We start from the raw sequence: 72,089 nt of genomic DNA, 5'->3' as shown, positions 1-72,089 counted from the left end.
TAAGCCTGGCTTCTCTTACACAGCACACAGAGCAGGACAGAAAACGAGCCACACAAAAAGATAACGGAAGGGTGTAGGAAGTTAACGAACCAAATTGGAAGTCAGTCTGTGGGCGTGCAGTTGAGATAAAACCTCCATTTGGTCTGGGTCAGCTCTCAGCGCTTGCTGTTTCTGATGTTCAAGCACTGAGGGATCTCGGTTCTATTGGGCGATCAACCAGGCAGAGCCTCAGGTGGCAGTTGCCCTTTTTAAGTAGTCAGACAGAGGGGTCATGTCTGAAGAGTCTGACAGTTTGCTCCCCAGATCCTCCTCTTTTGATGTGATTGTTTTCGGGTCCCCACAGTCCTCCTCTGGTCCTGTCTGTTATCTGTTCTGAGGTGTCAGCTGCCATACCTTAACTGTTTGCGTCACCGCCTGCACCCACCCACCCTCGACTCACCCATGTCAAGCACCCACCCCTGCTTGACAGGAGACGCTGCATTTTGCTCTCTGCACATACAAGGTATTTATGAGACTTTAGACAAAGCCAACCATCATCCCAAGCTATTCTTTTTTTTTTTTTCCTTTTTCTGAGAAAATTTATGAGATAACATGAACTTATTTGACTGGCAAACCTAGGTAGACATTGTATGTCCTCATTATAGTTAATGGTGGTGACTCTGAAGACATGCCTATTTTAATTAAATCAAACTTAAGCTATCTTTTATTTGCCAAAGATTATCCCAGATTGTGTGAACATGAAAAATAGTTGAGTTAGTTTTTATCATTTTTGAAGTTTTTTTTGAGTACTTAATTTATATAAGTAAGGTTCTGATTTTTTTAAACTAACTAAATAGAGGGGCGCCTGGCTGGCTCAGTTGGCTGAGCCACGACTGTTCGTTTTAGTTCAGGTTATGATCTGTGGATTGAGAGATAGAGTCCCATGTCAGTCTCTCAGCCCCGAGTCTCCTGGAGAATCTCTCCCTCTGCCCGTCCCCCCTCACGCTCTTTCTCTAGCTCTCTCGAATAAATAAATAAATAAATCTTGAATCTCTATCTATAAATAGATAGATATCAATATCAATATTCAATATATGTATTGTATGTATAGTTTTATATATATGTATAATGAAATAGAATGCTTTTACAAATTAATTTTGACAATACCATTCAGAGGTAGAAAATACCACACACCTACAACACATGCACATATGATAGATAGAGGGATAGATAGATAATAGATATTTAGAGACATACACAGAGACCTTACAACTTCCATACACTTAAGATTTCCCATTAGCCTGAATTCCAAATGACGTCCCCACCAGCCAAGAATTAGTTCCCTGGAGTTTGTATTTTAACGTTTACATCTCAGAGACGTCAGGAAGAATGAAAGTTACCAGCCTTTTAAGATAAATAGGGGAAGATTTGCCCTTGGTAAAATAACAATAGATAAATTCTGAACTGCCTCTAGAGTTGCATTTCTGGTTTTGTAAATATTTGTAATATAAAGACTGTTCCTCTTAATTCCTCAAGGAATGGGGTTGCAACTTAAATGATCTCCTAAGTTGATCCACTCATAAATCTTTTAACAACGGCTTTAGAAAGTTTTTCTTTCCCTCTCAGTTTATAGTTTTATTTTACCTTGGGGAGAAGGCCTAAAAAAGAAATTTCCTATCAGGCTCTGTAATAGACCAATTTTCTGACCACAGAGTTACATTGTAGTTTTTAGCCAGAACAAATGAAAATCGTTTCTGACAGTATTGAACAACCCCTTGGACTGAAAAGGTGTTCTCAAAGAGGGTGAAAAAGATATTTTATTTTTCTCTTTCTACTGGGTACTATAGCAGAGATCCAGGAGAGCTGACTCTGGTAAGAATTCTCATCCTTAACCTGCTTCTGCCAATTTTGCTAGGATCCCATCTGTCCCAGTATTTACCAGAGTTTGGCAAGGTTTTTCATCACTTTTAATTTTAGTTTTCCCTTCTAAGAGAATAACACAGCAGTTTATCAGAAAATCCCTCTGAGTCAGGTCAGCTTTGGGAGGGACCCATATAAAGGGCCCAGCTTTAAGAATGTATCTGAAGTCATTTGAATTGATATTGAAAAATTTGCGTAAGCCTTTTGAGCACAATCTTTTTTCCAACTGATTACAACTGAGACATGGATTCCTGGGCCAACATTTAAGGATGGATCCCTAGGAGACTGGTATGTGGGGGTTGGAGAGGCAGGTGTTATTTTATTTTAGGTGTCTGGCCTTGAAGCTGTTGTAGCTGTAAAACTAATAGTTTGGCAGACTTTTGTTTATGATTTTGTGTCTTTAAATTTCCATTAGTCTTTTGCAATGAATTTCTTTTTTCTTTGCAAATGAATTTTTTAAATTAAGGTATTTTAGAATATTGAAGCCTTTGGAAGCATATATATACCAATTAAAACAGGAATCTCATTCTGTTTGTTTGATATGGGAGCTCTTACTTTTTAGTGTACTTCTTAAGTAAACAATCCTATCTAATAGGAATATTCCCCATAATGGCCATTCAATTTTAGATTGTCGTTAGTAAAATTTTGCCATTTTTGTGGCAAAACCGGAAGCCCTAAACCGGAAAATATTAATAGCTTCCAGGAACACAGTTCTTAGACCTAAACTAAGCAGGTATGCTAGAAGATGGTGGGCATAACTTGTTGAATTTTGTGAATACTATTATTGTTGTTGTTGTCATTTTAGCTAAGCCTTTGGGTCTCTCAAGCCAAACTAATACGTAAGAGGATGTGTCACCCAGTTGGGGTTATGTGGTGTTTCACAATGTACCTCATTTGACACAAATTATCTTCAGGTTGGTGGGTGGCCTAGTGTCAATCTAACCCATTCTGTGACCAACTAATCCCCACATGGGAGTCTTGGAGTTAGCTGAGAAGCACTCTAAGACTGCCTTTAAGTGTTCAGCTTTTGCCTGCTAATTTTTGTGGCTTTTTCCTTCCCAAGATTCCCATTAGCAACTAGCCTTTATCAACACAAAATAGGGCAAACAAACATGTAAATCCCAATTAGACAAGCAGTAACTGAGAGATGTTATCATTTCCTGTCCAAGAGAATAAATAGCCTATGTATACCAATAGCAAATTCCAGCATAGATTAAACTAGCAGACTTCAGTAAATGGAGATTATGGACCAGAACTGGAAAAAAGAGATTCCAAACAACTGGGGAATTTTCAATGGAACCAAGGGTTAGGGATGCAGATCCCAGATGGAATCATCTGACAGCTCAAACTGTCTCCTAAGCCCTAAACTGGAAAAACCAATGAGGTCAGGAGCTCAATGTATAAACAATGGAGCTCAGAACCAAGTGGGCTTGCCCATAGCCTTCAAGAATAGCAAGAAATACTGTGAACCCGAAAGGGTTCACAGAGTACCATGCTTGTTTTTCATTGTCCCTGAATGCCATCAGAAGTTCATTTTAGATCCAGCTGACATCAGCAAATCCATTCAACCAAGTTCAACCAAGTAAATCTGAAGATCTAACTGGCTTTATTCAATGATTCATGAATCATGCGTCATCACATCAAGCAAGCCAAAGGAACTCTGAGGAGCTGTACAAGATGGAAAGCTGTTATAGGCAGAGGGGGAAGGGATTAGGAAAGAGAAGTTTCATTTACCTTCTTTTGGGGAATGGAAAGGTTTTATGTGGCAGATTACCTCATCACTGCTGACCAGAAAATTCTGGACTGACTGGTTAACACTAAATTCCCAGGAGAAGGTTGAAAGTAAAATTAGGTTAGATATTAAGCATTGGTTTGGTGACATGGGCTTAGCATAAGTGACTCCATTTGGGGCCTATCATTTCTTCTTAACAACTTGATGCACAGATGAACCAAATTGGTGGCAGCACTGCTCAATGAATGTGTCCCTGGGTTAGAGGTCATTTGAGGTTAAGTAGAGATTCTGAAGCAATATTAGCCCAGGTGGCTTTGAGCTGTGTTGATGGAATAAAGAGACGACATTTAAAAGGTTCGAAAGTGTAAATAGGTATATAATAACGAAAGCTAAGTCTGATGAGCCCGGACTACAAAAAAAATTATATCTAGCTCACCAGCAGAATAAAGGGTTAAACAAGAGATTTATAGTATAGTTTGGGTTTGAGTATGGTTTGTGTTGAGCCATTCAACATGTTTCAGACACCACTCCCTTTTTTGGAAAATTTCTTTAAGCCTTTATTTCTAATTTTTGTTTTTAAAATTATACTGATATATAGTTAGATTTTGTATTTTTTTGGAACAATTTCAGAGTAGCTTTAAGAATAGTATGAAGATCTCCCATTGACTGTTTATCCAGCTCACGTAAAATTAACATCACCATAATGGCAAAATGCAAACTTGTGTGTCTTCTGATGTAATTCGCTGATAGAAACATAGCATTGCCTTTGTGATATCCTTGCAAAATAAATATATTACATGAACCAAATAATGAGAAAACATCAGAGAAACCCTAGTTAAGGGACAATCTTCAAAATAACTGCCCCCTTCTCTAAATAATTGATTAATGTGTACAGTTGATAATTTTGCTCACACATAAAATGTTCTCTTTATAGGAACTATGCATTGAAATATTTAAGAGTATAGAGGCATCATGTCTGCTGCTAACTTTCAAATGGGCTGTGATCATAAGACACATGCACAGACACAAATGTATATGTAGACACATGAGGTGAAACTGATAATATATAGTAAAATGTTAACCTTCTGAGACTCTTCTAACCTAAAGCCATGAGCTTGTTGTGGAAATTGCCTTGCCAGGAGTGGTATAATCTCTCACTCCTATCCCTTCCCTTATTTGCTATAAACACAGAATTGCCTAGGTTGGACGGTGCTTTTGGGGGCTTGGGCCCTAGTTATGCCCCCTCAGGTCCATAATCTACCGGGTGACCAAAGCTGAATGTCAGGACTAGTTTGAGACAGAGGAATAAGACCATATGGAAATGTAAGGAATGAAGAAATGTAAAGAATGAAGAAAAATGAAATTGATAGACAAAGTGAGGGATTTTAAGCAAGAAAATGATGAGATTAATAACACTTGTTCTCTGTTATGGACCAAGAACCTGGTCACTCACTTTGCAGCAGTTTGAGGCTTTCTTTGGCTTACCTTCAGCTCTCAGCAGAGCATGTCTTTCTGGGAGGTTTTGGGGGTGTTTGGCCTTAGCTATAAAAGAGTGTGGTACAGTAGGGGAGCTCTTTTAGGTTTGGAAGGGCAAGTGGCTGGGAGAGTCTAGGCTCACGGCTATATAACTGTTAATTTGAACACAATGGACTCAAGCAGTATAATCCAGAAAACAAATCTTACTTCTTCCATTGTTCCATTAAATCTGCCCAATGGGAGCAATCCTTCTGTTTGTGTGAATACTCAATTCTTCTGACTTTCCTGGTAACTGCTATAAAAGAAAGTCCTACGATTTTTTTTAATATTATTTATTTGTCAGAGAGAGAGAGAGAGCACAAGGGGAGCAGCAGGCAGAGGGAGAAGCAGGCTTCCCAATGAGCAAGGAGCCTGATGTGGAACTCCATCCCAGGACTCTGGGATCATGACCTGAGCCGAAGGCAGTCGCTTACCTGACTGAGCCACCCAGGTGTACCTGATCTTTTAATGTGGCAAACAGAAATAACAATGTCTCTTACATAAAAACCAAACCTCTAAATTTGATTTCAACATCAAATCTTCACACTTCCCTGAAGATGAAGACTTTGAGCTGATTACTGACAGTAGGAAGGGGGACATGGTATTCCTTTTCTCTTTTATTCTGCCCTACTATTTCTCCTCCTTTTCCAGCTTGCTATCACTCTAGTTTCTCTGGTCTTTCCTGTGTTGCTGGGAAAAAGCAGAGAGAAGAAGGAAGGCAGATTGAGGGTGGGGTGGGAATCACAATCCCCAACTTTCCATCCATCAACTTTCTCCATCAAAACCACTTCCTAAAATCCCCTGTCCATCTTTCTACTTTTTCATATTTCTGATGTGAGTAAGGAGAATTTAAGGTTTTTGTAAATGAATGTTGGCTGTTTCCTTTGAAATCCCGCCTTCAAGGGAGTCTAGCACTTTCTTGAATGCAGCGCCACCTATATTCTGCTGCTTCATCCAAAAATTCCAATTTAATATCCTGTTAGAAGTATGCCATGGAGTATTGGTATCTTAGTTTGGGCTGCTAGAATGAACTATTGTGGGCTTATTAAAAACAAAAAAATTATTTCTCACAGTTCGGAGGCTGGAAGTATAAGATCAGGGTGCCAACATGCTCTGGTTCCAATGAGACCTCCCTTCCTTTTTTTTTTTTTTTTTTTTAAGGTTTTTAAAGTTTATTTGACAGAGACAGAGATCACAAGTTGGCAGAGAGGCAGGTAGGGAAACAGGGGGAAGCAGGCTCCCTGCTGAATGGAGACCCTGAGATCATGACCTAAGCCAAAGGCAAAGGCTTAACCCACTGAGCCACCCAGGCGCCCCAAGAGCTCCCTTCCTATTTGCAGAATGCTCACTGCTTTTTTAAAATCTCAGGTGGCTAGAAAAGCAGAGGTGTACTCTCCGGTCTTTAATCCAAGCCCTCATGATTTAATCATCTCCCAAGGGCTCCACTTCCTAATTCCATCACATCAAGGATTAGGTTTCAACTATGAGTTTTGGGGGCACACAAACATTTAGTCTACAGCAACAGGTATACATGAATTCTGTCTCCAGGGAAAGAGGTAATCCTATAATCATGTCTAAAGGATTTGTTTCCCTGGAGACATTTTTCAAGGACCTGTTATATAGTCCATCTAGTTTTTCTAGTAGCAGTGGGCAGTGGGAGTGTCTATTTGTCTTAAGAGAGCTTTGAGGAGTCCCTGAAAAGACTGACATCAACTGGAATTTTTAAATGCAGTGTGGTTTGGAGGGCTTAAAAATAACAGCCATGAAAACGGGTGAGAGGATGATCTAACGCAATCATCAGGGGATTATTTTCAAGTGTCAAGAATAAGATAAAAACAGAGAGGGAGGCAAACCATAAGGGACTGTTTAGTTAAGGGAACAAACAGGGTTGCTGAAGGGGAGGTGGTGGGGGCATGGGCTAAATGGGTGATGGGTATTAAGAGTACACTTGTGATGAGCACTGTGTGTTATATGTAAGTGATGAATCACTAAATTTTACCCCTGAAACAAACAAACAAAAAAATATGTGAGTTCCGAAGGTGGTCTACGATAAAGTCTATGGTTCCAAATCTCAAGGGCACTCACATTCTGTATATTTTATTATATCTGATAACAGTATATTGAATGTAGAAATCACAAAATTTCCAGTTCAAGAGAAGGGAAACCAGCCCAACTTCTATTTCCCTGTTTCCACACTTTGCTCAAAATAGTTTCTGACAACATCTTCTTCATTTTCATCATCACTTCTTGGGGTGACTGATTTACAATTTTATGTTTTAAAGCCATATTTAAGAGTTTTCATTTATCTTAATACAATGGTGAAGTATTGAAAGATTTAAACCAGAAAAATTATATGATCATATCTGCCTGTCAGATATCTTATTCTGGCAAGAGTAGAGGATAGGTTATAGACAGGTGAGACTAACCAGTACATCAACAGTTAAGAGAGAATGGAGAAAAAGCCAAAAGTAAAACTAAGAAAACGAAAATAACACAGAAAGGGGAGAAATATAAGAATGATATCACAAATGCCACAAGTGGAGGGAGTGATAAACAGTGCTTCTAACCATTATATTGCAAATATTAGGAAATCTATATCCATTTAACAAGGGCATTGTACACTTCTAACTATGCATATGTATATTCATGTCTTTTTAAACAAAAAAATAAACAGATCAATCACTGTGTCAGGATATTCTATAAAAATTCTTGAATTCAAAATAAATAAAATAAATAAATAAATAAATAAATTTTAAAATAAAAATCAATGACTATATAAAATCACATTTCTAGAAAAGGTCTTAAGTTTCAATTATTGGTTTTTTTTTTCTTTTACCATTAAATCTTTTCTTCAAATGAAATCATACTTGAAACCCAAAACATGTAAGCAATCTGGAATGTTCACTTCTGATTCCCTAACTCTCACTTTGGTTCCTGATACACTCTGAAAGGTCTGTTGAGCTATGTTCTTGTGATCACTCATCACTTAAAACTGAAATTTTATATTGTGAGTTCCATGAGCTCTAGGCCCTTTCCTGTTTTATCACTTTATTCCCAATACTTAGTGCAGCACCTGCCACAAACATGGTGTCTGGTGGATATTTAGTGAATGAATGAGTAAATATTAGACAGAGAAAAATTAGGTGACTTGGATTAAGTCACACAGCAAATTGATGAGGGTCAGACTTAGTATATAATGAGTGGCTGGGTAGATATCGGTGGCATTACCAGAATAGGAGATAAAGGAGAAGAAATATAGGGAAAAGGATGCTGTGATCAATCTTGGATATTAGAGATTGAGGTACCTTTGGGGCATCTAAGTAGACATAATGACAACAAACTGCTCAGTCTGCTTGTTTATTTATTAGAGGAGGATGAGCAGAGGGAAAGGAGAGAGAATCCAAAGCAGGCTCCACACCCAGTGCAGAGCCCTACATGGACCTTGATCTCAGGATTCTGAGATCATGACCTGAGCTGAAATCAAGAATCAGATACTTAATGGACTGAGCCACTCAGGTGCCCCTGATCATTTTTTTAACTTAGACTCAATGGTCTAGCACTTCAATTCTTCTTGCAAAAGGCTTTCATTCATTTTACTTTTAAGTACTATGTTTGTCCAGGAAGGTTTCCCACACTTATGTAGCCACCAGAGCAGTTTCCTAAACTTTATTGCGCCTGCAAATCACAGGAGGAATCTTGTTAAAATGCAGATTCTAACTCAGAAGGCGGAGCCTGAGCGTTGGCCATCTTTAACAAATTTCCACAGGATGCCAAAGCTGCTTATTTACATTTTGAGAAGCAAGACACTGCAAATCAGTGAAAATGGCACTAAGAGCTGGTTATCAGTTTATTTTTTGTTTTTGTAAAATTTTACAATCTTCATTATAAGTGGAGACGGGTGAGCTTGCAAAATTTTGAGTCAAATGAATTTCTTCTCATAAACTTTGTTTTGTACTTCAAAGAATATGTTTAGGTATTTCACAAGTTCGCTTTGAAATATAATACAGCTTTTAATTCATAATTCAAACTTTCTTAATTTGAATAGTCCATAAACTACTTATTCTTTCTAGGACTTTTTTTTTTTTTTTTTTTTTAAGCTTTTAGCTTCAGGCTAAAGATTTCAGGCTGTTTAGCAGCTGTTGGCAGTAAGAGGGGCAGGCTCTGGAAGTAGATAAAATTCAAGGTATTTTGAAACATTCAAGAGCTTAAAAAAATATCAATCACAAAATAATAACATATCTGAATCTAAGCAGAGGTGTGGCTATTTTTTTTAATTTAATTTATTTATTTGACAGACAGAGATCACAAGTAGGCAGAGAGGCAGGCAGAGAGAGGGGGAAGCAGGTTCCCTGCTGAGCAGAGAGGTGGATGTGGGGCTTGATTGGCCCTTGATGCAGGGCTCGATGTGGAGCTCAATTCGGGGCTCCATCCCAGGACCCTGGGATCATGACCTGAGCTGAAGGCAGAGGCTTTAACCCACTGAGCCACCCAGGTGCCCTGGTACGGCTATTCTTATCCCAAAATATGGAGAGCAGCCCAACTGGAAAACAAAAAAGAGATTTTTATTCGTAACCACTAGCCTTTCTTAGATATCATTAGATTCATTTAAGTTGAATGAATAACTTAGGTAACTGTAAGCCATTTCTCTTTTTACTGTGATTGTTTCATAAAACTTCATTATTTGTTTTCTCTTTCATTCTTCCATCTAAAAAATCTTTTTAGGATTTGTTATGCTTCTGGACACTGACAGCTGTGAGTTAGATAAATACCTTGAGTTCATCAGACTTAGTTTTATAGGAAAACAGACAACGAAGAAATAAGTAAATGTGATAGTTTTTAATATGTACTATTAAAAAAAAAGAGCAACCAAGTAGAGTGATTGGTAATAGGTGGTATTTTTAGACTGGGTGGTCAGGAAAACCCTATCTATGGTGTAATATCTTAGTAGAGAAATGACGAAAATGAGGTAATAAACCATATTAATATGAAGAGAAATAATTAGAGCAGAGTGAAAATACCATATATAAAGTATCAGCTTGGTGTGTGGAAAGGAGATTAAGACTAGTGAGATGAGTGGCATAAGGGAGGGAAAAGCAGTAGGAGATGGAAATAGGAGAGAGAAGCAGCAGCCAGATCAAGCAGGGTAAGGAGTCTGGCTGGATTTTATTCTGAGTGACTGCAAATATTTAGTGATGTAAACAGAAAATTACATGTGATTTCTCTCTTTCATATTCCCATTTATACATTCCCTACTATAGTACATGTTTTTACTATAATACATTTCTGAATGAACAAATGGATATTTTAATTGCTCCCAAATTTATGCTTCTGAATGTAATCTTTCTACTGTATTCTAGTCTCATATTTTCAAATGCTTCCTGGCATTTTCAATTAACTGTCCAATTTTTCTTCAAACTCAACACCACAAATTCATCATCTCATTCCAACTTCTCTGTATTTATTGGTAATACCAACTTCTTTCTGGTTTTCTTGGTTAGAAATTTTAGAGTACTTTGGTTCTTCTGATGTTGGGGATTTCCTTTACTCTATTACATTGACTCTAACTCTCGTTCAGACTTTCTACACTTAATTCCTGGAAACATGCAATAGACTTTTACCTAGAGGGAAAGATATTCTGACTTAAATTTCTTTTTTCTTCGCATTCATACGGCATATCTTTGCAAGATCATTGTTGCTGAACTATCATTTTATTGATAAGGTCATTCATTTTTCTATTTATCAACCATTTCTCACACTAATTTGTGTATGTTAGGTGCCATTTTCTTCTATAAAACCTTAATTAGTGCTCGCATGAACTAAACAAGATAGTATTTTTTTTTTTTACATTCCTTTTTTTAAAATTTTAAATTATTTGACAGAGAGAGAGCAGAAGCAGGCAGAGCAGCAGGTAGAGAGAGAAACAGGCTCTCCCTTAAGCAGGGAACCCCATGTGGGGCACTGTCCCCAGACCCTGGGATCATAACCTGAGCTAAAGGCAGCCACTTAACCCACTGAGCCACCCAGGTGCCCACAACACAGTATTTTTATCTTCATTTTATAGATAAGGAAAATGAGCATTAGGTATGTTAGTTTACCTGCTCAAAGTTACAATTACACCAACTAGGAAATAGTAGGGCTGAAATTTGAACATAGGCCTGTTTAACTGGGAACACTGAGCTTTAGTTAATAACTGCATTAATGACTGGTATCTCGAGTTCAATTTCCTGTTTCTCTTTGGGGCTTACAAAGACACAGCCCACCAGTTTTACTTAACTTCTATGACGGCTGCACTTGCATCCCGTATTCTACATTTTAAATATCTAGTTATCTCCCCGGCTTTGGACCTTTTTACTTCAGAGAAGAAGCTCCTTAAAATAAAAGACTATGCCTTACTCTTAAGTCTCTATGAAAGTCTGCTACTGTGATGTGAACAGAATACATTCTCAGTGAATAACTGATAAAATCTTTAGTACTGTCCCTGGCACATATGCATGCTCAATAAATGTAACGAGAATTATTATTTATTACTGCTGGAGGGGCTGATGCATCGAACTGAAGATTTAAAAGGGAACGGTAAAATTCTGATCTCTGCCTCATTCCCAAGAAATTTTTGCTTACCAACCTTATGAACTAGAGTAATCGTTTTACTTCCATCCCACCACCCTTTCTATGAAGTGGCGTCAACTAGCATATAGACATTGCCATAATATCAACGAACGGCAGCATTACGTCCGCTCTTACTGCTCTTTTTGAGAACGCTTTGGAAAAACACAAGGAATAGTTGTAGTTTTTCTGAAATGAAAAGTTAATGTGCTTGCTATCTACCGATTTAACTTCATTTAACTTTAATGAAGTTTACTAGAAGTGTCTGTTGGAAGATTTCCTGGCTCAAATTTCTTACAAAGAGACTCTCCCCGGTCTACTAGCCCTCCTTCAAATCTCCGCTTCGAGTATAATTGGCCCATTATATACATTATACATGTATACATAGTATACATTCAGCAAGAGGAACGCCTAGCCACTTGACCCCACGACGCCTGCCGCAGCTCTAAGAGGTAATGAAATCGGCGGGTTTAGGACCGCGCGAGATCTTGTTTCCAAAAGTCCTGCCCCCCCACTCCCAGTGAGCGCAAGCGCGTTACGTCACGCAGTACGCTCCCCCGGAAGTGCCGCTGTGTCAGCGGCGGGGGCGTGTCTCCAGGCAGCTCAGCGTGCAGTTACCGGAGAAACGCGGGAAGTGGGGCTCAGGTGTGGTTACAACCCGCGTGTTTGTTCTATTCCCTAGCGAGCCCCGAGCCTGTCTGAGGGCCCTGACCGTGAGCCTGACTGGGTCTGTGGAGCGACGCCATGGAAGTAGTGGAGGCCGCCGCCGCTCAGCTGGAAACTCTTAAATTTAATGGCACCGGTTTGGGGGATGGCCAAGGTCAGGCGGTGCAGTCCCCGGGCTCTTTACCTGTTCCAGAGCCACGGCCGTCACTGCAGTCGGATGCGGCGTCCCCGGACACCGGACAGGCCGCGGAGGCTCAGCCCGCGGAGGAGCAGCCGCGTGAATCCGCGCCGCAGTCAAGGCCAGAACCTCCTCCCGGCGGGAACTGCGTCACCGCCCCGGGCGCAGCAGAGCAGGCGGGGACCCCAGACTCTATAGAGACTTCGGACTCGGATTCAGACTCGGACAGGTCGGGTGCCTGGGGTGTCCTGGAGCTATTGGGGGGGGGGGCCGGGATCGGGGACTGAGAGCGTGCCCGCGTGGGCCTGGGAGAGAGGAGAGGTAGCTGGAGCTCGCTGCGCACGTGCTGACTAGTAGCTTGGACCGCCCCTTCCTCGCCTTCACTCTGCAAATCGCGTTGCGAATCCGAGATAATCAGATTCCTCTTCTTTCCTCAGTTTGGTAGTCTGAAAAGTCTTACGTATAGATCGCAAAAACAAAAACAAACCCTGAGGATATTGGATTATTTCGATAACTACTCAATTTGACGTGTCTTGGTGTGGTTATAACTTTGAATTTTGTGTCAGATTTTTTTTTTTTTTTTTTTTTTTTTTAAAGGCAGGTTTAGAGTGTGGCCTTGTTTTTTAAACCAGATGAATTAAGGATCAGTTAAAGGATTTCATACGTTTCTAGTTTGGCTCCTGATAATTTTTGTAGAATCCTTGCAGGGAGCATGTGTGCACCAAATTAGGGAAACATTGTTATTTCGCATAGCTGTATCATCGGGGTAAGTTTTATAGACGGCAGCCCCACGCCGTCGTGTCTTTTGAATATGAATCCTATGGAGAGAGAGGACTTAAAATCGTAGGGTGTTACTAAATCACACTGAACGTTGTCTACAAATATTTGAGTGTTTTACGTGGGATACTGAATAGATGAACAAAATATCCCTGCCCTAGATACTAGTGAGAAGGATGAAAAATAAAACTAAATACATCAATGCATAGATTAGAGGTGGTGAAAATTACAATGAAGGAACAGACAAGGCATGGAGAAAGTAATAGGAGAGCCCAGCCGTGTAAGACAGTGTAGCCATGTTACAGTTTTAATTCTGAGTGTTAGGGAAGCTACTGAATTTCAAGCAGAGAAATGGCATGCTCAGGTTAATATTCTAATAAGCTTTGTTCTGTAGAGAAGGAATTGAACTGGGTTCAAGAGTGAAAGCAGAGAAGCACGAGTGTAACAAGGCTTAGTGTGGAGAGAGTTGGAGAGATGCTGCATGAGTCCATCAGGTGACCATGGTTGTCAGGGTTAAGTATTTTGAAGTCACCATAATAGATGGGGTAGTGGGCTTGATAGGGAGGCATCGACTGGGTGGATGACAGTACTGTTTAAGGAAATGGGGAGTAACCTATCTGGGATGAGGGCTGGAGACTAACAGGAGAGTTTAATTTGGGCAGTTAATTTGAGATTTCTTTGACAGCTAATTGGAAATAATAGGATAATGAGTTTAAAGTTGAGAGGACAATTCTAGACTGGAGATATAAATTTGTACAGATTACAGATAGGATTTGCTTTAACTTCTTACTATGTACTTTTTCAAATTCGTTAAAAGTAGAGAGTAATATAATATACTTATAACAATGAATAATAAAATAAGTGTACTTATCACCACACTTAAATGGTTTACAGTATTTTCTAATCTCGTTTTATCTAGTATTTCTAACATTGTTTTTTAAAGATTTTATCTATTTATTTATTTGATAGAGATCACAAATAGAGAGGGAGGTGGAGGGGAGTTGGGGGAGTGGGGGGAGGAAGCAGACTCCCTGCTAAGCAGAAAGCCTGATGCAGGGCTCAATCCCAGGACCCTGAGATCATGACCTGAGCCAAAGGTAGAGGGTTAATCCACTGAGCCACCCAGGCGTCCCTCGGACATTTTTTTAACCTGAGATTTTTAGTGCAAATCTCAAACGTATGTCACCTTCTCTATATGTTCTTTACATTTCTAACCGATAAAGTACTTATTACGTAGCCACCATGTTATTAATCAAACGTAGTAAAATTAACCCTAATTTCTTAATACCACCTAATAGTCAGCATTCACATTTCTCTGGCTGTCTTTTAACAGTTGGTTTGTTCGAATTGGCATTCAAACAAGATTCTCAAACAGTGCATTTGGATGTTACGTTGATTTAGTCTCTTTTCAGTGAAGGTCATATTTAAAACGAGGGGAACAGAAGATCCGCGAGGGTAGAATACCACGGTAGCATAGTGGATTCCAAAATAGGGAAGTTTTTTGGGGAAGGAAGGGGGAATCATGTCAGATGTTGTTGAAAAGTTAAGATGACAGAAAGATGTCCACTGGACTTGATAACATGGATATTGTTAGTGACCTTGTAAATGAGTGGTGGTGATGGAAGCCAGTTTTGGGGTAAAGATTGGGAAATAAAGGAGCAGAGATAGCATATGTTAACAACTCTGTCAAGAAACTTGAAGGAGAGAAACGAGACCATTGCTGGAGGAATTCAGCAGAGGTACTGTAGAATTTGCCAGTAGGAATGATATGGGAAAGAGGAAAAGACTCATAATAAAGTAATAATAGTAAGGAGTCTGACTGTGAATGGGATGCCCATTTACCCCTGTAGTAGAAAAACATCATACTTGCCAAAACTAGTGCCTTTGTTTCAAGCACTTCATAATCCATCTGAAAAGACATGTTTTCCACTGAATTATGGATAGTACAAGACAGGCTGTAGTAGGCAGTTTGAAAAAAATGCTCTGGGAGATACAGAAAGAAGTAAATCTACTTTCAGTGGATAGGGGATGACTTCAGAGGAGATAATATTTGAGTTGAGCTTATAAAGAGGAATGGAATTTTTCTGCCCTAGGGACATTCCATTCAGAGGAAATAGCACAAGTAGCAGCATGAGATAGTGAAATTAAACAGAATTTGGGATATTTTATATGCTTCTGTGCTAGATGTGGCAGAAGACGGGATTGTGAAGGTTACCAGGAACCTGATTGCAAAGGGCTCTGAGTTAGCCTTTATCTGGTACCCAGTATAGCTTTATGTAGAATTTTTTAAAGCTTTTCTCTGTGTTTAATGTTTTTTTAATAAAAAATGGAAAGAATGGTGTGAACATATAGCCATCTCCTTGAGTTAACACTTAATAACATTTTAGAACTTAGTTTCACATATGTATGTTATTGAGCCCTTTTAAAGTCATTTATAGATATGATGACACTTTCTCCCTAAATGTTTCAGAATGCATTCTCTAAGAGGACATTTTTTTATGTAATCATAGTTATCACACATAACAAAATTGATAATTCCTTCATATCTAATGTCCAGTCATGGATTTTTTTTTTTTTTAAAGCAAGTGTGTAAACTGATTAGGATGGAAGGTCATGAGAGGGTGAAGGAAGGTAGCAGCAGTAGGAGGAAGCGTTGATTGTTGTGGGAAGAGACTACGAGTATTGACTTCTGTTATACAATTATTACTGAAAAATAGGGGAGAAAGAGGATTCCTCCCTAAATACGGTCATAATAACAGTGGAAATGGGATTGAGAAATGGAACTGGAGTGATGTTTGCCATTTGAAGGTAGGATTTTATCATTGACTGAGACAGCATTGGCTCAAAATGATTCAGGTTTTTCACTTATAGTGACAGGATTGAAGACTAAGCAATGAAATAAAATAGAGGCAGGACAGAAGCGGGTTCAGTAAGGAGAATATTTTCTTTTTTTAAACTTGCTCTTAGAATTAGGTAAGTGTAGGTTATTCATACAGAGGCAGTTAGTGTGCATCTGGAGATTAGGGTGGAGCCTAGAGTTATCAATATGGTTGATGATTGAAATGATTTGAGTGAATGATGTTATCCATGGGAAGAGGATAGAGAGAAGAGAAAATGAGGGTGGGACTTTTAAAAACAGCACATAAAATGGGCTAAGGGAGAAAGCCAGCAAACAAAATTTAAACTAAGGATTACTGATAACAATTGCTGTGAAGCCAAGGGCTAAGGGAATTTTTAGAGTTGAGTGGTCAACATGGTTGGTAACTTTCAGGAGTTTCCAAGTTGTATGAAGACAGAACATTTTATTGGCAATTAAGTGATCTGGTTCATTGATGACTAATAAGAACGGTGTCTTGGCAGATCTCTCTTTTGTCAGTGATTTGTCATGTGCTTAACTATATTAAGACAACTGTGTGATGTATGAGACTTAAAATAATAGAATTTGGGTTATAGCAGGCATTTTGAAAATATTATCAATGGATTAAAGATTACTTTCAAATATTATAGTAAACTTCGAAATGCTAGCTTTTGAATTATATCAGCAACAATAACTACATATAGATACTTCCTAGTTGAAAAATTATAATTTAATACTTCAGTAATAATATTACTAAGTTTTTGACTTTTTCTTCCCTACAGTGAAACAGATTCAGATAGTTCAAGCTCCTCCTCATCCTCATCATCTTCGTCATCATCTTCCTCTTGTATATCACTTCCTCCATTGCTGTCAGATGGAGAAGATGATTTACAAACTGAGAAGGAAAATAAGAATTTTCCTCTTAAAACAAAAGATGAGTTACTCCTTAATGTAAGTACTTAGGATTTGAACATTATAAAATATATGTTATGATACTAATATTGATGTAATTTGGCCTGTATCTGGTTCTGTAAATTTGAAGATTCCTTAGCTCAGCCTCTTATTGGGCATACTTTTTCTATGCTTTGTTTTTTTTTTTTTTTTTTTTATTTTAAATAAAAGAGAAGATTGATCTGGTTGCTAAGGTTTCTAAGGTTGCTTCTAACTCTAATATTTGATAATTGTTCTTGATGGACATCAACTTTAGCTTGCTATTTTTCGGTTTTTATCTTTGCTACAAAGATTTCTCATGTAGATTTACAACCTTGGTTTTTTTTTTGTTTGTTTGTTTGGAGTTTTTTGGTCCACAAGTCAGAAAATTTTGCTCAGTAGTAATTGAAATCTTTTTAAATTGATTGTGTTTAAGGGAAATAGGAAGTAAAATTAGATAGGTTGAGTTTCTTAGGACTCTTATTAACTTGAAGTTTTCAAAGGATTTTTGTTGCAGATGGAGAAAACTCTTTCATTATAGAATAGTATTTATTGGCACTTGATAGGGTTGGTTTGTAAAGTTGACTCTTACATAGTAATTTCCTCCTCTTATCCTAGAACAATGATGGTAGTTTGGTTGAAACCTCATGATCCAAGAGACACATCTCCTCAGGATTTCAGAATATAGACTGTATTGCCACATGTTTATTCTCCCTACACCCACATGTACTTTAGTTACTACTAATGCTTTTTAAAAATTTAATGATCACTAATTACATCTATTATGTAATGTTTAAATCAATGAAACAGTTTAATGCAAGGTTTGAAAATATTTTAAAAATGTTGAGCAAATCGGGCACCTTTTCGTGCCTGGATTCTACCAAAATTATTTCTTCTTCTTTACTTGTAATGAGAATTTCCCTATCTCACTCACACTTTATGTATTGAAAACCCTTTGAATTTTATGCAGCTTCATCAGTGATTCTTGTTTTCATACTACAGACATTGCTGTCCCTCTCTAGTCTTTTTATACAAAGGCTTTCCCAACTTTTAAATTATTGGGAGACTTCTTTGGTCTTTCTCATGTATCTTGGTCATCTTTCTACTTAAGTTTTCTCAGACTATAAAAATCAACAAATACAGGACCACAGTACTTTTTTTTCCCCCCCACATTTAAAATGCCCAAGATGTATGATGGTTTATCAGAATTCTTTTTTTTAAATTAATTTTTAAAATTTTTTTATAAACATATAATGTATTTTTATCCCAGGAGTACAAGTCTGTGAATCGCCAGGTTTACACATTTCACAGCACTTACCATAGCACATACCCTCCCCAATGTCCATAACCCCACCACCCTCTCCTGACCCCCCTCCCCCCAGCAACCCTCAGCGTGTTTTGTGAGATTGAGTCTTTTATGGTTTGTCTCCCTCCTGATCCCATCTTCTTTCATTTTTTTTCTTTTCCTACCCTCCAAATCCCCATGTTGCATCGCCACTTCCTCATATCAGGGAGATCATATGATAGTTGTCTTTTTCCAATTGACTTATTTTGCTAAGCATAATACCCTCTAGTTCCATCCACATCATCGCAAATGGCAAGATTTCATTTCTTTTGATGGCTGCATAGTATTCCATTGTATATAAATACCACATCTTCTTTATCCATTCATCTGTTGATGGACATCTAGGTTCTCTCCATAGTTTGGCTGTTGTGGACATTGCTGCTATAAACATTTGGGTGCACGTGCCCCTTTGGAGCACCGTATTTATATCTTTAGGGAATATGCCCAGTAGTGCAATCACTGGGTCATACGGTAGCTCTATTTTCAGCTTTTTGAGGAACCTCCACTCTGTTTTTCAGAGAGGACCACAGTACTTTTTATATGTATCATTTTCTTATTTATCTTACTTGACTTAGAATTCATACCTTTTGAATCTCTTGAAACTTAATGCAAAATCTTAGTCTATATGTGTTTAAAGTATTTTTCTTGGTAGAGTGATCATATTTTCCTCAGAAAACTAAAAGGGTCATTGTTCATGCAGAGGCCAGGAACCACATTCTGGAGGGCTGAGTTTATATCTGATCTTTGTAGTTCTCTAGTGTCCAGTAGAATGCTTGACAGATAATAAGTTGTCAGTCAGCAGTGATATATGATCACAGGAGTGAGAGAACAACAGGCATCTTACGTTCCTTTATTCTTAAACTGTTACAGCACACTGGCCATATACTAGGTGCTGTAAACAAGACCCTCAAGTTTTTACTCTCGTAGTACCCAGTGCAGAGAGGCAGACAGTAAATAAACTAAAGACAGATATAATTTTGGAAGTGCTTTTGAATTTTGAGAGTGTATCTTGGGCTTATATCAGAAAATTACATTTTTGCTGCAAAGGTATTTTAGCTTTTGAAACTTGAACAGTGGGCCAATCTGTTCATTTTTGTGCCACTTCCTAGGGATCTTTGGATCTTTGGGAAGGATGGAAGAAGCAATTATAGTCTCTGTTTTTCAACTTTGGATTTTTTTTTTTTTTAAAGATTTTATTTATTTATTTGACAGAGATCACAAGTAGGCAGAGAGGCAGGCGGGCGGGGGGGGGGGGAAGCAGAGCCTGATGTGGGGCTTGATCCCAGGACCCTGAGACTGTGACCTGAGCCCAAGGCAGAGGCTTAACCCACTGAGCCACCCAGGTGTCCCAATTCTTGAGTAGCTGTTCACTTTGTTTTACATTTACATAATTAGGAAGTCAGTTACTAGAAGTTCCTAGTCCTTTAGACCAGTGCTGCTAGAGTTAGGTAGAGGAATGAGTTTCCTGGATTGCCATAAATCTTTGACTTGGGGGACTTGGAGCTATAAAAGAGTGTGTTAGGACTTCTTCAGGATTTAAGGAAAGAGAATAATTTGGCCCTGAAGACCAGGATGATAAGGCTACATGTATTCAGTATCTTTAGGACTCTGCTGCTTTCTTGCTTAGTAGGTTTTTCTCCATGGGGCTGGCAGTTTGGCCATTGATACTCTTGTATGAAAGTCACAGGGAGGACTTGTGCTGGTTTACCTGGGGCCTGGTACCCAGTCCTGAACACATCATTGAGGCTAGTGGAATGTGTCTTTGGATTGCTTGGGCATGAGTCACATAGTCACTTGTTTGTGTGGGAGAGTATGTAGGAAAGTGAGTACTTTAGAGAAAGCACATAGGCAAGTGTGAGGGCGGGAACATGTAAAAGCCAGTTGACAGAAAGGGAGTGTGAATGTGTGTGTATTTTGAGGAGCACGAGGGTTGGGTGGGTGATACCAACCCCATGCAAACCACAAGGAATGGCTTCTCTGTCACAGGAAGTCTTCTGTCCATTTCAGAAAGGGATCTGTTTAGTCAGTAATAATAGTAATCCTGTGTAGAGTGTAAAAGGGAAATACTTGGGAGGGGTTATCACATGTGTCTTATATTGGACTCCTGTGGTTGCGAGCAATGAAGACTCTCCACTTACCTCAAGAGAAAGAGGATACATTGTAAACTTACTTGGATAAGAAACCATGGGGAATTAGGGTAGCTAGTGAGGACAGTCAGGCTGTTTCTTTTACATGCCTCTTAGATAGGGTCATGATTTTCTGAGTGTCATTTTATTCTTTCTTTACTCGCTGACTTCTTCTGTTTAACTCTAGATTCTTCTGTTTAACTCTAGATTAATCTTTTAAATTCTAGCTTGCATGTAGAGTGCTGTGACCCTGGCTCTAAATAGAGTGTCTTCTACTTTGATCTTCCCTTTAAGCCAGCCAGTTAGTGCTATATTTCTTTGCTGACTTTTGGGACAATCCTTTTACTTAGTAGATTAGGTTTTTTGTGTGTTTGTTTTTTGTTTTTGTTTTGTTTGACTGTTATTTGAAAATGACAATCCACTTTTCTTGGGAATTGTCCCCTCCTGTTAAAATCAGCTCTAGCCAGTGTCAAATGTACCATTTTGTGTAGGTCATACTGGTATATCCTCCTAGCAGGGATTGTGCTTGGAGCTGTTTGATCTATATATTTTTTTTTTAATTTTATAATGAAATGCTGAGGAAAATTAGTAAAACATTGTATCCATGTTGTCTTTGCAAAAAGTTATGCATAAATTAAAATGGGCCAAGCAGTTCTATCAATTTCAGAGTTTGTGCTGGTTCTTTAGAGATGTCTGGAACATAGGCATGTCCAGTTTAACCCAGTTTTATGTCCCAGGTCTTTATTAAAAAAGTGTCTTATATTCTGTACTGTTTCCTATTGCTGTTCAGGCATGCTGAGCTTAATTTTTACCTCCAATTAGTCTGTTTATCAAGCAAGAATACCCCCCTCACACACACCCACCCTAGATCTAGTTTTTTAATCTTTCACATTGTTGGAAAGTTAGATTCTGGTGATCTAACCACTAACTATTGCAGATCTTTAACGGTAAGTATATGGGAGCCTCAGTGAAGTAATCTCAAGATTGTTCTTTTAGAATTAAACCTTAGAGAGTTGCAGTGGTCCCTTGGGATGACAAGATATGTTATATCTTGATTTAGAAAAAGGGGTGAGGAGAACAGGAAAAAAAAAAAAGGGAATGGTTTGCTATAGAGGCATAGAAAAGGAGATTAGTCTTAGTTGGCTCTTTTTATAATGTCACAGTTATATAATACATGCTGTTAAATTTAACCAAGTGGAATTATTCTTTTGATCATAAACTCCTCTTTAATGCTGAGAAGATTTATTTATAACCTACACAGTAAATGTAAAGTAGCATATGTATTACAGCTTTGAAACTACATTAAACCACACAGGGTTTATTCAGTGTTTCAGTGAATTGGAAAATCAGGTCCTTTTTGAGAAATTTTCTCAGCAATTTATGCCCTGAACTGTTTATTGAAATAAATCAGGTGTAATTAAAAATCTAGAATCATAAAAACATTAATGGGATTGTGACATTTCAGAACCTTTATCAGAAATGAATTTTATAAATTAATGCCTATTATTTTCTATTCTGAAAACCTCAAGGGTTTTTCGTAACATTTAAAAGTTATGGCTACAGTGCTTATGGGGATAAAAAATGGATAATACTGCAGTAGGCATATTAATGTGTATTTATACACATAATATAGCATCACTAAGAAAAAATAGAAGGCTTGTAGGCAGTTCTTGGTAGGTACCTTTGTAATTTGGAGACTGCCTATATTATATTATAAAAGAAATGCATTTTGTAATTATACTTAGGTTGACTACACTATATTTTGTTCCTAATTTTGGCAATGCAGACCCATATCATGAAACATCTAACTTGAGTATATGGAAATACTGGACCACCTGAAGTGGTCAGAAGTTAGAGCGGATTCTTTCATACTTTTTTATCTCCCACTGTCCATGAAATTACAACGTACCATGGTCTCTTCACTTAATAATTGCTGACTAAATATGTTGTTTCCAAGGCCTAGTACAAGTTTTGCCCTAAGTGCAGGCCTCTTTCATCTTCAGCATTTTATGACTCTAAGTGTATTTGAAATTACTGCATTGTATCATAGAATACTGGTGACGCTTTTTAACATTCTTTTCAAAATGTGATATTTAAGACATTATGGCTTATGTACTTGAGAGGAGATATTTTTAAATTAATAGTTGGTGATCTTTAAAAATAGTGCTCATATTTTTTTAAAAATTAGAATTTTGTGCTTCATTAAACAAAATTATTTTACTAAAGCTTATAGCAAACAGAAATGATCCCTTAAACTTCAGATAGTGTTTTATTTATTTATTAAAAAATATTTTACTTATTTATTTATTTGACAGAGATCACAAGTAGGCAGAGAGGCAGGCAGAGAGAGACAGGGGGAAGCAGGCTCCCTGCTAAGCAGAGAGCCTGGTGCAGGACTCAATCCCAGGATCCTAGAATCATGACCTGAGCTGAAGGCAGAGGCTTCTGAGGCAGCCAGGCTCCCTGGCTGTTTTATTAGTCAAGTAAGCATGTATGTTCTGTGTGTGTGTGTGTGTGTGTGTGTGTATGTCATACATATATTATACATAAGCATTCCATTTATTAGAGTCCTCCATTCCTCAGTAGATTTTAATAAGTTCTGTTTGCTTTAGAGGTTAAAGACAAATGTCTGTTAAAAGGAAATCTGGCTAGAGAGTAAGCATACACACCTTTGCTAATAGCAAAGTAACACCAGAAAGTTAATGATTGACTGCAAGATGAATGGTACTGGACATAAAAAATTGTGGGATTGAGTGGAAGAAGAGATAATTTGCAGTGCAGGGTCAAGGAAGTTATCCTAGATTGCAAGATGGATAGGATAGGTATGGAAAGGTGACAAGTGAAGAGAATATGAACTTTCCCACTGATTAGCTAGAGTCTGTTGCATGACGGTTGTATTTGTAGTGTTGGTTACATAGTAGGGGCTCAGGGAGGGTTTCTTTGTTCATACATCATCCATACACCTGATGCTGTCCCTTCTAAAATTCGGAACTAGTAATTGTTAACATTTTACAGTTATTTGGCAGTGCTTTTATCTTTGTAATAAAGTCACGGTCTTGGATTTGATGAAATATGGACTCCTCAGTTAACGTAAAAGATAATGCTTAGTATTATATCATTGGTTTTTTTCTTATTGAGATGGATTATAATTTTTCTGTGAGTCACCTTCTAAAGATAATCTTGTAAACTTTGTTTCTGACAGTAGCTTTAGAGAAAAACAGGGTAAGAACGTAATATTTATTAAAAAAAAAATACAAAGACACTGCCAAGAAGTATTCATTTTTATTTTTTAGGTGAAAATATTTAATGGGCTAATCTCAATCTTAAGTTTAGTGTCATACACCTTAGTATAATTAATAAGGGCAATTAAAGTGTATTGAGGTCCATGGGACATTATAAAAGTACTTTTGGATTGTTCAGTTGATGAAGTAGACTAAGTGTTATATGTGGTCTTAGTTACCACACAGTGTACAGATCTAATCCATTCTTTTTTCCAATATGTTTTACCAGCTATAGGGGAAAAAAAAAAGTTCCCAATCATGGCTCTCAATACTCCAGGGATTGGATCCTTCTTTCCAACCATATCTGAAAAGTGAAGGCTCACCTAATAGGATCAGGTAATTGGCTGCCACATGCATGTCCTCTATTCTTGGGTAATGCAAGGAAAGTGGCCACGTAATTTTATTCCACTTTCCTCACTTTTAAAAAATTTCCCCAGTCTAGCACCAGAAAGTGTTAGTTGCCATTTGCAGTATTTGATTACTTTCCCCATTACCCCCTGTTGTCCTTTTCGTAGATTTTTTTGATATTTTATTTATTTATTTGACAGAGATCACAAGTAGGCAGAGAGGCAGGCTCCCTGCCGAGCAAAGAGCCTGATGTGGGGCTTGATCCCAGGACCCCAGGATCATGGCCTGAGCTTAAGGCAGAGGCCCAACCCACTGAGCCACCCAGGCGCCCCACCCCCCTTTTGTAGATTTGTGAGTGAAAACCTAAATCAAAGTTCTTTAGATAATTTTGCCTCAGAAAATCATAAATTACTGATTTTTTTTCCTTGCCCAGTAATAAGTCTTCAAAGAGCTAGGAAATGCAAGGTAATTGTAATGTACAAATGTTATCTTTTCAGAGGTTCGTTTTGACCCATTAGCTCCTTCCATTTTTGCACTGGAAGTCTTAGGCATCCATTTTTTAACTAGTCTGTCTACAGTTTAATTTTTTAATAGGGAAGATTTTTAATATGTGGTACTCATATGGATGTTTTGCCTAACTGAACAACCTTGTAGGCCAGATGTTCAGATGTTCAGGAATCAGAATGTAATATTCTTGTAATACAATAATTGGTCTTTCATGGATATCTCAGAAGTATAGGTAGGACTGTGCATTTCTTTAATGCCATAGTTAGGAGTTATCTGTTATCCAGAATTATCGTAATTGTGTTTGAGGCTGGTACATAATTTTCTATCCTAATGTGCTATCTTTTTCATTACATGCAGTGAAATATTTTTAAAATTGTATTAGACATTTGCATGAAATATTCAGAACTTTTGCTCAGTTTTCTCCCTGTTTAGAGATAAGAAACCTGACTTCCAGAAAGAAAGTGATTTGCCCGAGGTAGTATTTGAGTAGGGGCGAGCAGATTGCAGTCTGCTGTATTTTTAGTACTTGCATAGACATGTGTACCTAGCAGCATTAGAATTTGAATTTGATCATTTGAACTTCTTTGATTATTTGGTTTCTGAATAATGTAGTGTATTTTGTCATGGTGATAGATGATTGTATCATAATGTAAGATTTCTTAAATTGCATGTTTGGACCATATTGTCTTTTAATAGAGCCTTTGACTTAGAACTGTAGGTTGTAGAAAATACGTGATTAAATTTCCTTAGTATGGTGAATTTTAGTAATTTATTGCCAAATGGTATTATGTATCTGGGGATTTTTATTTCCATGTGGTCTTTTCTTTTGCTAAAGAAGAGAATGAAGTATTTTTCTTCCTTTCCTTGCCTGTTCTTTGTTACTACATACAACATTTGTTTTTAGTCAGTAAGCGTAGTATTAACTTTATTTAAATGATAGCATGGATGTTTATATCTTAGTTGTATATACTCCACACCCAAGATAGGTTTTAGTTTCTTTTTAATTTGGGGGAAGTAACAGTGGTAAAAATAGAGATTCATCACAAATCTTCATTTCCCAGGTTAAGTTTTCAGGTTATCATTAAGATTTTGTAGGACTATGGTGTATGATGTGGCCTTAGAATTATATTTGTATTAATGGCTGAAAATAGAGTGGTCTATTAATACCTGGGTGTATGTTTTGTAGTGGAGGGCTTTTTGGATGCATGAGAATGTAAAGCAGCGCTGTTCAGTAGAGTTTCCTGCAATGGTGGAAATGTTTTATATCCACACTGTGTTAATCCTGCAGCAGCTGAGCATTTGAAAAGTGGCTAATCTAACCAAACACTGCCTTTTAAATTTTACTTAATTTTAGTTAATGAAATTTAAGTAATCAAATGTAGTTAGTGTCTGGTATTGGATAAGCACAATAAAAGGGGCCTTTCTTACCCACCATCCATCTTTCCATGAGGGTTGTAGGGTAATCCAGGCTCATACTTTAATCTTCCTTACCTGCAGTAAATAGCCTTCTTATCTTTTATTTTCAGGACAGTTGGGATCTTGCTTATATGATAGAGAAGGTCTTTATATCCCAGGTTTCCCTTACCACCTCTGCCTTCAGTTTTTTAGTTTGTCAGAGTGGCTTTTACTTCTATCTTTATATCCTGTGTGTCCTGTCAAGAGTGGTAATGTCCTTCAATATGTTTTCTGGGTATTCCTTTTTTTTTTTTTTTATTGGAGTTTGTATGTTTTTCCTCTTTGCTGTGATCCTTTCCTTACTCATGGAAAAGTAAAGTGTTAGATTTTTATTTCTTGAAAGAGAGTATGCGACTGAGCAGATTTATTCATTACCTTACTGGAACAGCTGTCAAACAGCTGCCATGTTATCAGGGAGCCAGGTGTTAATCTAATAATTCTAATAATGTTCGCCGCTGCAAACCTGAGGTATCTGTGCATTAGTCCTGGGCAATGAAGCTTCCTTAGAAGTCTGCCTTTTTAACTTAAATTCCTTGAGGATTCTCTTCAATTCTGGGAATTATAAATTCATTATCTGGTTTTGTTCCAATTGAAAAAGACTGTGATTGCTTCTGAGAATTTTGTTTAACTCAGACTAATAAGTCATTTCATTTAATAAATATATGTTAAACAACTAGGATGCGCTAGTCATTGTTGTGGGTGCTGTGCTAATGAGCAAGTCTGACCAAGTCCTGTTTATTGTTGAATTTATTGTCTAGTTAGGGAAGTGGACTTTAGGCAAGAAAACACATGGGATGTTAGACAGTGATGTGTTTACAAAAAAGAAAGTTAGCAGGATAATTTAATAAAGAGTAACTAGGCTTGGTGGAGGTATAGTACTTCAGATTTCACAGTTAGGGAAGAGAAAGTAATCTTGACATCCAAATACTAGCACAAGATCATATACTGACATGGTAGTCCCAGGAACTTTTCCTTTTAAACCTTCTTAAATTCTGCCTTTTCAAGCCTGACAAAAATCTTTATGGAAAGCATGCTTGCTTAAATGGGACAAATATATCTCTTCTGATCCAGTCCCCAAATGTCTGCCATTTTCAAAGTAAATGCACTGCTTGACATAACTGCACTTTCAGAGGTAAATTCCATGATAGGCTTTTGATCTGGAATTGTACTAGGCTGATTTCATTTATTTTTTGTAAGTTTTATGTACAATATTTAGTTCTTTGTGTACCTTTTATATTCTGCAAAGTATTTGGGATGGATATTTCATGCACACCACTCTTACAGGGTAGGTCTTTTTCTATCAAGAGGCTGTTTAATGCCTTCATTGTTCTTTTTTTAGGAATGCTTAGAAAACTGTATATACATTCCAGTGTTATAGGGTACTGAGATCACTGAACTAGGATTGGAGGTATGGTGGTGATCACAGATGTATCTCTCTGTTTTTTCTCTAAGTTTAGCTGTGTATGAAACAGAGGTCTTCTCCATTTGTAGGCAGTTTTGTCCTGTTAATACATAGGTTGGAAACAGGATAACAGGATTTAAGGAATCCTGACAGACTCTGCTTTTGACCACAAAAGTGGGTCCCTATGTCACTACAAATATTTTGGCTTTGTATATCTTCCCCTATCTTCCTCATTGCTAGATGTGTCTCATAGACATCCTTAGGGGAGGAGAACGTCAGGATTTCATCAGACCCTGCAGCTGACCTGTTTTGCTTGTGGTAAATTATGTAATATTGATCTCAAAAGATGGTGAAAAGGTATTAGATGAAATTCAACAGTCTGATTTAAAAAAAAAAAAAAAACAGAAACAGGAACACAAGTAGGAATAGAAGGTCACTTTTTAAACCTTTTAAAAAAAGAAATTTCAATTAAGAAACATTGTTGTGCTTAACATTTGAAACTTTTCTAATAAGTAGTCATACATCATGCCCACTATCATTACAGTTTCTTGACACTTGATATTGTGGACATACCAGTCAATACAATTTGAAAAGTCAAAAATATAATATTAAAAAAAAGAGGAGAACTTATTTTTTTTGGAATTACACAAGAAGATCATTAGATACAAGTTTCAGCATGATGCTTTCTTGTGTTCAAATGATACCGTATAAAGGATGCATTTATAATAGCAATAAAAAATATTAAATAATTACAAAATTATAGCAAATAAGGTATGAGATGGCTTTAAATAAACCTAAGGATTATTTAGGACCTAAGGCAATCTAATTAAGTGTAATTTTAATCAATACTAACAAGACTAATATGATATGACAAAATGATTTTAAAGCTTGTCTAGTAAAGTAAACATGAGAATAGTTAGAAAAATTCCATGGGGAAAAATATGGACGGAATGCATAGAGGAACTACCCTTATTCCCAAATATTAAACATGTAACGAAAGGCACAGTTGTTGAAAGAGTTTAGTACTGACACTGAAATAGATTAGTAGAAATGAAAGGAGATTTCAGTAAAAAACCTAAATATATAAGTACATCTAGTATGTGTTAAAGTTTATTTTTCTTATCAGTAGGGGAAAAGATGGATTATTCTGCAATGTGGGAATAATTGGCCAGTAATATGGATAAAGATAAAGCCCATCTGTGTCTTGCTTTTATACAAGAATAAAATTATGAATGGTCCAAATATGCAAATATTAAAAATGAAATTGGAGAAGCAGTGAAAATAGAGTGAATTCAAAAAGCGATTTTGGAATAGTGAAGGTCTTTCTCTCTGTGTCATAAGTCTCAAAAGCCAAAAAAAAAAGCTTGATATATTTGACTATATAAAAATATGTTATATAAAAAAATGCTGAAGTTCTTTAAGCAACTTAAATACTAAAAACCATTCTGGGAGGAAAGGGAGTGGATATTTCCTTCATATTTGATAAAGGTCAAATGTTTTTAACTCAAAGTTCCTTATAAAATATTAATAGAAGGATAAGCCCTCTTAAAGAAAAATATATATAATATACAAACAATTTATAAACATATTTGGATAGCCAGGAAACATGCAAGGCTGCATAGTCTTCATGATTAATAAAGAAATTAAAATAAAAGCAAGATGCTGTTTTGTATCATAGACCTGTCACACTGGCAAAGGTTTACAGTTTGTTTCTCAGTGATGGCGAGAAGTGAGAAAATCTCTCATTTGTGGCATTATTTTTTTTTTTTTTAATATTTTATTTATTTATTTGACAGAGAGAAATCACAAGTAGGCAGAGAGGCAGGCAGAGAGAGAGAGGGGGAAGCAGGCTCCCTGCTGAGCAGAAAGCTTGATGCGGGACTCGATCCCAGGATCCTGAGATCATGACCTGAGCCGAAGGCAGCGGCTTAACCCACTGAGCCACCCAGGCGCCCTCATTTGTGGCATTATTAATTGACAACATTTTTGAAAAGAAACTTGTCAGTATCTGTCAAAGTTAAGAATGTTTTTATCTTTGGACGTAGTAGTTCCACTTACAGGGATTTATCACAGAAGTTACATGAAGATGTATGTAAAGGATAGTTCTTTTTATCATTGTGTGTAATGATAAAAATTAAAAAGAGGCAGATGTTTTATCAGGTGACTGGTACTAACAGTCTATACAGTGGTATACTGTAAGAAAGTTTAAAAAATTAGATGTTTATGTTTTAATGTAAAAAAATGTACAAAATATAAGTGAAAAAGGGTAGCTTGCATTATAATGTGAATATAAATAAAACATTTTACCATTAGAAATGTAAAGTTTAGGGGTGCCTGGCTGGCTCAGTCATTTAGCGTCTGCCTTTGGCTCAGTCATGATCCTAGGGTCCTGGAATTAAGCCCTGTGTTGGGCTCCCTGTTCAGCAGGGAGCCTGCTTCTCTCTCCCTCTCCCTCTGCAGCTCCCCCTGCTTGTGTTCCCTCTCTTGTTAGGTCTCTCTCTCTCAAATAAATAAAATCTTAAAAAAAAAAAAATGTAAAGTTTATATCTGCATGGTAAATATATTTGAAATACCTCTGTGGAGAGGTATTGTTTCGTGGGTATTCAGAATGGTTTGGTAGATATCTATCTAAATTAAGGGGACTGGTTGAAATAGTCCTCCACCATCTTTTCCATTTCCACATCTTTTTCTTTTTTTTAAAGATTTTTATTTATTTAATATAGTTCAAGGGAGAAGAAGCAGGCTCCCTGCGGAGCAAGGAGCCCGATGTGGGACTGACCCAGGACGCTGGGAGACCTTTAACCAACTGGTTCTTTTTCTAATATAGTTTAAAGTCAGTGTGATGACCCCAGCTTTGGTTTTCTTGTTCAACATTCCCCTGGAATTGTTGGGAGGTTGAAAGTAATAAGATAGGGGCATTTTTGCTATCCTTTTTTTTTTTTTTTTTTTGAGTCCTTCTGTATTACTAATTTTTTTCCCTTTTTAAAAATCAGGAGCATGTATTTTATATTTTAATGTTAAAACAGTGTCAGGGTTGGGGTGCCTGGGTGGCTCAGTGGGTTAAGCCTCTGCCTTTGGCTCAGGTCATGATCTCAGGATCCTGGGATTGAGCCCTGCATCCCGCTCTCTGCTCAGCAGGGAGCCTGCTTCCCCCCACCTCTTTGCCTGCCTCTCTGCCTACTTGTGATTTCTCTCTGTCAAAATAAATAAATAAAATCTTAAAAAAAAACCCAAACAGTATCAGGGTTTAGATCTATACCAAAACATAATTATATTGCATGGACCTCCATTCCTCTTGATAGAAAATATAGAACAGGGGCTTTTCATTCTGTGGCCAAGTAGCTTTTATTTATTTGAGAGTAACATTGATTTTGTGTTCTACATGTTAATGGTATTTGCTTTACCCTCCTCTTCAGTTTAGAGGTTTCCCAAAAGATCTAATGACATTTTATCTTTGTAGACTTCCTTTTCCTTTGTTCTATGTACATGATTCTGACTATTTAACTAGTGAGCTTAATCATAGTCCAAAAGTACAAGAAGTTTTTGCTCTGGATTTAACTGTGATTTGGTTGGTCATTGGGGGAGATTTCAGATTTTATTACTAGACTTTTGCGTTAGAAAATGCCATTCACTACTTCTGAGAGCTACCTCTTCCAGAAGCAGAAGGGAGTGTGATTTGTTCTCTAAAGTGTCATGAAAGCTGTCCTGTCTGCAGTCTCCCAACATTAGAGTTCTCTATTCATGTATTTAACTGTAAGTGGGGTTTTGTTGGGGATACTCAAGTGGCACAGGGAAATCTGGGAGAACACAGTTTTATTTTCACTGGTGGGCTCAGTGGGATCGTTCCCCAAAGACTGAGCACCCGGCAGGTTAGAGGTGAGTTTTTATGGTTACGGGTGATGGAGGATGGTAACAGTACTTTTTTCGGGGTTTCTCAGGGCCATTGGCCCCCTTTATGCAGAAGTATAATCTATATGGAAACGTCAGAGGAGAGATCTAAGTCATCCCTGGGAACTTGTTTTCTTTTCTTAACCAAGCAGGTCGACCATTTGGTTTTTTCTTCCACCTCAGCAGGAGCAATGGAGAGCAGTGGACAGGAAGGGGCTGAGGCCCAGGGGTCTCTGTCCGCCTCAGTTTCTTTTGCTAAGAACTTCTTAACAAGGCTGTTCCATGTCACGTGTTCTTTACCAGTTCTAACAACTGTACTCTCTTGTCTGTGCTAATACACACATGGGCCACTTTCAAACCATGGTCTTACCAAGAAAGAATTATCCATGTTTAATATGCAAAAATGACAAATGGTTGTCCTCTCCCTCTAAAAGTACTCAGAAAAATTCTGACATATAAAATACAATCATTTCCTCTAACATCATCCAAACTAACCGTGCAAAAGTTAAAGTCTTCTCCGTGGAGTTGGTTGAGACTATTAGTATGGTTGTTTGTAGGTAATTCTTGATTAGAAAGTAGCATCTCCCAAAAGCAAGTTCTACTTTAACTCTGGGTATATGGGTTGTTAAAAACCTTGTTTGAGTCCCTGAAGAGGAAAATGATTACCCATGATCCATTCATCTGTAATAAACTGTGTTGTTTCAGCTTTACCCATCTTTTTCAACATTCCTTCAAAAGTTGTCTTTCTCTTCCCAGACCAACTCCCAACATGCCAGTAATAGGATCTTCACACTTTCAAGCCTTCTTAAGGAAGAACTTCTTCTAAAAGTTAATTGTGGTCTTTTGGCAAAGGTCAAAAATAGAAAGTTCCATTTGTTTAGCTTAAAGCCTAAGGTCAGTTTTATTCTTAGATACCTCTTCAACTTAATCTCTACTTAACATCTAGTTTCTATGGGTCAGTTTTATTCTTAGATACCTCTTCAACTTAATCTCTACTTAACATCTAGTTTCTATGGGAACTGAGGTATAGTTAGTAGTTGGGTCAGAAAAGAGGAATTTTTAAATGTAAAGGAATTTAGTTTTTAACAGAAAGAAGATACTAGGTGACACTTCACAGCTTTTCCAGGTGGAGCCTGTGTTTTGTTTCTCAGGAACTCTAGATTTTTTTCCTAAAGAAACGAGACATTTACTCTTTTTCACACAGCCCCAGAAAAGATTGCTCTTTCTCTTTTCAACTACTTAATCCCTATCTAGTGAATTAACCAAATTAAGATAGCTAAGAGAGAGAACTCTTTCTAAGAGAGAGACATTATAGTGACCAATAGAACTATTTCTCTGGGAATCACTTAGTGAAATGTCTTTTTTTGTTTGTTTACTTAGGATTCCTTAACAATAATAACTTTTTTTTTTTGTCTCTTTCAAGTATAATTGGAAAAATCTAGGTACTTTTGTCCATGTTCTTAGTCTAGCTGGATTAAAGTATAGATGCTGTTGCATCACTCACGTGGGGAGATACTGGAGGTGGAAGAAATACTGTCAGACACTAAAAGGGATAACATCAAAGAGATGGTATAAGTGCTTAATGTTACATCTTCAGAAATGTTTAGTCTTTAAATGGAAATGATGTCCTATTTTTTTTTAGTTGTTGAAGCTTGAGAGGAAGATCAATGCTTTTTTTATATTATAGGAGCTACCTTCTGTTGAAGAACTCACTATTATTCTGCCTGAAGATATTGAATTAAAGCCCCTTGGGATGGTTTCAAGTATTATTGAGCAATTAGGTATGTAATTAATTTTATGAATAAAATTACTTCTATCCAGATATGCATTCATTAAATCAAAGATTTTATGACAAAAATTTTCTGTGACATATGTAAATAGTCATTCAGTTTGAATAGATGGAGTTATTTTTTACTTATATATGTAACTCATAAATGCAGTGTCTTTTTTAAAATTCAAAGTCTACTTTTACTGACATTTCTCCAGAGTTCTCTTTGATTTGGTATATTCGTTAGTGTTACTAAGTTGCTACTTAGTGGCTTTAAACAACATAAATTTATAGTTCTGTAGGCCAGAAGTCTGATGTGGGTATCACTGAGCTAAAATCAGTGCTGAGTTCCTTTCTGAAGCCTCTAGGGGAGAATTCATTTTCTTGTCCCTTTAACCTTCTAGAAGATACTTGTATTCCTTGACTTGTGGCCCCCTTCCTTCATCTTCAAAGCCAGTAATATACCTTCTCTGTGACCCTTCTCCCTTTATCACATCTCTCCCTGACCAAAGCCTGGAAAGATTATCTGCTTTTAAGGACTCCTTAATTTGGGCCTGCATGCATAATCCAGGATAATCTCCCGCAACTCAAGGTCCTTAACCTTATTAACATCTGCAGAATCCCTTTTTTTTTTTTTTTTTTTAAATGTAAGGTAACATAGTTTCAGGGTTAGGGGGTGGGTGTCTTTTGGTGGGGGGAACATTGTTCTGCCTACTGCCTTTGATTTTATTTTAGAGACATGTAAATTAGAAAGTTCTGTGATTTAATGTCATGAAATATAAAGCTGTTGGTTATAAGAGAACTAGATACTATAGGTTCTTTAGCCCCAGGTTTTGAAGTAGGTATACTGAAGGCCTTGAAGTTCATGTAGCTATCATTAGCTCTCGTAGTAAGATCCATCTGAAAGTAGAACTCAGAGTTGACAAAGTCAAAGGATATTTGAATTGGATAAAAAACCTAGATTATCCATCAGCCCCCTTAGTTTACAGGATTTAAAGGACACAGAAAAACCTGACTCACTTGCCATTCTGATCAGTGGTAGAAATTGGATTTTGACCTTTTTCTCACAATGTCCATAGCGATATTTTACAAAGTTTATACTTATATAATTTTGTGCTTTTGCCATTTATTAATAAAAATGCTGATTAAAGTGAAACTTTTTTTTAAAAATTAATTAATTAATTAATTTGACAGAGATCACAAGTAGGCAGAGAGGCAGGCAGAGAGAGAGGAAGGGAAGCAGGCTCCCTGCAAAGCAGAGAGCCCGATGCAGGGCTAGATCCCAGGACCCTGGGATCATGACCTGAGCCGAAGGCAGAGGCTTCAACACACTGAGCCACCCAGGTGCCCCTGAAACTTTTTTTTTAAAACAGAAATCATTATTATTTCTTTCTGTTATTTATTATTTATTTCTATTATTATTTATTATTATTTAAACTCTTCATGTGGTTCTTTTATTAACATAAACTCTTTATGTTTTTTATGTTTATTAAGTTTTATTTTTATGTTTATTAACATAAACTCTTATGTTAAACATTAACATAAAGTCTTTATGTGATTTATTATTTATTATGTATTTCTGTTATTTATTATTATTTAACTTTTCATGTGATTCTTGCGTCATTACATTTATTGGTATTTACTGATATTTGAGTTCTCTTATGGCATTTAATAATCTGCATAAATAAGTAATCATTTGATTAGATAGTGTGAGTTGAGCATTTATTAGACTTCATGTATGTAACAAAAATCTCCTGTTTATCAAGAAAAAAATGTGAACCATACAGTATGCATAGGATAATGCTTTTTAAAAATAGTTTTGACTAGCATACCCTGTTAGGCTAACAAAATTCTCAAGCTTCTGGGAATAAAGATTGACTGAAAATCAGCACATGCTACCCTGTTTTGAGACTCTAAAATAGTATGATTTGGACCAAATTACAGAAGAGAAAATATAGTATTAATATACAAAGCAAAAAATATGTGAGTTCAAGTAAGAACCCTAGGAGAATAAGAGAGGATTTGGCTTTGTACTCTGTAGTTGTTCTCCAAGTTCTGTTGGCTTTTTTTTTTTCTCTCTCTCTTATTTAATTTGGAAAATATAAGAGGCTAGTTAAGTATTATCCACTTAGGTAGAAGTAGAGAGATTTCATGAAGTTAAGGATCTTGTACTACTAGATACTTTGACTGTTGATAGCCTTGGAAATTTTTATCAATGTATGGTACAGACTTTAGGTTGATGTGTATGCAGGTGCCGCCTAGAATAATTTAATAAAAATGGTTTTTTAAGACTATGGACACACAGTCAGTAGTTGTGTTGTTAAAGGCAGAGCATTGGAACTAGGGATCTAGGTTATTCTAGGTTCTGATGATGACTTGGTTTGTAATTGGCCATGTGATAAGGTTACTGTGTTAAGCCCTGTTTTCTCATCTTTCTATAAAATGAGGGAATTGGATTAGGTGATTTTTATTTTCATGTAATCTGATCCTTGGGAATGGGATTATGGAGAAGAAATGATTGAAAATGAATGCTTTGTTAGTGCTCACTATCATTATCAATCCTTACTCATCATGTTTATCCCAGAAACATATCTTACTCAAAAGATGTTGACCTGTGATCTGTTATTCCACATGTATGTTCAGAATTTAGAAGCACTAACTATTGTAATTAATTGGATATAGTTGAAATTTTTAAAATGAATTTTAATAACCTAAACTAACATTTTATTTCTCAAGTGGACCATGGCTTTATCTGTGTAATGTAGCAAGTATTCTTGCTTTTGTTGCTCTAATTTTCTAAGCCTATTGTTTGTTTGTCTTCTCTATTGCTATGGTAGCTTGGTTGTTTTCGCATATGTGGCCTTTATAGGAATTGGCGGTTATAATAGACTAGTGGGATGCTTCTGTTGCATTTTGGGGCAAATTACCATGAGTTCTATCATTCTTCATCTCTTCAGAGGAAGATGCTTTTGGGAAGTCTTTAGCTTTTTCATAGATCAGTAAGTACTCTGCTTTGTAGAAAACAATTTCTAGAGTGAGAAAGAAGACTAATTTTTCCTAAAACAAGGGTTTGTGACTAAATGTGATTTTACTTTTTTGGGTGAAAATTGCTTGGGAAAATGTACATGACTTAAATTTTGGCTTTTTAGTGAGTGATACCAATTTCCTATGAAAATTTTTACTTTAGTTTCTGTTTCTTAGAGTTGTAGCTTTTTCTATTAAAGATATGTAGAATCTATTTCCTTGTGCCACTTGATAATAAATAGACTGTTGTTTTAAGAGGAATAGTTACTGAGGTGTATTATCTCATCTTAAATTTCATTTTAAATTATGTTAAAAATTCCCTCTCAAATTTTATATGATCTTCTGATTAAATCTTGAAGTAATCTCCTTTGTTTCATTTTTCAGTAATAATTGAATCTATGACTAACCTCCCTCCGGTTAATGAGGAGACTGTGCTGTTTAAAAGTGATCGACAGGCAGCAGGAAAGGTTTGTAAAAAAAGAAAAAAGCAAATCTTACAGTTATTCTGTTTCTTTGTTGATTGGTTTTTCTGATTTTCCCTATCTGTCTTAAAAAAATATATTAATTTTAGTAGATGAGCAGTCTAGAGCTCTGGTTTTAGTTTATTCTTGATTTTTTCAGTACTTCATATCTGTTGGTATGCAGTTTTTTCCTTTTTGTCAGGTACCTTGTGAAGTAGTGGGTCTACATATTGGATACCTCCAGGTCCTCAAAGTTGAGTGTAGCACACGTTCTACGATGTAGTAGTTCTTAGTCTTTTTTAGGTTTGTGAGTTCCTTTTAGTGGGGCCTCTCAATACATTTTAGGCTTTGGTTTCCTCAGATAGAATCTGTAGAGTGGAAAAAAGTAAAAGGGGGAAAAAGGTTTCTGTAATAGCTGAAGTGTCACTGTAAGCACATTCTGGGGAATTAGGAATATGTATACTTCAGTACTCACCAAAAAGTCATGTCCCTAATAACATCCTTCAGTTGTTATTAATAATTCTGCATGTCCATCTTTAATAGGGAAGACTACACAATTTACCCAGTAAATATGCAATTTTGAGCCATCAGCAGAGGATCTAAAACCATCTAAGATCAAGACTGTAAATACCAACTAAGTATTTCTTTTTCGGCATTAGGGGTAGTTCTAATTCACCTTACATTCTCCACTCCGTAAAGAATAATGCTTTGTAAATTATAAGTGCTAAGTAAATATGTACTGTGTTGAAAACAATAAAAATAATAAACCAGCTGCTATCTTTGGGGAAGTCACTTTTTGGGTTCTACTTTTTCCCAGATAACTAACAGTTGCTTTGCTTTTTGTTCTAAAGAGATAGTTCATTTACATCTAGTCAGGAAAAAAAAAGCATATCTTTTTAATTATATTATTGGGTCATTCATACAATTTTCCCTTTTACATGCTATTTCCTACTGTCCTATTCTAATACAGATTAGAAAGAGGTCAGATTTTTATCAGGGTCCTACCTACCTTGTACTGCCTACATACTTTTTTGGTTTTGTTTCTGTTTTTGTTTAGATTGACAGGCTAATTTACCAAAGAGAAATGAGTGACTTAGGATTGCAAAGCAATCAGTAAGAGAATTAATTGGAGTCTAGAGCTAATATATTTTGGCAATTCTTGAGAAAGTTGGTGAGGGAAGAAAGACTTTAATGCCTAAAGCATGGCATCATACATTTTTCCCTTACAGATACCTAAGTTCAGTCTTTCTGTTTCAAGGATGAGGTCTGCTGGTGTCTTTCTAAGTGGTTAGAGATTCACTGGGGGGCTTAATCTCAGAGAAGGTTTAGAGAGAAGAGGGATGGGAAATGAGTCAGTGGCTGTGCCATGAATGTAGCTCTCCATGCCCACTGACTGGTATGTATTCTTTAGGAAATACCAGTATTCTGCTCTGGTACAAAGAAAGGCAAAGCATTATTTGCTCTCCTCCAGGAAGTAGTAGAAGATGGGAGGGGATGAAGAGGGAATGGAAACTTATTTCTTGGTTTTCTAACTCATTTGAAACTGATTATTTCCATGATTCCTTTATTTATGATTTTCATGACAGTTGTCTTTTTAAGTAGCTAGCTGAGACAATTTTGATTTCAAAATACCCAACACTTTGCTAATTAAAAACCTCTAAAGTCAGATTTCTTCTATCCCTCAGTACATTTGAATTTTTAGTTTTTTAATTGTGACTAATAATGTTAATATTCAGCTCTTTTGTCACTTGACTTTGAAAGGAGTTAGATGAAAATGTTACATTTATGCCTCTAACTTTAGTTATGTGACATAAGTCTAGAGGGAAAAATCAAATCTATTTCTAAATTTTACATGGGAGCTTTGTAAATACAAGAAGTGACAGGCCTTTAAAATATATTTGATTAGACATCTAAGTTCCTTGACATGATTTCCCAAAATAATGGTGCAGGGATAGGGAGGGTTGGAACTATCAGTTAAACAAATGAATGACCAGAAAGTGACATTGAATCTGTTTTAGATCTTACCTATGTACTAAATTAGTTTACCTTCAGTGTTGAGCCTTTGTACATCCTTTCTTTTCCCTCTACTCTGAACAGTAGTAATGAGCCACAGTGATACATATTTTGTATATATGTTTAAATTCATTGGAACTCTAAGCAAGTGGAATTATCCCCATTTACTCAAAAATCACAAAGCTTTGAAAAAGGAACAAAATTGAGTTTATAACCTAGTTAGTCTGTCTGACGCATTTCCCTTCCACCTTCCTCCCCCTTACCCACTGAATTAAGGGAGGTGACCTTGAATTTGTGTTCTACCCTTTGCCCTTCAATCCTGATGATGAAGAGTTACTCATGACAAGTGATGAATGAAATTTTATTTTTAATGTTTAGCATTTAAAAATTGACCAGCCTATACAGTTTATTATCCCTGTATTCCATGAATTACTTATTGTTTTGCATTTAATTTTCAGTGTTTGTTAGAGTTGGGCTGGGATTTTTACTGATCTTCTTTCAAAAGAATATATTACAGTTTTGGTTGGTAGGATGTGTTGATTTTCTGAAAGTCTCTATATTATTTTGATACAATGGTTTATTTTCTCTTCCCTCAGCACCTTGTGAAATAATAGTAACACATAGTGATTAGTGTAAAGTGATTGATAAGAGATAATTCTGAATTGCTGTGAGGGGTTCATTTTCCATTTTGCCCTTTTGGTACATTAGCCAAAAAGAGGCTAAGCTGGGACAACAACCATGAGGCCTTTGTCAGTGGCATTCTTTGAAGGCTGTTCTCAGAGCAGAAGTATGCAGATCTTGGTTCCATTTGCACAGTGTTCCAGCGTTACTCCTGGGCCTGGAGATTCTTTGATCTGTTTATTGTTACCTATAGGAACTAGGATTACCTAGTCCCTCTGAGGCTAACCAGTAAGTATATAACATATGTGTGGAGAGGGCAGTGTGCAGCTTATTCTCTCTCTTGGAGTGCTCTCTCTGCATGTCTAGCCAGCTGACTCAGGCTTACCCCCAACCACTAGAACTTTTGCCATGGAGCATACAGAATACCTAAGCCTAGACTATGCTGTGGAATGAGAATTTGGGGGGATGAATTTACTTGTGTGCTTGTCATTTTTTTCCCAACAGACCTTAAACTGTATCTGTATAAGGTGGTAGTGGTGTATGTTTGTGATCTCTCTGTGTGTGACGAGAATCCTTTAAGGTCCTTTAGCAGATACTGCTTTTGAATAAGAGATGGTAAGTTCTGTAAACTAGAGCCAAGTTTGTAGACCCTGAAAACTACCTTTTAAGGACAGGGCAAGTATAAAACATTAGTTAGATTAAATTTTTGAGTGTTTCTATGGAATATATACTATTATTTAAAGTATAAGGAAAGCTTCTTGCCTACCTTAAAGTAAGTATCTTAGACATTATTATCCTGAGTTTCCTTTCTCACGCTGTTGTCTCAGCCATTCCTTCCTTTTCCTTTTATTTGTAGTCAGGTGGTTTGGAACTTGCAAAATCCTCAAAGCGGGTCTGAGGAGTGAGCCAGGATACAAGGTTTAATGAAACTATGAGATGTGGTGGGCTGGCCTGACCTCTGCTTTGTCTGAGGTTGTTCTTCAGAGTTAGCTCTCAGGTATTAGCCAATCTAAAATCTATACTTTTAGCTGATAGTAGTTTAAAATATTGTTAAACCCTTTTTTTCCCTGTAACTCTGGATTAGCTAAATCGCTTATGTCAACTCTGTCAAGTGTTTCATGGCTATTTGAGGTAGGAGCATAAATACTTCTCAGTTTTGGTATAAGCCATGCATGGATTTTCTAAAGTAGCTTCCTGTTACCTGTTATATGTGTAGTTATTTTACTTAAAACCTTATAATGATTTTATCATAGGTATGGCTCATTAACACTTGAGCTCTTAAGAACAGTCAACCAGGTATACTTTGATTTTAACTACGTGTTTTGAATGCCGGCTTATATTTTAGTTCAAACCAGTTTCTGCATAAGCCTGGAGCTCTTCAGGCATTTCTTTCGTGAAGTCATTTCTCAGTTAGGAAACAGAATTGTTTTGTCCAGGAAACCAATCTTTGGGAAACAGCTTTATGTACCAGGTTACAAACAGTGATTATTATACATGAGTTTTTTTTAAACAAATTTTTATCCCTATCCAAACTTGAAGAACAAGATTTATTGATATTTATCAAAGGAATTGAAAAAAGAATTGTTTTTAAGACTTTTTAAATTAAAAACAATTTTTTAAATAAACCATTCAACAAATTTTAATTAAACTCCTGCCTTAATACTGTTTGAGCTTCAGTGGGTGACCCCACTATTCCAGGATTAACATGGGTGCTCAGATATTAAACTTGCAGTGCTAAAAGCAGACAACCCAGGAGTCAGACAGACCCAGCCTCAAGTTTCCTTTTCCACCACTATATGACCTTCATCATGTTACTCTACCACCATGAGTCTCTCTTTATCTTTGAATGGGTATTAATATAGGTACTTAATTCTTAAGATTGCAGTGAAGATTAAGCAAGATGAAGTGTACAGAGCTCACACACCTGGCATATAAACACTTGATCAGTAAATGCCATGTGTTATAATTGTCAACATCCCTGTTTGTCAGCTGGCTTACCAGCTTCTTCTCAGTATCTGCCTAGGGTACACCAGTCTGGGGGAAGGGTTAGACAAAGACTGATGAGTTCCTCAGTAGAGGTCATCATCTAACTTAGTTCTGGCCACTGAGAAAAAAGAGGATGTTTTTGGTTGAGACTTTCAAGAAGGCTTAAAATAATATGAATGTATGGGGCGAGTGGGAGGTTGTGGGGGGACATGTTGGTATATACATTTTGTTCTTCCTTCTTCCACTTCTTCCTGCCTGGAACACAGGTGGTATTTCCATCACTTCCTACCTAGAAGCAAAGCAGCTATCCTGTGATGCTAGGGGTAAACAAGAATGTGCTGAGGATGGCTGGTAGAAAGACACAGGGAGTCCATCTTGCCCCTGGCATCATGGAGCCACTGTACCCAACTTAGATTTCTGTCTCTTGGACTGAGAAAAAATAAAAGTTCCAATTTGCTTCAGTTGCTGTTTCCAGGTTTCTGTTATTCACAGTCAAACAGAATTTTCAGCCAGTAATAGGCACGCACAAATAGAGGCATCGGATGCAAACAGGCAATTTAACAAAAAGGCAAATGTCATGTAAGTCTGTGACAAAACTTACTACATCATCATTAGATAAATATAAGCATGACACCATGTTTTAACTGTCATGTTGACTATAAAGTACAAATAATAATATTTATTTATTTAAAATATTTTATTTATCTATTTGACAGAAGAAAGAGAATGAGAGAGGGAACACAAGCAGGGGGAGTGGGAGAGAGAGAAGCAGGCTTCCCACTAAAGAGGGAGCCTGTTGTGGGTCTCGACCCCAGGACCCTGGGATATCATGACCTGAGCCAAAAGCAGGTGCTTAACATCTGAGCCACCCAGGCACGCCCAGAGAATATTTCAAACACCATATTTAACAATTTATAAAATGTAACAATTGTTTTTATCATGCTATGTATTCTTCTGACTTCTCTGTAAGAAATAAAATACAGTACATGAACTGGAAGCTCTGTTTTCCTTTCTTCCTAATCCATTCACTTCGCTTCATCCCCACATTTAGCCAGTATTCTGAAGATACTGTGTATTCTCTTTATCTAGATTTTTATACTTCCAGTACATAAGTATATATATGCAAAAAAATTACTATAGAACAAGTTACCTATTAATGTATTTTTAAAATTCACTTTATAATTCCATTCATAACTTTTTATGAAATTCTTTAACTCAGTAGTATAATTTTGAGGTTTACCCAAATGTATACATATGTCTAGTTTATTCATTTTAAAAATTCTACTGTCTTCCACTGCACAAATATACTATTTGTTTATTTATATTTATTAATTTATAAATTTATATTATATAAATTAATGATAAATCATATAATTTATTATATATTCATATATAATATATTATATATCATAAATTATATCTATATAAACTATATATAATAAATTATATAAATTCATATTGATTTATTATATTATGTTTATATTTACCAATTCTTTGTTAAACATACATATTTTTCTAGCTTTTGCCATTAACATGACTTTTTAAAAAGTGACAGGTGAGATAATCCATTACTTTATGTAATGTGAACCAGTAAGAATTGTGTTGCAGTATATCCCTCTGTCCTTTGCAATTCTGGAAGAGGACTACTCTTTGTTTCTAAATCCTTTCAAAACGAAATTTGCTATTTCCTTTTAGAATTTAAAAAAAAATTTTTTTTTATGCTATTAGTGCTGTTTCAGAATACTTTGGCATTTTAATTTTATTGAGTTTACGAGTTCTTTTTGGGTCACTCAAATTTTCAGAATATTGGTAGCATGATGGGTGAGCTATTTTATGCCTCACTGAAAAATTAATAAAATCCCAAATGGTGTACTTTAAGAGAACAAAATGAGAATATTTACCATCAAAAATGAAGAACTGACAGTGTGCTAAAACAGGCACTTTCAGTGCACTGGGATCGAGTTAAATCGGGTCTCAGGCTATTTGGAATGTGCTTCTTAGTAATCTCTCTCCTCTCTCTTTCTCTGCCTACTAATCATACTCTCTGGCTCAAATAAATAAATAAAATCTTACAAAAAAAAAAAAATTTGGTGTGCTAAAACCACTTTCAGTGTAGAAAAAGTGGTCCAGGCTATTTGGAATGTTACTTAGTAATTTATATCCAGAGTTTTGGTGATAATCATACTCTTGGCTCCAATAATTCTGCCCCTTACAAATAAATTTTTGGGAAACCTTAAGTGTAGAAATATACATAAAAGGATGTTTATCAGGGCATCATTTATTACATATTGCACAAATTGAAGCTCCGTAAATGTCCTATTAGGCAAGTCAAATAGTGCCAGATCTATAAAAGGTTGTGATACAGTCACTGAAATTATACTTACAGAGAATATGTATAAGATGGAAAAACTTAATGCAACTTTAGGTTTTAAAAGGGAACAGTATACAAAGCTACAGTGTGATCTCAGAAGAAAAAAATTGTTAAAAGCCTAGAAAGGTTGACACTGACAGTGATCATTGTCTAATTTCTATAACATACATATATTTATTATTAGAAACATTATTTTTTTAAAATTTAGGTATTTCTTCTGAGAAGAGTTTGAAAATAAAAGGCTTCCTGTAATCGTTCATAGAACATTTTCAGAAATAAAATATGACTGTACTAAAAACAGTTCCTTTACATAAAAGTTCAATGCTGTATAAGCTTCTCTGGTTTTTGAGAAATAAATAACTTCAAGTTCAAATCTACTCTTCTGAGTTTTGAATTAGAAACAGTTGTGGTATAACTTTATGAAAAATGTTAACTACTATATAGAAACAACAGAAATGATTGAATACCCACTAAAGCAGAAGCTTGTCAAGTTTTGTGTTACAAGATTCCAGGTGACTGCATTTTATTTCTCAAAAGTTACACATTATAATTCTTTTCTTTATCCTTTACAAGTTAAATGATTAATGATTAAAAAAAAAACTTCATAATTTGTATCTAGTTAGTACACCACCAAGATGATTTGAATTTATCAAGCAACAAATTTGTTACACTTGTTTCAGATTCATAAAGGAAATCTGGAATGAGTTGATGCATTTATAATCAAAATATGAAGACTTTGAGTATGCAAAAATGACTTCAATATCAGTATAATTTTATTGTTCTGACATGACAGATTTACCTTATTTTAACAATTACCAGTTTTTAAAAAAAATATGACTGACTTTCTGAGTTAGTTCACATATTAAAGGTATTTATATTTCTTCTATTTTATAGATATTTGAGATATTTGGACCTGTTGCACATCCATTTTATGTGTTACGGTTTAATTCTTCAGAGCACATTGAGAGTAAAGGTATTAAAATAAAGGACACTATGTATTTTGCTCCATCAATGAAAGACTTCACCCAGTACATATTTACAGAAAAACTTAAACAGTAAGTATGTCACTGACAACATTAGTTATTGTTTGCTTATCTAATGTTTATATTTTATGAATAATTTTCAGTGAAGGTAGTTTCTTGTTAAATATCTGTGTTCCAGAGCATTGATTTATTTTCCTAATAACATCTCTGAAAGCTATAATTTCTTACCAGATTTTACAGGTTGAGATGATTTGTATCTTTTACTCAAAATTACATAATCAAGTAGTAGGACTACATTTGGGTCATAGAAAGTTTCTGAATTCATTTTTTTTTCCATGGCATACTTTTTTTTATAAACCTGCTGCTTCAGCATTAGTAACCACGCTTTTCCATTTTAAATAGAATTATTCCTTGGGTTACATTGTAGGCTTAACTATTTAGTAAAACTTGGTAATTCTCAAGGGGAAAAAAATGAGTAAATTTTACATTGCTTATAGATAACAAATTTGTAGACAGGGCAACAAAAATGTGTCCCTAAGAAGTTGTGTATCAAGTTGATAAACAGCGTTTATTTATTTATTTTTTAAGTTTTATTTCATTTGAGAGTAGGGGGAGAGCATGCGCACAAGCGGGGGAGAGGGAAGGGGCCGAGGGAGAAGCTGAGTTCCTGCAGAGCAGGGAGCCCAGTGCAGGGCTCCGTCCCAGGACCCTGGGATCATGACCTAAGCCAAAGGCAGGCGCTTAACGGACTGAGCCACCCGTGTGCCCCAAACAGGGTTGATTTAACCAACAAACTACTGCTTTCCCTTTTGTAGATGCTAAACGATGCCTGTGGCATACGGATAGTAATATTTCTGCATGTTTATGCTACTTATTTATTGTGCATTTTCCATGTATTATCTGTGTTACTAAGTGTTATCTGTAGAGCTGCTTATATCAGTTGAACTTGTTATTATAATTATATAATTTGTTTATAGTAAATTAGTGATATATGGTTCCAGTAGAATAGTTTTTTTCAGAAAAAAAGAAAGTTGAATGCTTTGGAAAGATGTAATGAATATGAGCCACTAAAAATATTGTAAAATTTAGTAAGAGTGGAAGAAACCCTTCAAAAGATTGGGGGAGGGATGGGTTTCCAAAAAAGACTTTGCACTCAGTTTGACACACAGGTCTCTTTTAGGTCTAGCTCTCTTTTGATGGGAAACTTGAAGTGTAGTTGAAGTGTTAGGAATGTGGTTTTTTTAGAACATAGAGGGGAACTTCAGTCAGTGAGTAACCTTAGTGCTACCTCAAAAATACTAGTCCCCATTGCATGGTGTAAAATCGCGAAAGTGCTTACACATTAAATCAAGTCTCTGAATTTCATTTACCATAATTCATTAAACTCGTGTTTAAGAATCCATCTAATTATCTGAGGAACATTTTGCCTAAGTTATTCTCAGGTCGGTAAGGTTTATTTTTCTAAACAACCACTGAAAGAAAGGTAAATTTAATAGAAAAGTCCTGTTTTAAAATCATGCCTTAAATAGGTAGCATTTCATTCTGCTTTACTAGGATGTTGCTGCGGATATGCCATTTTTTTTTGTTTGTTTATTTTTAACAAAATATTTTAGCTAATAACAGATAAATTTTAAAAACTTCTCTAAAGACATTTATTAAATAGATTTTAAACAAGCGAAGTCTTTGTTTTTGATTTGCAAGAATAAGAATTTTTTCCTGGAAAGAGACAATAATGAATTGGGAAATTAGGCCCACGTGGCAGAAGCCCCACCTGAGAAAGGTTATTTTATTCTAGACTGCAGTATGGTGTCTACATGGGCACTCAGTGGAGTACTTTGCCTTTGAGGTAGAGAAGGTCATCTCCTCTCTAGTTTATCCTCTGTAAGGCTTGTAAGGCTGTTTTAATTTTAGCCTCCCATGAGCTTACTCTTGTTGAAAGTGTGTTTTGAAATGTTGCTAGATCTTTTCTTTAGTAGATTTTGATTTTCTGTAGTAAATGCACTAATGGGGGAACTTTCCCTGTTTATGTCTTTAAACCCCATGGCAAGGGCAGCATAGGCCATGAGATGGCATATATGCAAGAAAGAGTATTGGAGCTATGTTAAATGCATAGGTGTAAGCTTATCATTAGTGAGTAAAAGCTTTTTTTTTAAATGATAGAAAAAATCATTGATAATTTCCCATATACAGTGTCAAAGTTCTGAATCAAAATTTTAGAGCAGACTTAATGATTTTCTTATTCTGTTAGTCCCCTGACATTTGTACATTCATTTTCATAGATTATGGTTTAATATAGTAATGATTTTAATGAATGAATTCCTGAGAATCTCATTTATTTGGGGGATCTATTTTAAAGCAATGAGGACCACATTTACTCCTAGTATTTTTTGTAGTATTTTAATGTAATTGAGTAACAAGACAAAGATGAACTTTCAGAAATCATAGTCATACTTAATAATATGTGTATTTTTGTTGGTTAAAAACTTTCCACTAAAATAAGTTAGTGCTTGTGATTATACTGTCCTTCAGACTCTTCAGAATTCTTTCTCCTTACCAAATGAGATAGCTTTTATTCCACCCTCTCAGCTTTGAGAAATACTGTTGGAATAAGCTTTGGTTCCTCATGGAATATTGTTGATACTCCTCAGCTAAATAGAGGAAGAAGAATTTCATGTTGTTATCTCTACCATTAAACTTGCAAAATTTTAGGGAATGCTTCATGGTCATTTTTGTATCCCTAGCACCTGAAACAGTGTCTGACCTATAGTTGGTGCAGAATATGCATTTGTTGACCTGAGTTTTATGAACCAAGCTCAGGTATCATGAAAGTATCAACCAAAGTCATAGCATCTAGAGATGGTTATGAACGCAAAACCACTTTCCTCTGCATACCATATAGCCTTGGCTTCTCATTTTGATTACCCCAGTCCTAATATTTGTATGTATCCATATCTTGTGTTTTTCTTACGAGCTTTCTATATCTTCTGAAAACAAGGTGAAGAACATATACATAGTCCTTTATTTTTTGCTCTTCTCATGTATATTATAAAATTAAGGATTGAGCTCATGTCTTTTACTTCATTATTTTCTATACTGTTAAATTATAAACACAGAATCTTAAGTACTTTTTAAGTACTTCATGTTTTCTTTTGACTTTTTTCTCTTTCTAGGGATAGGGGATCAGATGCGTCATGGAAGAATGATCAGGAACCCCCACCAGAAGTAAGTATAAGTCTCTTTACATAATCTTTTAGGAAGAGAAGCAGGATTTAATTTTTTTTTTTTAAGATTATTTATTTATTTATTTGAGGAGAGTGTGCACACATGGAAGAGGGGTTGGGGACAGAGGAAGGGGGGCTCGATCCAGGACCCTGAGACATGACCTGAGCTGAAGGCATACGTGAAACTCACAGGCACCCAGACACCTCACAACTTAATTTTATAAATTCGTCTTGACCTTAGGGAGATCCTTAATGCTGCTTGGCAGTCATACTGCCATCTGTGGGAGCATGTACTTTCCCCTCCTCACCAAGATGTCTCTTTTATACCCCTCAATAAGAGTTTTTAATTGATCATTTTAGGAAAAAAATATTTTCTGTTGTATCTTAATAATTACCAGTTTATCATTTTCCTTGTAACTTCCTATTTTTTTTTTAAATCAATTTTGTTGACAGCTGATAAAAACAGAATTGTCATTATTTTAAAAAATTTGTTTTAAAATTTAGTATATTAACCATATGGGACATGAATACATTCAGTGGTGCTTATAATAAGCTGCTTTCTCTTGGAGGTACAAAATCATTAGAATCTACGTGCCTCTCCATTTTTTATAATATAATTACATTCCTAAGAAGAGGATTTTCTTTCTTGAATCCATGTCAACAAGATTAATTTTATGTTTAAAGTAGCTTGATGCTCAATTTTTCTAGAGATGTGGGATAGCCAGGAATAATCAGGAATAATAGTTGGGAATTATTTAACGTTCCATGGAGATTTTCTCTTTTTTTAATTAAAATATAAAAATTGTAGCAATGAGTATATACATTTCTTAAAATAGTATGAATTTATACACTGTAGGGGAAAATATAATTATTATAAGTGAGAGTTTTTAAAGATACTCAGGAATTCTGGTGAAGTTTTACAATATATAAATTCTTGGGTTTGTAGATTTAACTTTGTTCATTTTAGATGTTCTCAAGCAGTGCTAAAGATTCATGTTATTTTCTAGTTTTGCTGAGGTGTGAATCAGGTAACACTAACTGAGAGGGTCACTTAACCAGTGACTGATCCTAGTTTAGTATCTACATTGTCAGGGGATTATGTTTTCTAATTTATATTATGTATACACATGATTTCTGTTAAGGCTGTGAAGATTCACTTAATATTTAGTTATGTTTAGGTCATCTTATTATTGAAGTTACGTGTTTTTAAAGTATTTGGGAAAATTCACAAAGGTCTTAAAACTTATTTCTTGGGAAATGAAAATATTCTAATACATCCCTGTTGTTTTAGACCTAAGCTTTGAAGTTGCTAATTATAATAATGTTAATTGTTTATAAAATTGGTGTGATTAGGTTAATTTTAAAATTAAATCCCAGCATACTTCATGGTTTTGTTTTGTTTTTATTTATTTTTTTTTTTGAGTAGTTGACTGAATGTCTCTTAATTCTGTAATAGGGGAAAACTTTTGAAAATTTTAAAGTTTATTTTATTATAAAATTTTGTAGTACAGAATTATTGCCTGATGTTAATCATAGATTATGTATAAGGCATGAGTCTTCTTCATTTTGGTATTCATTTCAAATATATGAATATGTAATTTGCAATTGAATAAGTATATTTGAGTGCAGATTTATTATGTATACAAGAAGCATGTAAATTTTTTTCTGACTTAAGGGAGTGATAGCAAAATATTGCCAAAGCAATCTCTCTAAAATAAAAAAAGCCAACTAAAATCCTTTAATGCCTTCCTCCTACTCTTAGGACATGCCCAGTGACTGGGCCATAGAGTTCTTTATTTTCCAATTTCATCATCTCTGATTTCACTATATAGGAAGCTTTTGCTTTGCTTTATAGAACCAGTTTTATGTCTCAAATATACCATTCCTTTGCACATATTCCCACTCCTTGAAATTTTTCTTCCCTTGGTGCCTTGCTAATTCATCTTTAGGGATTTATCTGAATTTTTGTCTTCTAAAGATACAATGATGAAGATATCTAAGCCTTTCCCTGCAGTCCAGTCTAAATCATATCCACAGTGATTTTATCTTCCCTTACTTTGCTTCATTATTTATTTATAGCCCTTACTCTACTTGACATTATATTATTAAAAGAATTAGTAACTGTAAAGTGTTTAGAACACTGCCTGGCATATAATGGGCATGTATAAATTTTTGAGTGAATGTAATAGTTTCTTCTATTTTTTTTAGATATCATTATGTTATGATCCTCACTGTCATTTATGTTATTTGCATATTCCTCATTCTGTCCCAGTTCTTCCTTTACCCATATCATTGTTTGGTAGCTGCTTTTTTTTTTTTTTTTTAAAGCTTTTTATTTCTTTATGATGAATCTTGATTCTTAAGTGTAAGGCAGTCTTCTGGCTATGGAATACCCATATCTGAAGGTTGTTAAAGATTGGTATTTTAAAGTTACCATCTGTGTATAGACAATTCCCTATCTGAAACTTCCTAAGGAAAAATTAAAAAAGCCTTGAGTACTCTGGCCTGTGTTAATTAAGAATCATATATAGTTAATTCAGATATTTACTAGAAAATATTACACATCAAAAAGTAATATTCTTTCAGGGTCATTGTTAAATAATAGATCTGTTCTTCTCACATCCAAGTATGTAACAATGAATTGGTAAATCCATTTGACATAATCTGTATGTTTTTCCTCTTGAGGCCTTAGATTTCAGTGATGATGAAAAGGAAAAAGAAGCCAAACAGAGAAAAAAATCTCAGATTCAAGGCCGGAAAAAATTCAAGTCTGAATCTAATGAATCAAGTGAGTAAATGCAATATATAGTAATTTTTTATCTTCACTTAACATTTATATAAGCTGATAACTAATAAAATTGAAGGAGACATGTGGGATCTCTTACCTCCTGGCATCCATCTAACATAGGAGGCATTACAAAGTACAAGATGTGGTAAGAAGAAAGTCACGAGGAATATTCAACGTTAGTTTTTTAAGTTTAAGATGTAAAAATGGCATCTAGAGGTAAAACTAAGTCTCGTTAGTCATTTGTGCATATGGGCACTTTTTTTTAAGAAACCTCTTTGCTTCCATGTTTAGAATTAAATGCTATAATACTTAATACCCAACTCAAAGTATTTTATTTATTAAAGTATTTTTATAAATTTATAAATAGACTAAAATCAATCAATAAATTTATTAAAGTATTTTTAGAGTATTTTATTTCTTAACATGCATTTCAGTTTATTATACCTTTCCTATTTTTTTAAAAATTAAACTTTTTATAGATTCCTGTGCAGTTGTAAGAAATAATTGAGATTTTCTTGCATGTCCATTACCCACTTTCCTGAAATGGTAACATCTTGTAAAACTATACAGTACAGTATCACAACCAGGATATTGACTCTGAGGCAGTCAAGATACAGAATATTTCCACCACAGGAAAGGATCACTCATATTGCCTTTTTGTAGTCACTCCCACTTCCCTCCCTCCCACCTCCTTAACTCTTGGCAATTACTTATCTGTTCTCCATTTCTATAATACATTTTGTCATGTCAAAAATGATTACATAAATAGAGCCATCCAGTATGTTACCTTTAGGGATTAGCTTTTGTCACTGAGCATAATTTCCTAGATAATTCATCCAGATTGTTTTATTTGTCATGTTTATTTCTTTTCATTTATGGGTATAGTATTCCATGGTATGAATATACTACAGGTTGTTTACCAGTCAGGCATTAACATCTGGATTGTTAAGTCATATGTATTGTTGTACAGGTTTTTGTGTGAACACAACTTTTCATTTCTCTGGAATCAGTATCTAAGAATAATTGCTGGATTATACAGTAGTTGGATTCCCATCACCAATGTACTCAGTTTCTTTGCATTCTCACCAACATTTGGTTTTGTCACTATTTTTTATTTTAGTTATTCTGATTTTAGTCATTCTGATAGGTGTGTAGTGATAATTGTGATTTTAACTTGCATTTTCTTAATGGCTAAGGATTTTGAACATATTTCCATGTCCTGATTTGCTATCTCTGTATCTTCTTCAGTGATATATTTGTTCATGTCTCTTGCCCGTTTTCTAACTATATTTCTGCTTTTTTGTTCTTGAGTTATGAGATAATTTGTTCCAGCCTGTAACTTGTATTTTTATCCTCTCAAAGAAGGCCATTTGTAGGACAAAAGATTTTAAATTTGTTAAGCCCAGTTTATTGTTTTCCTTTTGTGGAGTCTGAGAATTTCTTGTCTAGACCTACATTCTGTAATTTTTTTCCTAGTTTTTTTTTTTTTCCCTAAAAGTTTTCAAAGTTATTTTAGCTGTTCTAGTTCCCTTGCTTTTCCATATGCATTGTGTAATAATCTTCTCTATATTGGCAAAAGTCTTTCTGGGATTTTTTTTTTTTTTAACTTGCTGGGCTTTTGGTAGGAATTATATTAAACCTGTGTATTGGTTTGGAGAGAATTGATAATTAACTGTATTGAGTCTTCCATTGCACAATAATGCTGTACATCTCTATTAATTTAGATCTTTGGTTCTTTTCAGTAGCATTTTGCATTTTTAGAATACTAATCTGTATTTTTTTTGTTATTATACACCTAAGTATTTCATTTTTCAAATCATTGTAACTGGTTTTATATTTTAATTTCAATGTCCATGTGTTTGTTGCTAGAGTACAGAAATAAATTAATGTTTGGTTAGCTTCTGTCTTGTGACCTTCCTGAACTCACTAGTTCTAGGAGTTTTTTTCTTTGACATTTTCTGCTTAGCCAACTGTGTCAGTTGCAAATAGAAACGGTATTCTTTGTTGTTCAAATCATATATATATATATATATATATATATATATTTTTTTTTAGTCTCTCTTTTACTAGGTCTAGTCTCTTGCACTATGTTGAATAAATGTGCTTTGTTCTTGATTAGAGGAAGAAACATTGTCTTTCATAGTTAAGTATAATTTAGGTATCAGGGTTTTGTAGATGTAGTCAAGTAAAGAAAGTTTCCATCTATTCCTATTTTTTTGGAGCTTTTTAAAAAAATTTATAAGTATTAAATTTTGACAGTACTTTGATAAGATGACATTTTTTGTCATTAGCCTGTTAATGAGGAGATTACACTGGTTTTGGAATATTGAACCAGTCTTTGCATCCCTGGAATAGACCAGATGTGGTCTATATAGTGTATAATTCTTCATATGTATGTTGTTGAATTCTCTTGTCTCTGTCTTTCCCTGATGATTTTCTTTCTTCTGAAATCTATTTAATCTGATATTAATGTAGCTGATCTTTTTTTTTTTTTCCCCCAAAATTTATTTGCTAGGAGAGGGAGAAGAGCAGGGGGAGGGGTAGAGAGAGAGGGAGAAGCAGACTCCCTGCTGAGCAGCTGAGCTGGGAGCCCAACACGGGGCTTAATCCCAGGACTCTGGGATCATGACCTGAGCTGAAGGTAGAAACCACCCACCCAGGCACCCTGCTACTCCTTTCTTTTGATTAATGTTTGCATGTCGTGTCTTTTGCTCTCCTTTTACTTTCAACCTGACTATATCCTTTGAAATGAGTATTTTGTTTTTTAATCTACTCTACCAGTCATTCCCTGTTTCTTAATTGATGTATTTAGACTATTTGTATTTAATGTAATTATTGATGTTAAGGCTTAAGTCTGCCCTTTTCTGTTCATTCTCTCTGTATTTCGTTTCTCTGTTTTCTTATATCCGCCTGCCTGTCAGTACTATAACATTCTTTAGAATTCCATTTTGATTTATTTGTAGTGCATTTGAATGTATCTCTGCATAATTTTTTTAGTGGTTGTCCTAGGTATTAAATTGTATATATGTTACTTATTGCAATCTACTGGTGTCATTGTTTTGCCAGTTTGTGTGCAGTGTAGAAACCTTACCTCTTAGAAGCTTTACCTCTTTATGTCCCTTGTTTTCTTTTGTTTATAACATAAATTGGCTTAAATAGTTCATATATAGAATTAGAATCATATTACTTACTATAATATTTGTTTTAACCACCAAACACAATTTAGAAAACTCAGAGAAGGACATTTTATTGTATTTACTCAAATTTTTGCTGTGTTCTCTCTTCCTGGTGTTTCGGGTTTCTTTATTGTTTCTATTTAGAGAACTTGCTTTAGTTATTATATCAGTGTAGGTCTGCTGGAGATAAATTATAGTTTTTCTTCATTGTAGATGTCTTTAGTTTCCCTTTTTTTCCTGAGGATATTTTCATTACATTTAGAATTCTAGATTGAGTTTTCTTTCAGCACTTGAAAATGTTGTACCACTTTCTTCTGTTCTCTCTGGTTTCTGATGAGAGGGATTCATTTTTAATTGATAATTTTAAGGCTTTTGCTTTTTTAGTTACCATAAGACAAAACTGGAGGTTAAAGAAAAGACATTATTGAAATTTTCCACAGTGTTTTTTGATATACTAAAATTAATTTTAATTTTGTTTTTATGCTTTTTTTCTCACTCAAAGGTGAAAATTTTTCAGAAGTACATCAGAACTGGAATGTTCATAGCTCCGCTTCAGAGCATTCAAAAGGATATCGTAACAGAGAATTCACACGAGGATTTTCCCGGGGTAGATATCCTCGACCTTGCCACGGCAGGCCTCAGTTGCCACAGTTTCATAACTCAGAGCATATGGTGTTTCAGGACACTTCAGGATTTCCACCTCAGAGACACGATAATCCTATCATGCCACAGTATCCCTTTCCTCCTCCAGTGTTTGACATGCACGGCTTTTCACTCCCTCCTCCTCTACCGCCACTCCCTCCACCACCACCACCTGCATCTGTAAACCTGGGGTGGGCTGCACCTAACATGGCACCTCATCCATTAATTCCCTTACCATACTCTATACCCCCACCCCCTCCACCATTGCCTCCACCCCCCTCTTCTGGGGATAGTAATTCTTCCCATTTTGGATCCTACTACTAGATGACTAACTGGATGTTTCTGGAGAAATCTGGACTTTTTATATTGTATGAGAAGGATTTTTTTAAAAGGAAGCAATTATGGAGCTAGATTTTTTGTAAAATACTAAATATTTCCTTCAGTTGTAAGTTGATATATATTTGTAACCTTTGTGAAATTGTATCCATATGAAAGTTATACTTTTGTGGAGGAGAAAATCCAACTGTGTAATATTTAATTAAAACTGAATCCCTGTTTTCCTTATCCCTGCTCAATTAAACAATGTATATAGGTCTAATAGATCTGGAGCAACTGTCATCATGGGTTAAAATTATTGAACACACTGATTGTCTTAGTATATCTGAAAATAAGATGTTGAAGTCCTACTGAGAGTCTTTAAAATAAACTATTTTTACAAGTGTATACTTTGAAAAGTGATTTTGATTGTTAATGCAAAAACATAAACTTACGTGTCTTATTTTTTTAAAAAGATTTATTTTTTTTAAAGAGGGAAAGTGAGAGAGGGTGAGTGTGAGGTGGAGGGGTAGAGGGAGAGGTATTCCCAAGCAGACTCTGTACTGAGTACACAGCCTGAAATGGGGCTTGATTCCGCGACTTCAGGTCACAACCCAAGTTGAAACCAAGAGTTGGACATCAACCCACTGTGCCACCCAGGTGCTCAGACCCTTTTTTTTTTTTTTTTAATAAGTGAAGGGTACAGAGAAGAAAAGCCTTCAATATTGGTAGATGTTCTGACTCTAATTAAAGTTCACATTGATTATGCATAGGCAAGCTTTATTTATTTAAAGGGACACAGTGATTATTCATAATAAAATATGTTATTTATTCCCAATAAAGTATATGTAACTCCATATTAGCACACTGTATCCTATATCTGTTTTCCAGATTCTCACATTGCCTGGCACAGATTAGGTGCTTAATAAGTATTTTTGAATTACTGACTGAATTTAGAGCTTTTAATTAAATTACCATGGAGTGTTATTTTACATCACGAAGTGTAAATACAAGGGAGATTATGGAGTCTTAGAAAAGGCCTTAGAAGTAGTTTAAACTATTCCTCATTTAACAAGTAATGAGGAACCTAATTAAGGGTTCCAAGTTAAGTAATTTAAGATTACTCAGTGGGATGACAAGGAGTTGAACCTGGTTTTCTTGATTCTCACATCAGTACCTCCTACTAAATTGTTGCTTCCTAATCTTTAATTCCTTGACGCTCTTAGAAAATAATACTTGTATGCACATCATTGGGGTAATCTGGAGATCATTCATCACAACCCCATGGACTCTGGTTGCACCCAGGCCCTTCACATCCCTGAGGCTGGGGGAGACTCTGTAAGGTACCTGGGACTCAACTGAGAAGTTCTTGCTTTGGTATACGTTGATTTCGTCATATGTTGTACTTCATTATTGTTTCTTGAAATGTTTTTGTAGTAGTTTCTCTTGAGGAGTTAACTTTCATAGTCTATGGCAGTCTTCTTTTTTTTTTCCTGGTTGATAGAATATTTTTAGAATTTTGAGATTATATCTAGAAGTACTAGAAAAAATAATTTTTCTACAAGAGCGAAAAGAGTGAGATGGTAACATTCAATTATAGTATATCAGCAAGCCATTGTAATTGCCATAGCATTTAAAAAAATCTTGGAACCTCTGTGCCTCAAGTACTGGTGTCTGACTGTAGATACGTATTATCTGAAGAAACAGAACTGAATGATACCATTTGGTATCCACCTTCAGTTAAGTTGCTATCTTAAATACTTATAGTCAATGTGCTTCCTCCTTATACTTGAGGGATTTTGAAACTTCAGGGTGCCCAGAAATCACTCACAGTAATCACCTAAGGTTTGGAAAGCTTACTAAAAATGCACATTTTTGAAATTTATTCCCAGATTCCAGTTCAGTAGATGTAAGATAAGACCTAGGATTTTTTTTTTTTTTTTTGTCTTCTGCTTTCCCAATTTTTTTTTCTTTAAATTTTATTTTTAATTTCATTTCTAGGATAGTTAAGATAGCAATCTTATATTAGTTTCAGATATATAATACGGTGATTCAACAATACATTACTTAGTGCTCATCATGATAAGTGTACTCTAATTCCCCTCCCCTATTAACTCTATTCCCCCACCCACCTCTTCTGGTAACCATCAGTTTGTTCTCTGTAGTTAAGAGTGTTTCTTGGTATTTTCCCCTTTGTTTTGTTTCTTAAATTCCACATATGAATGAAATCCTATGGTATTTGTCTTGCTCTGAATTATTTCACTTAGCATTATACTTTCTAGATCCATCCATGTTGTTGCAAGTGGTAAAATAAAAATTATTGCCTAAACTAATATATTTGTTTTACCAAGATGAATCTCTCCTCCCCCCCTTTTTTTTCCCAGAAAGGATAGTGAAGTTCATGATAACTGGATGACTTGTCTATTTAATGGAAATAGCTATTGAAAGAACTGGGTTCTACACAATAGAATGTGTAGTTCAGAACCTACCAAAGAACGTCTCAGTCATGTACTTAATTGTTAAGCTTAAATACTAAAATGTATCTTGTGCAGCTAAATATTAGTAGACCTAATTGTCAATACTAATTGGACATAGGGGAGATAAAAGGAATAAGCAGGGTGCCTGTGTGCCAAGGTCTCCATTGTTTTGGGTCAGTGAGGAGTATAGAATGCTTTCCCTTCTTGCTCCCTCTTCCCACCCACATTCTAATTTATTCTTCCCTGCCCTCCACCTCCACTGATTTATGTGCTACATTTTTTTTTTGTTGTTGTTGCTTGCTTCGAGTTGGTATACACTAAGTACATTAAAAAATTCAGAACATTTGATGAGTAAGACATGAGTAGAATCCAAGTTCTAGTCTACTATAATTTTAAACTAATAAATAGAAGTGGTATTTTAAATCCCCAGCTGCTAAAATTCTTCGTGTATTTTTGAAGGACAAGGTTTCTTAAGATAACAATTATAATGACTTAGCGGGGAGGGGCAAATAGAGAATTTTTTTCTAAAGGATTTGTTTGAGAGAGAGCACTAGTGAGCACTGTGGAGGGGTGGTGCAGAGGGAGACAAAGAATCTCAAGCAGACTCCCTGCTGAGTGCAGAGCCCAGCCTCCATCTGGCAACCCTGAGATCAAGACCCAAGCCTAAACTCAAGAATCTGTCACTTAATGGATGGAGCCACCCGGGTGCCCCCATAATGCATCATACTTATATGTCCTTTTGGACAATAATGTTAATGTTTGCATTTAATTCTATAAAATTTATGTAAAAAATCATAACCGCTTTCAGTGCTTTCTGCTAGTTTGTTTATAACGTGTACCATTACCGAGATCTTTTTTGTTGTAGAAAAAGGCAATCCTGCCTCTCCTCTGGGTGACACAAGTCAAGGAATTCAACCACAGGAAGAGCAATAATTCCTTATCTGTCTATTTCTTATCCATTCCCAGTCTCTTTCACCACGGCTTGAGAAAATTTTTTGCTTAGGATGCTATCTTCATGTGGTTAGGGTATTTAGAATTTTTGAAAATAGTTATGGTCTCCTTCAATTAAGTACTAGAAAAATAAGTTAGTATATTATTAAATAGTAGATCCTTAAAAAAAAATTTACAAATTTAAAACAATTATTTTTGTAGAATGAATTTGTGTGTTCACATTATACATTCACAAAATCTTTTCTGATACTGCAGAAGCTCGGCAGTATAACTATAAAAAGACAATTTTAATAGAATGTAGACTGGATAAAATAGAGTTATTTATGAAAATTCATTGCCAGGTAATGTTGCAGCCACACTATTTATGATTTAATACATTTTACATTATAATTTAATGTAGTTAAATATATATATATATATTTTTTTTTCTGCAGATAAATTACCAGAATTCCAAAAGCCTTTCTTTACTTCTCTGAGACCTAGACTGATCCCAGACTTATGTGGCAATCATGTTCCAGAAAACCAAGGAAACAATTACTACAGTGTGCCTGAAATTAAAGTTGAGAAATATCTTCTTAATATATTCTATCAGACCAAAGTACTTGTTTTGAGCTGCTTGCAAGAGTGAAATTGCATCTCATTTTTGACTCTGTGTGTGCTCTGGACCTAAATTGTTATCATTGGTGTATTAGACATGTATAGTCACTTAGTGCCCTGGAGACAAAGGGCAAATTTGTTTATCAAACACTAAAATAATGAAAAGTAGCCAATGAAGAAAAATATAAAACTTTTCTTCTGCACATTCAATAAAAAATGCATATTGTACTTACATGTGTATATGTTCATGTATTTTTTTTGAAGGCTAGTACAAAAAAGCCTGATTATTATGTGTGTTTTAGTACCTTTTGTTTCTACATAAAACGTTGATAACAAGGGAATAAATGGTTTATTTTGTAGCTAGCTGCATGACACCTACCCTCCCCCACCACCCCGAACAGAGCAAACTAACCTTACATGGTAAAAGCCTCTTATTTATACCGAGGATATATGAGCTAAATATTGTTTCTAGCAAGACATATGACCCAAATAGTAAAAAAATATAACAAATACAAAAGAAGAGAATCTATTGGAATAGAATCCCTATTAAAATGTGATAAATAGATGATGGTGGTCTGTGATGTTTGGTTGATAGAGATGAACTTCTCAAATGTTCTCTTAGCATCAAAAGCCACTACACTGTGCAGAACCTGTTATTGCAGCTTTTAAAACTATTTATCGTGTGCTCCCATGACACACAGGAGTGCTGGGAAAACATTTGCTCTCTCTCCCATCTCATTGCTCTTGCAAATATCTGTTTGACTAGGCGTCATGCAGTGTTTCATCTTAAACAGGATTTAGGACTATGAGGCTTATTTATGTAAGCTATGTTTGTAGCTGATTTATGCAAAGCAAATAATTATTTTTCCTTAGTGTCAGTTTGCTTTTTGACCGAGTATACTGTATGCTAATATATTTATTGGCAACAACATAGGCTCAAATGAATTCTGTTTGGCAAGATTATGAACAGAAAAAGACTTACGGGACAAAGATAGTAACATGGCATTAACTTTATTAACATATTCAAATACAGTTAGTTTGAACCATATGAAATTCCCTATGCAGTAGGCCTTTTGCAGGGTTCAATGTAATATATGGACTATAAAATATAGTCTATATAGACTATAAAATATATAAATATACAAAATATAAAATTGCTTCTCATATTTATTTTTCTTCATAGACCATATCTCTGTACCATTACTTACCAGAACACATTGGGAAGTATTTGTCATGGATGACAGCTGGCAGAAATTCATGTTAGTCAATGTTTCTCAGAGATATCTCTAGTTTTGCTAAAAGGACAATCTGTGAAAAGACCATGGGGTCCAGAAAACTATTAAAATATTTTGTATTAGGTTAGAAAAATACTTTCTTTAGTGTAGACTTCGTGGTTCTTAACCTGAGGTTTGTTTCCCCAGTGTTCTAGAACCCACTAAAAACCTGTGAGATGTACATTTTTCTAGGAGAGAGGGTCCTTGACTTTCATCTTGTTTCTAAAGTAATATATAAAAAGAAAGAGGATGAAGAGAGAGTCTTTCAAAAGGTTTTCTCCTTTTAGAACATATATAACAATATAAATGCTTCTCAAATTTGATAATGCACAAATCCTGTTGAGGAGGGGTGCCTTGATGACTCAGTCAGTTGGGCATCTGCCTTCTGCTTGGTCATGATCCCAGGGTCCTGGAATCAAGTCCGGCATCAGGCTCCCTGCTCAGTGGGGAAGCCTGTTTCTCCCTTTCCCTCTACCTGCTGCTCCCCCTGCTTGTGCTCTCTCTCTTTGTCAGATAAATAAATAAAACCTTAAAAAAAGAAAAAAAAGAAAAATGTTGTAGATCCCCAAGACCACGGTTTGGGAAACATTGAGTTATGAAACTACATTTCTTTCTATGCAAATCTCCCTTCAATTTCTTATAGAATGTTTATACCTGCAAGAATGTTATCTATGGACCTCAAACACAGTTGCCTTAGACAATTTTGGGTTTCAAATGACCGTATAGGAAAAACTTACAAATGATTATGGTCAGGAGTAGAGGAAACATTTAACAATTGTCTAGAAAATGTCTAGCATGTATGTTTCTACCCAGTGGGAAATTTCTTTATGATTTAGACTCTAGATAGGAAATCACTCTTACACTACAAGAAAGGCACAGTATCTTTAGTTTAACAAATTTAGTTGTCTATGGCCCCATTCTAAGCATATTGTGATGAGAGGTAAAATTTGACCAAATTAACAAAGTCTAAGGACATTTCTACAAATACTGTAATGTCCATACATGGGAACAATTGAAAAGGGAAGGACCTGAATGGAACACAGAAAATGATCCAGAAAAATTTCTGGAAGGAGAAATGGAGATTAAGCCAAGATGAGACCGTCCAGGCATAATCAGCAATGGCATTTCTCCATTTCCTCAGGACAGAGGATGTGGAAGATTATATATCACCGTCTGTTTTATTTGTATAATTCATTTTTGTTAAGGAAAATGTATAGCTTGCTCATTAAAATGTGAATTCAGTCATGCTTGCTGATATACTTCTTTAGTTTTCATATATTTTTAGTCAAATAATATATCTAGATACATTTACATACAGCTGTCTGAACTGAGTGCCCTGGACCCCAAGGGCACTTAAAGACCATTCCCAGTGTGGTCCAGCAGCATTATCTCTTTCAAAATGTTCATTTTAAAAGTTTCGTTTTTGTGAACACAGCATGATGTATAATAATAGGCTTAATTCTCATAGAGTACTCCACTTACATTGTCATAATACACATGACATTTCATTGTAACCGATTATATTGATCTCCCATATCGAAGTATAATTTCCTTGAGGACCAGCACTGTTTGATCACATCTGTCTGTATTCTGAGCACACAAAAGGTATTCAAGAGAGAGTAGTTTCAACCTTGTTGCCAGATGCTTCTTGCTGATTCATAACCTGTGGGATTCTCTTTTGTGTTTCTAGAATACAGTGGTTTGTATGTGTTCATTCCAGATGAATGCCACAGTATTAGTGATAATTCTTTTATTTAATGACTTCAAACTATTTCTCAGGATATCAGAAATCTATTTTGGCAAAGAGTTTCAAGTCAGATGTACCTCAAAAATGGCCCAGAGAGATCAGTAGAAAATGGATTCACTTGTTTTTAGAACTGGTTTTGATAATACTCTATCAACACTAATGTGGAAATGAGAGCATTTTGGCAGCAAAATTAATGATTTCTTTTCTCAAGACAATAAATATGCTTAAAATTCATATTTTAGATGATTTAAAAATATGGTTATCAAATTATTAAGAATGATATATTTACTGTGGGGTTTTTTTTGACTGATCTCTATATTGGTCATCCAGTAAGATTGTATATATGCTGCTCTATCCATAAATATACTTTTTAGAGAGCTAATCTTATAGATAGCAAAGAATAATGGATGATGTGCATATCTATAATAAGGTTTCCAGAGAATTTAAAATTCAAGATTAAGAAGAGAAGGCTTAGTATTTTCGGAGAGATTTGCTTTCCCCACCAAATTTTCTCTATTTTGTAAAATGGCTTCAGGATGAGAAAGCCGCTTGAGATCATGCACTAGATTCATTTGTAAATGTGAAAAAACAAAACAAAACAAAAGCACAAATCTTGTGAATCTCTTGTAACAACTGATAAAGAAGTACATATAATTTGCTGTTAATATTTCTTTAGGTTAACCACCCTTGTGGAGTTTGGGGTTATAGAGCCATGAAGTTTTCTTTCTTTCTTTTGTTTTCTTTTTTTTTTTTTTTTTTAGATTTTTAACATTTTTTGTTTGTTTGTTTTTTTAAGACTTTAGTTATTTATTTGATAGAGAGAAGAGATAGCAAGAGAGGGAACACAAGCAGGGGGAGTGGGAGAGGGAGAAGCAGGCTTCCCGCTGAGCAAGAAGCCTGATGTGGGACTTGATCCCAGGACCCTGGGATCATGACCTGAGCTGGAGGCAGATGCTTAACTGACTGAGCCACCCAGGTGTCCCCAGACACTGAGCTTTCAACTGTTTATTTATTTAATAAACATTTGCCTTGCACTTATTATTGGTCATCCATTTGATGCTGGGGATACAACCATTAGAGCAATAGTAGGAAATACACAAATAAGGGTACCAGGTGCTGTATCATACAAGTGTATATTTGTACAGAGTATGGTGGGAACATAGAGGAGAAAGAGCTTAATTCTACCTTGGGTAGGAATGGGGAAAGGGAGAAAATAGGGAATAATTTACAGAGGACATGATTCTGGAGCTGATTCTTACAATATAAGGAATAAACTTGAGAAAAACTACGGAAGTGTGAAACAGGTCAACATGTTTAGAAGCCAGCAGGCAGATAGGTAAGATGGATGTGAAGGGTATGGCTGGAATGGAGGAAAACAATCCCAAAAGCTGGAAAGGAACTGAAGGCCAGATGACTGAGAGCTCTGGGGGCCTTCCCGGGGAGATCTCACCCCATAGTTTCATCCTGGGTTAATGATATTGTTTTTTCCTACTAAATATTATAGGGAAAAATATGCAATTTTACCAGAAAATAGAAAAAGAAGAAGCAATGTGAGAATTTCTGATTTTATGAGACTAACATAAACTCGATGCCAAAATCTGACAAGGACATTACAAAAAAGGAAAAATATAGGTAGGTCTCATTTTTAAAGACAGATCTAAAAATACTACTACTTACAAAGTATTTGGCAACATGAATTCAGCAAATATAAAGAAATAGATACAACAACACTGCCAAGCAGTGTTTATTCCAGGAATGTAAGGTTGATTTTATATGCAAAATCAGTGCTCATCCTATAAACAGAATATGCTGAACTTGTCCACTTAGCACTATTACTCCTAGTTAAGCCTGGGAAATACATTTTCCAGGATCTCCTTTCTGCAAGGTTCTGGATTTTAGTTGAACGAAGTGGCAGTCATGCAGGACAGGACGAGGGGAAGTGAAAGATGGTAAATGCTGTTAGCCCCCTGGCCCCACACATAGTTGAAAGACACAGAGATAGGTCCCAGCTTCTAGCTCTATCCAGCTCCTGGCCCAGCTGCCACCAAGTGCTTTATTACAGTTTCCTCAGAGGAGGTAGCTCCCCATGAATCCACAGATTCCCCCACTGTGGTTCCACTTCTGTGGCTAGACATATACAACTTGAGTTTTCCTGCCTGCTCCTATAATCCTTGCCTCTGTCCTGTTAGTGACTTGCTATTATTATTTTTATAATACTTTTAATGGTTCTATTTTCCTGACTGAACCTTGAATGGGATTGAATTTGAGTAGAAGCAATCGAATTTTAAGGATAAAAATCTGGAGTTGCTTTTCTAACAAAATTTAAAGGTAACATTGACCCACCTATTGTCATGGCCAATAAAACAGGAGTAGCCCTTGGCATATAGCAATTAGTTAGCTCCTGTTTAGAGACGTTTTAAGTGATCAAGTAGTTGCTGCCATAAAACACTGTCCCTGGAATGAAGAATAAAGTCTTTTCCTGCAGTCAATTTGCTTCTAACTGCACCTGAGGGTTTGGAGAGAGGAAGAATTGAGCTCTGGGTTTTAACTTCTGATCTCAAGGGGGAACCACAGGCATCTGCCTTGGGCTCAAGTCTTGATCCCCGGACCATGGGATGGGGTCCCTGAATTGGGCTCCCTGCTCAGCGGGGAGTCTTTTTCTCCCTCTTCGTCTGCCCTTCCCCCCTGCTTATGCTCTCTCTAGCCCTTGCCCTCTGTCTCTCTCAAATAAATAAATAAAATCTTTAAAAATAAATAAATACGTTCATTCTAATTTCACCATCTGGGTATGGACTCAGACTACTTCTATGTTGTCCTGAGATAAAGCAAAAACAATTCCCTCCACAAAACTATCTTCTGTAGCTGCAGGTTTAGAAAATTTCTGAGAACCGAACCCAAGTCTGATCCCATGGTTGGCTGAACTTACAAATGCAACAGCATGAATGAACATAGTGTTGACTAGAAATGCCAGACACAGAAAGAATACATTGTTGGATGCCATTTATGAGAAGATGAAAAAAGAAAAGTAGAAACTGGCTAACCTAATCTTTAGTGTCTACAGATACAAGGTTTGATAGCACAACCATTAAAAGAAAACGCAAGAAAGTAATACCATAAATGTCAAGAGAGTCAATACCACTAACAGCAGGGAAGGAAATGATAATTGGTAGAGGGCAAGAGTCGACCTTGCACAGGGTTGGCCATGCTGTTTTCTGACCTGGATAGGGTTATATGGGTGGTCCCCTCATGATGATTTAACGAGCTGTCCATTTATATTCTATTCAATTTCCTATATGTGTATTATTTTTCAAAATAAAAAGGATGAAAACAACTCTGAAATGGCTTCTTATCTCATTCAGAGTGGACACAGGCCTTAAATGGCCTGCAAGTCCCTCAGTGACCGGGCCCCCTAAACTGTGTGATTTCTCTACTCTTCCTCTCTTCCACTCTCTCACTCTTTTCACATACAGAGTTGAACATGATTAGAGAAAACTAAAGCACCATGACTCCGAAACATAAAACGGGCTCTTAAAACTGCCTGGAAATGCATAATACATTCCTAACCCATTCACCGGTCATTCACCTGGGCAATAGGGTCACTCACAACTTGTCTCTAGCGCTAAGCCCTCCACTTCCCCCACCCCCAATTTTGCTGTCCTTCTTCACTTCCAAGTATCCATTTTTTTTTTGCTTTTTTGTTCTGGGGAAAAAAAAAAAAAAAAAAAGGATTCTATGCAAAGGACATTGAGATTATTTTCTACACCTTCCCTTCAAGAAGCAAGCCATTAGCCCAGCTGGGAGAACTGGGAGAGGCGATGCTTCTCTGCAAGCAGGCACTGCGGGGTCCACCTAACAAGATCCCAAGAGTGCACACTTCCAGAGAGACCCCAGATCCAATGCCTCTTTAGGGACAGTGGAATGGGGGTGACATAAAGGCACCGAGGGACAAATTCAGAGCTCTCTCTGGGAGTTGGTTAAGGCTTTGTTCAGAGTGCACTGTACTTTGAATTTTTCTTCCAACCCAATCCTGTATCCTCCCTCTCCCTTCTGCAGGTCTTGATCCCTAATGCACATTCACTCTTCCGAACTTCTCAGTTTTGCCACCAGAGAACCCAATCTGTGACACCTCACAAAACATTCAGATTCCCATCACCATGTTCATCTATCACCCTGCATCTGTTCCAGTCCCCTGTGATTGTCTTCTTTAGAGGCTGCTTGTATTTGAAGGATATCATGTCTTTTTGCATCGTATTTGATTACTAAAGACATCGCTCCAACAGTTCCCCTCCTTGCTCCTACATCACCAATCTTTTCTCCCTGGGAATAATATAAAATATTACATGTAATATATAATAATAATATCTCTTACTGGAATAACAGTAGATTATTTCTATTGTTTCTTCCATCCTATAATTTAAAAGAGATCATTCTTTTTTGGCCCAATTTACCTGCTGCAGCCCTATTTCTCTGCTCTCTTTTGGGGAAAAAAAAAATCTATTTAAAAATGATCTATAATCCCAGTCTCTAATTCTTCTTCTGTTTTCTCCTTAGTGTGTTCTGATTAGGCTTTTGTCCCCCACTGATCAGAGGCAACTGCTCTTGTCAAAGGTATCAATGACCTCTGCAAAGCAAGCTACAATGGTCGAATCTCTGCCTTCATCACACTTAACTTTGTAAGGGCCTATTTAGCCAGAGCGATTCCATCTTGGATTAAACAGTCATTCTGTTGTTTATGCAGTAAAACTTAAACTGTCCCTGCCCCTCTTCCCCCCAGGGGACTTACTTAAAAACAAGTCCCAGAAACTAGTCCCAGGTAACAAAGCCCAAATACAAGGGTGGGTCAGGCCAGGTGGATACATCCAATCAGTGGGGGCGCAAATGTTGCCCTAGCTACCAAGGAGTATGGGCCCCACCCTTTGGGAGCCTTTTGGGCGCCAATTCTGACCAAGGTGATAGGCTAGTTCAAATGTCTACTATAGGGTAAATTGTAATTCAGTTGGTCACTTATGTGTGACCTAGCATGGCTGTGCAGCTTTCTCTGTGTGTTACAATTCCATTGGCCACCGGTGCGTGGCCAGGACCAACCACATGGCCTTTGCCCTTAAAAGCTAGTCTGTGAAGCAGAGAGGGGTTGTCCTCTCTGTAAGAGGTGCAGCCCTGAACGTTTGGTTTGATTCTTGATGCTTGGCGTGAAATAAAGCTTTGCTTGACCTTCGCTTTGTATCAGTCTCACTCCTTTAATCACGGACCCATTATTGGGGGTCTTTTCAACTTCTGCTCTTTGAAGTTTTTTCCACTTGGGTTCTAGAATATCAGACTCTCTTGTTTATACTGCCTCACTGGTCATGATTCTCAGATGGGCCATCAATTGCACAACTCCAAGAGATGCCATTCACCCGGACAAAAATACAAATGATCTCTTCGCGGTGAGGCAGTGAGGTGGCTCTGCTTCTCGGTCTTTTGTTCTGGTTTATTCTCTTCCTCTCTTACAGTGCGAGGGCCACAGGGCTCTGTACCTGGTGCATTTCTATTTTCTAATTACACTCATCTCTTTTCCAGACTTTGCTCAGATTCAGAAATCCACAGGACACCTGACGTCTTTACCTACCCGACTAACAAATATCTGAACATGTCTGAAACGGAGTTCTAAACTTTCATCCCATCTTGCTCTACTGGGAGTGGAGTTGAAGACCACTCCTTCCTTCCAGTTACTCAAGCCTCTGACACTGTCTTCAAAACAAAACAAAATAGAAAAACAATAGGATTGCCTACTGCTTTTACCTTATGCTCAGAGATGGTAAGGGAATAAATAGTAGTGATCAAAGTAGAGAATTAACTTACTGGAAGTTTTCTCAGGGTAGCTCTCTGAATTTAAAAAAAAATTTAAACATTTTATTTATTTATTTATTTATTTATTTATTTATCAGAGAGAGAGAGAGAGAGAGTGAGAGAGAGAGCGCCAGCATGCACAAGCAGGTGGAGGCAAAGAGAGAGAAACAGGCTCCCTGCTGAGCAAGGTGCCCAATGTGGGACTCAGTCTGAGGACCCCAAGATCATGACCCGAACCTATGGCAGCAGCTTAACCCACTGAGCCACCCAGGTGTCCCTGAATTTAAATATTTAAATGGGTTGACAATGACCAAAGTAATGTGTCCTCTGCTTCCTCCCTTTCTGTTGGACCTCATTCCTTCCTCCCTTGATTCTGATAGCCATCAATTTTTTAACATCAAGTCAATCTTTCAGCTTTCTATCTAGAATATATTCAACACTTGCCACTTTGTAAAAACCTACAACGGGTATGTATGCAAGAGATGGAGCCACATCTGGCTATTCCATACATAAGATTTTTTTTTTTTTTTTTTTTTTTTTTTTGCAGGATCCACTTAAGTAATTCCCTGAGGAGCCTTTGAAAAGTAATTTCTTGGTTTAATTTACAAAATGTGAAAATCAGTGCAATTACTAGTCATTGTAGAAAGGAAAAACAAACTCAGGCAGCTCTGTAACTCTTATATAGAAAAACCAAAAGCGAAAATAAAAGTCACATTAATCTGTAGAAATGCACTAAACACATAAGCATCACTTTTGCTTGACCTAAGATTTCCAGAACAGTGAGAAAATAGACGGAGTCTGTTTACCATGCAGATTACTTTTAAAGTCAAAATGGTGGTGGGATTTGCAAATGTCGCCATGGCCAGTGATGGTAATAGCAAATCTTCCAGCCTGGTCAGGCATTCTTTCATATAGAATAGTTTCCATGGAAACCTTGTCTGCAACCCACAGATTTCACGTACTGTATGTTCTGGCTAAATAAATAATGAAAAGCTGTCTTCTTTCTTATTTAATGATCTGCAGATCTGCATACCCGATAGGCAGGATGCCACCTCACATGTCATTTGCAGTGAAGAAAGACAAAATGAGGACACGACAAAGAAAAGATTCCATCTCTACATTTTAATAGCACAGTCTGTATTAAGAAATTATATTTTCATTTCACCTCAGATCACAAGATCAGACATGTATCACTGGCCATTCCTACCTCCCCTGGTCCTAGTTATGGGCCACTCACTCTCACTGAGAATGACAGCCACCTGGGGACGAATGCAGGAGTTGTGAGGTGTCCTGACAAACACCTTTCTAAGTAGACTGATGTTGTGTTTTAGCTCCCTGTGAAAGAACACTCTCCTTCCCAATGGCAGATGTCACAGAACAAGTTGGGACATGCTTTTCTGTCTCAGTGAGGTAGGGTTATGTCATCATTCTCTGTTACCATCTGTGTTCTTTCTATATGTCCCTAAATGTTAACTTTCTCTGTGTACTAATTCATAGAAAAATACTTTAAACAAATCACCTCATAATAAGAGGGGTTTTTTTCTTCCTAGACAACTTAAAATGTTCTGGACACTAGAAAGCAAAAGAGTTTTAATGAATTCAAAGTAAATATTTACAATTTATTTTTCTCTTTCCCCAGTATGTATAAACAACAATCATAGGCCAATATTTCAGTATGGTCTAGTCAGATAATATTAGCTTTTTAGCTATGAAATAATTTGAAGCACTTCATTTTGAGGTAACATATAAACTATAAATTTTATATCTTGATAGAAAATATAAAGCTAGGAGGTCGTGGAGGGAGGAGAAAGAAATATTCTTGAATTGTATATGAAAAGAGTAATTTTTCTAGTTATAGGCTTTTCTGCCTTGCAAGATTAGGTTTCTCCATGGGTGAAAAGAAGGGGAAAGGAAAGCATTAAACCATGTATAACTGGAGTGTTTTACTTCTTATTTCTTATTTAAGAGCTTATTTCTTCCCAAACAGAAATGTCCTGGATATGATAGGTTCAAATGGAGAATTCTAAATAATTTGTCAATTTATGACACAGATTTGGGGAGAGAAAAGAAGGAACCGTATCTTCCGGAGCCTAATTTTGTTAAGGAAATACAACCAAAGGGGAAAGACATAAAGTCCTTTTCCAGTGAGGATCTAACCTGGAGCTCTGCAGATGGGCAAGAATGATCACCGAACCCCAGGTTTCCTCTGGTGCGTTACCAGGCGCATGATGCCCACGGTGACTATTTCCTGAACAAACAAACGAATGAATGATAGCATAAATCCAAAGAGTACATTTTGGCCTGCTACCTTAATTGAATACACCTTAAGAACAATATTTCATTACACTTTTAAATCCCCATATTTCTTCTTTTTATTACTGGGCAAGCCATAATGAAGGAAAATGTCCATGAAAGGTTCTACTGTCTTAATTGTAAGAGTTGACAAGTTTTGTCAAAAAATTATTGATTTCTCAAATGATACGGAAGGAAAGGTTTGACTAAATGAAATAGAGGTTAGTGCAAATCTTTGTCATTCAGATAGACTTTCTCATATTGAACTCAGTGCTCGATGTTTGAATATTATTTTTTAGGAAGTGATCTTAATAATCGAGGGTTGGCAGTCATCCCTGGGTGGCTCAGTCAGTTGAGCATCAGACTCTTGGTTTCGGCTCTGTCCTGCTCTCAGAGTGTTAAGGTTGGGAGATCCAGTTGGCATCTGTCTCCACACTCAGCTGGGAGTCTGCCTGAGATTCTCTCCCTCTGTCCCTCCCCGACTTGCACACTCAAATAAATAAATATTTATTACTCAAATAAATAAATAAATATTTAAAAAAATTGAGGGTGGGGAATAAGATGCTTTCCAAATGTTAATCTCTCATGTTAGACGTTGCAAGAGATGTGGGTAAACAAGAGATGTGTGAAGAGTTTGAATGACTGACTATTGGGGAAAAAAAAAAGCTATATGCTATTATGTAGGTATCTTCCTCCTCTCCTCCCCTCCTTCTGTGTTCTTTTTCTTATCCTCTCACATTTCCCTCTGAATCCTACCCCCTCCCTCTTCGCCCCTGTAAACAGTGACATTGAAAATGCTAGAGTAGAAAGACATAAGTTCTCAAAGGATCCCGTGATTTCAAATACTGTGATTTCTCAGAAAGCCCAGCGAGGTTATTCCCTTACTAAACTACTAATTCATATAAATTATGATGTATGCAGAAGGAAAAAAGTATTTCCTAATCTCCATACTCAAGCGAGCTACAACTTTGAAATATTCATGACAGAACACTGCAACAGAAGTAAAGGATCTTAAAAATAGTATCTATTTCTTATATTTTGATTCCTTTTTATCAGGCATTATCAAAAGGGGCAAAATTGTTGCTAAGGAGATATGATTTGATTCTTGGAAAGTGACAAATTCTTACTCTTTTTATGTACAAAGCACAAGTATAAAGACAGGAATTGTAGGAAATCTGAGGTATTAAAATTTCATGATGGACTTTAGGAAAAAATGTCTTAAGGGGTCAATAATAAGAAAAAAAAAGGTTAAGAAACACTATATTGTGCTTTTAGTTTTCTTTTAAAAAAATTTTTTTTAAAAGATTTAATGTATTTATTTGACAGAGAGAAGACACAGCCGAAGAGAGGACACAAGCAGGTGGAGTGGGAGAGGGAGAAGCAGGCATCATGCTGAGCAGGGACCCTAGATGTGGGGCTTGATCCCAGGACCCTGGGATCATGACCTGAACCGAAGGCAGACACTTAACGACTGAGCCAGTCAGGCGTCCCTGTGCTTTTAGTTTTCTAAAGATTTTTTTCTCCTCTCCCAGGTTCTGGTTAATGGAATAACTGGTAAAGAACTAAGAGCCCCATGAAAACCAGTTTTTTAAATAGTTGAACCAAAACAGGACTTCCAGGTTAAAGCTTATTTGTAAAATGTTCCTAGATCTGGAGCTGGCAGAAGTCAGTCATTTTTGTCAGAATTGAAGTCAACTCATTCTTGCAAGATGGTCTCAACTTGAAAGAGAAAGAAAAAAAAAAAAGAAGAAGAAGTAGGAGAAGAAAAGAAAAAGAAAAGGCTTGTTCTGGAGAAGATAGTGCAGGGAGAGTGCTGTGTGTCTGAACTGTCCTTGCAGGGGCAGGCAAAGGAGCCTGTTGTACCTTAGCACTTGGCCATTAGCGAGTGGAAGCAGAGGATTCTGCTCTGGAGGCCCGGTGGTCCCCACTGCCAGCGAATGGCCTAAAGAGTATAGGATTAGTCACTTTTCCTAAAAAAGTAGGTTTGGAGAAATAATTCTGAAATATACCTTTCTTTTTGAAAATATGAGGAAAGGATGGAGAA

The 72,089-nt window shown here is 36.1% G+C and overlaps 1 protein-coding gene across 1 annotated transcript; it reads left to right on the top strand.

Annotated features, from left to right (window-relative positions):
- The first annotated feature begins 12,312 nt into the window (after positions 1-12,312).
- NAF1 (nuclear assembly factor 1 ribonucleoprotein) lies at positions 12,313-55,286 on the top strand. The gene is made up of 8 exons (XM_004775518.3): positions 12,313-12,822; positions 17,010-17,178; positions 33,197-33,290; positions 36,686-36,768; positions 44,648-44,808; positions 47,907-47,958; positions 50,643-50,745; positions 54,424-55,286. The coding sequence occupies exons 1-8, from the start codon at positions 12,494-12,496 to the stop codon at positions 54,885-54,887; spliced, it is 1,455 nt and encodes a 484-aa protein (XP_004775575.2). The 5' UTR covers positions 12,313-12,493; the 3' UTR covers positions 54,888-55,286.
- The last annotated feature ends 16,803 nt before the right edge of the window (positions 55,287-72,089 follow it).

Source organism: Mustela putorius, unplaced genomic scaffold (assembly GCF_011764305.1).
Source record: "Mustela putorius furo isolate JIRA1106 unplaced genomic scaffold, ASM1176430v1.1 tig00003907_pilon_pilon_pilon:0A:0A:0A:0A, whole genome shotgun sequence".
NCBI classification, from domain to species: Eukaryota; Metazoa; Chordata; class Mammalia; order Carnivora; family Mustelidae; genus Mustela; species Mustela putorius.
Note: the sequence above shows the minus strand (reverse complement) of the source record. Positions and strands in the feature narration are given on the sequence as shown.

Coding starts and splice junctions, on each gene's coding strand:
- NAF1 (XM_004775518.3), top strand. CDS start 12,494: ATGGAAGTAGTGGAGGCCGCCGCCGCTCAGCTGGAAACTCTTAAATTT. Junction 44,809..47,906: donor TTTACAGAAAAACTTAAACA/GTAAGTATGTCA, acceptor TTCTCTTTCTAG/GGATAGGGGATCAGATGCGT. Junction 47,959..50,642: donor ATCAGGAACCCCCACCAGAA/GTAAGTATAAGT, acceptor TTTCCTCTTGAG/GCCTTAGATTTCAGTGATGA.